Raw genomic sequence first — 70054 nt, 5'->3', positions numbered from 1 at the left:
CTGCTGAAATCTTACCAGCCGCAGAGGCACAGATCGCCTTACAGCATGTTAATAACACAATTAAGCAAACTAAACAAAAAACACACGCTGCAGCCCATTGGGCAATTTGGGATCCCCAACTTCAAAACAGGGATTCCAACCAAGTTGCAAGCGTCCAATCTGGTTTTTGGGGGATTATTCTTAGCAACAGTGGCAATGTATTCAGCAAGATCAGTCACATTAAAAGAGTGATCTGGGACAAAAGTACTACATTCATCGCCAATGATTGCACAAGTGCCTCCTTGACTTACCAAAAGGTAGTCAAGAATCTCTCTGTTTTGCAGAGCCAATTTATGCAATTCTTTTAGCATTTCCAATTTTCTCTACGTCTCTAAAGATCTCCCGGTCTAGGGCACATGCATGTTGACTTTCACAGGGAAGAGAAAGAACACATGTTATAATAGTTTCACACCAACCTTGATAATAATGAGATTGGGGCAAGGTTAGCCCAAGCTACAATCTAGTGTATCTCCTCACATTTTAGGGGCATAGCTCTGTCTCTAGAAGCCTTCACGTTGGTTCTATCACTTTAATTTAAGACCCTCAACTTAGCACACACATATACTGGCAGAATGTACATTTACATTGATACACAGTATATTCATCTTATATTTCTAGCATTAACTATTCTTATCACTTGTAGTAATGACAGATCTGTATCTCAATGCATTCTTAGTCTAAATTACTATACATTTCACAGTGTGCCGACCTCTACAATCAACCCGATATCCCAAATAAACAATTTTGGATAAGTCTAAATCAACTTTGGGCACGGTTGACCACCCCCGTCCCTCCCAGAACTCATCCTTCTGCTGTTTCTTCATGTTCTTCTTCAGATAGTGTTTCAGTTCGTCCTCCCAATAGCACATGTTCAAAGTGGATGGCCCTTGATAATGTCTCTCACATGATCCGCCACTGTCCTTTACAGTCCATTATGTCTTGTCCATTTTCCTACCAGTATACCAGCAAGTTTGGATGGGATCTCTCTCCATTCTCACTCCACGTGGACCCATGTCGCACTCCTGAGAGAAATATGCATGAGAGAAATGGCAGTTGATAGATTCGACTGGATGCTGTGTACAGGTTTCTGGCTTGGACTCAGGTCTCACAGTAGAAGTGGAGAAGGACCACACTGAAATCCATGTTTGCCATTGCTTCAGCCGGTTAGGGGGGAGGGTGTTGAGGTTCACACTGTTCTTGGTCAAATTATCCCTTCCATGCATCTAGACACCATCTGTGGTCACCTTCGCCATAACCTCGAGAGAGTATAGACCAGAACAACAGTTTAGTTTAGGTTATTTCTGATTCAGGAAATCCAGACAAATTATTTGGTGTATGACAAATTATTACTACGACCTGATTCTTCACTTCTTGAGGGCCGGTGGCAGTATTCGGTATTTCAGATGACTGACGTGCCCAAAGTAAACTGCCTGTTACTCAGGCCCAGAAGCTAGGATATGCATATAATTGGTAGTATAGGATAGATAGAAGTTTCTAAAACTGTTAAAATAATGTCTGTGAGTATATCAGAACTGATATGGCAGGCGAAAACCTGAGGAGAAGGTTTTTTTTTTTTAGGTGTCTGCCCATCCAAATCCTTATGGGAAAATCAAAGGAATACCTCCCAGATTGCAGTTCCTAGGGCTTCCACTAGATGTCAATAGTCTTTAGAAAGTGAGCTAGAATTCGTAGTTTTTCTTGGTGGCTCCCATTTTGGCTGTAGTATTGTGGCGCGCGTGGATGAGAGCGCACACTTCGTTATTTATCTCCGGTAAATTAACATACTATTCTCCATCTTAAATGTTATTGTTTACTTACATATCAGGGTACCTGAGGATTGATTAGAAATGTTGTTTGACAAAAGTTTATAGGTAACTTTTGAGATTCATTTGAATGCATTTTGAACGAGGAAAACCGGTGGATTACTGAATCAAGCGCGCCAACTAAACTGACTTTTTTGGGATATAAAGAAGAACTTTATTGAACAAAAGGACCATTTGTTTTGTAGCTGGGACCCTTGGGATTGCAAACAGAGGAAGATCTTCAAAGGTAAGTGATTGATTTTATCGCTATTTCTGACTTTCGTGACGCCTCTGCTTGTTTGGAAAATGTTTAATGCTTTTGTATACGGGGTGCTGTCCTCAGATAATTGCATGATATGCTTTCACCGTAAAGCCTTTTTGAAATCTGACAAAGCGGCTGGATTAACAAGAAATTAAGCTTTTAAATGATGTAGGACACTTGTATTTTCATGAATGTTTAATATTACGATTTTGTATTTCAAATTTGGCGCGCTCCGATTTCTCCGGATGTTGTCGAATTTGATCCCGCTAGAGGGATTTCCACACTAAGAGGTTATTAATACAGATTTCTAAAACAAATGTCAAAGAGAATAACAACACAAACTTGAAAACATCCCCCCCCCCCCCAAATTGGCATATAATCCCCTATCATTTTGGCAATCTCACTGCAGAGTTACAGGTCAGGGAGTTAGAGGGCTAATCCTTAGGGAGAAATTCCAACCATCCAGCAGACCCAATCTGGTGAGATTTGTTATTGAAGCAAGACCACAATAGCAATACACATATATCACTTGATGTGGGGAGAACTTCAATCCATTTGGAGTAACTGTCAACCATTACCAACATATATGTTTTTATTTTACAAGCAGGCAAATCAATCAAGAAGAACATCAATTTGCCTATTTTCCAAAGGGCCCCAGGGGACTGGTAATTCCCCCCTTGGACACATGACTCACATTGTGATTCGTGAGTCCAAAAAAACAACAACACTGCCTGTTAAAAAAACACAAATTAGAATAACAAATCAAATTAGAATTACCACTCTTGATAACTCCATAAGGAAATAATTGTATCCCATAAGGTAATGGTAAAATAGACTAGAGACAGGTGTCGCTCATTCAGGGGCAGCGCTCTCTCTCTCTGTCCTTCTTCATGGTCCGAATCACACATGGGACTATTGATAAACTTCTTCTAATTATTAGTGTTTACATACCCCATTTAAATCTCACCCAATGTCTCCAGTCTTTCTAGTGAGGGTGATCAGGCCACACCAGGAAGTCAGAACAGAGTTCAGAGGTCAGTCAGCCCTATTAAGTGAGTGTTTGTTTGCCTGTACCTCAGACATTATTTCAAGATATTTCAATTATTTCTAATATTTTGTGTATCAGGTTTACATTGGATTGTTCAGTACATTTCTTCTAATCAAGAGAATTTACATGTGTGCACCCAAAACTCTGAAAATAGAAACTTCAGAAAATGTCATTTGTGTACAGTATTCTAAAACCAAAATAAAAAGACCCCACACAATAAATCAAACAGAGTGGGTTGTGTGCGGGTGCTGGCATGTGTAAAAACAAACAAAATGGCCAGCCCTTACTTCATTTGGGAGCTTCCTTAACAGCTGGATCGGGGTGCTTTTAACTGCTCTCCCAAGGCACTTGCCTTAGGAAGCCTTTCAAAGGGAGAGATACTGAATCCTTGATAAATAATTAAAATCTCCTCCAACCACAGCATTATCTGAGTTCAATTCTGAGAAGTCTAGCGATACCTTAGTGAGGAAATGAGGGGGGTGGACAGGGAGGAAGTAAATATTCATTATGAAAATGTTTTGCCCTTTTAAAGTAGCTTTAATTATAACAAAATGACCAAATTAATCTTTCACACATTTCAACACCTTAAGTGGTAGGTTATTTTTCACAAGATTTTCCACACCTTTACTTCTGGATGTAAATGTTGAGAAAAACACTTTTCCAAACCCCCCTTGTTGCAATTTCAGATGCTCCTTGTCATCCAAATTAGTTTCTTTCAACAAAGCAATATCAATTTATATATAATCTGTTTTCCTTTTAATGGGATTATGACTCCCTCTAATGTTCCATATACATGTACGTACATAAACAGTCTCTCACCTGCCATTGCACTTCAACCAACCACTATGCAGACTGAAGATAGGGCGGTACCTTTCCCAATGTGTTGAACTCTCCCCATTCTCACCGAACATAAGCAAACTATAATACACTCAAATAATAAACATGTAAAGTTCCACTAGCTAGCTAACATGCAGGGGATTTCAACTCTCCAGTGTAGATTCTTAAGTCTACATAACCACTATATAGCCTCATCATGTATACAAATGAAAATGAATAAAATAACATTGAGGCGCTTCCAACTAAGACCAAGCCTGGGCACCAATACACATTCACACAGATCTCAGTCTGAGCTATGGTGGCAGTTACTGAAAAATTATAAAAATTAAAATGTTACTGAACAAGAGCGCTAGAGAACTCAAATCACTGCTTCATGACCAGATTTGAATAAAGTTATCTAATGCTGCAAAAGCGCAGCGTAAAGTTATTTACCTTAGAGAGGCAATAAATGCAGCAGCCTCTTCAGGTGTAAAGCTTAAAGCTTCATGGGCGTTCTGTTAACCATAATCTTCAATGTGGCTGGGTACAGCAGTGCGAGGTCCATCTTCATTCTCTTGAGTCGAGCCTTCACCGCATCAAACGCCTTGCATCTTCGTACAACCGCCGTGGAGTAGTCATTGAAGAATAAGACCCTTGAACCTTGGTGCTGAATACCGTCAGATCCGATGCCTCTGGCCGCGTCCGTGACGCACTGCTTGTCGGTGAAGTTGTGGAACTTAATAACCACTGGTCGTGGGCACTTGTTGGGACTGGGTAATGATGTTTGAGAGCGATGGGCTCTATCCAGCTTCACACATCCAGCCTTAGTATCCATCTGTAGGAAGCCAGGAATCCATTCCTCTAAGAATTTTACTGAGCGTGCCCCTTCAGTATTTTCCGGGAGACCCACCACACGGATATTGCATCTGCGTCCTTGATTATCCAAGTCATCATGAGCTCAGCCATTTCGCACACCTGTTTCTCAAGTACCTTCATCTTAGTGTCCATTGATGTAGTTGAAGTTTCCACAGTAGCAATTCTTCCTTCCGCCTCATCCACACGTTTGACAACCTTCTGTAGTTTGGCTGAATGGCCTGCTATTGCTTCCAAGACCGTTCCTATCTTGACATCAATCACTTTAGTAATGTTGTCAGTCATCTTTTGGATCACCAGATCCATTGTGTCTGGATCCGCAATGATGTAAGCTTCGCTAACGTTAGCTAGCTCATCCTGCACATCTACAGGGGTGGTGGTTTTGGTTGAGTTCTTAGTAGTTCTGCTGGGCATGTTGTCGGAAACTTCCGAGAAATAGCCATCAAGACTCATTATAAGGTAACTTATTTCACAAATTCTACCACTTTTTCAAGCTAAGAAATGTACACTGCTCAAAAAAATAAAGGGAACACTTAAACAACACAATGTAACTCCAAGTCAATCACACTTCTGTGAAATCAACCTGTCCACTTAGGAAGCAACACTGATTGACAATAAATGTCACATGCTGTTGTGCAAATGGAATAGACAACAGGTGGAAATTATAGGCAATTAGCAAGACACCCCCAATAAAGGAGTGGTTCTGCAGGTGGGGACCACAGACCACTTCTCAGTTCCTATGCTTCCTGGATGATGTTTTGGTCACTTTTGAATGCTGGCGGTGCTTTCACTCTAGTGGTAGCATGAGACGGAGTCTACAACCTACACAAGTGGCTCAGGTAGTGCAGCTCATCCAGGATGGCACATCAATACGAGCTGTGGCAAGAAGGTTTGCTGTGTCTGTCAGCGTAGTGTCCAGAGCATGGAGGCGCTACCAGGAGACAGGTCAGTACATCAGGAGATGCGGAGGAGGCCGTAGGAGGGCAACAACCCAGCAGCAGGACCGCTACCTCCGCCTTTGTGCAAGGAGGAGCAGGAGGAGCACTGCCAGAGCCCTGCAAAATGACCTCCAGCAGGCCACAAATGTGCATGTGTCTGCTCAAACGGTCAGAAACAGACTCCATGAGGGTGGTATGAGGGCCCGACGTCCACAGGTGGGGGTTGTGCTTACAGCCCAACACCGTGCAGGACGTTTGGCATTTGCCAGAGAACACCAAGATTGGCAAATTCGCCACTGGCGCCCTGTGCTCTTCACAGATGAAAGCAGGTTCACACTGAGCACATGTGACAGACGTGACAGAGTCTGGAGACGCCGTGGAGAACGTTCTGCTGCCTGCAACATCCTCCAGCATGACCGGTTTGGCGGTGGGTCAGTCATGGTGTAGGGTGGCATTTCTTTGGGGGGCCACACAGCCCTCCATGTGCTCGCCAGAGGTAGCCTGACTGCCATTAGGTACCGAGATGAGATCCTCCTACCCCTTGTGAGACCATATGCTGGTGCGGTTGGCCCTGGGTTCCTCCTAATGCAAGACAATGCTAGACCTCATGTGGCTGGAGTGTGTCAGCAGTTCCTGCAAGAGGAAGGCATTGATGCTATGGACTGGCCCGCCCGTTCCCCAGACCTGAAACCAATTGAGCACATCTGGGACATCATGTCTCGCTCCATCCACCAACGCCACGTTGCGCCACAGACTGTCCAGGAGTTGGCGGATGCTTTAGTCCAGGTCTGGGAGGAGATCCCTCAGGAGACCATCCGCCACCTCATCAGGAGCATGCCCAGGCGTTGTAGGGAGGTCATACAGGCACGTGGAGGCCACACACACTACTGAGCCTCATTTTGACTTGTTTTAAGGACATTACATCAAAGTAGGATCAACCTGTAGTGTGGTTTTCCACTCTAATTTTGAGTGTGACTCCAAATCCAGACCTCCATGGGTTGATAAACTGGATTTCCATTGATTATTTTTGTGTGATTTTGTTGTCAGCACATTCAACTATGTAAAGAAAAAAGTATTTAATAAGATTATTTCTTTCATTCAGATCTAGGATGTGTTGTTTAAGTGTTCCCTTTATTTTTTTGAGCAGTATATATATAAAGAGAAATTAACTAATGCCACGGGAGCTCGCTGAAACACGTGTTTACTCTACGGTGCCATTTTGTCCCTCGGGGTCTTTTTAATATCAGGAATATTTCACTTTCTCTATTCATAGGAGTAACATGAATTTGTGCATGAAGCAGAAATAATGGTATAAGACTTGAGTTATTTAAATGTATGCTCACTCAGCTGTGCTTCCCAAGTAATACAGCGGATCTAATACAGGTGTGATCATATAGCCTTCATTTTAATTAAAAAAATTATTGGAAAAAAATGGCCCGAACAAAAATGCATTGGCAGGAAATTTGCTGGCTGAAGTCTTTAACAATTTTTTGGGCCTTCCTCTGACATGCCTAGTATAGAGGTCCTGGTTGGTAGGGAGCTCGACCTCAGCAATGCAGTCGGGTGCCTTACAGTTGCCGTACCAAGCCGTGATGCAGCCAGTAAAGATGCTCTCAATGGTGAAGTTATAGAACATTTTGAAGATCTGAGGGCCCATGTCAAATCTTTTCAGCCTCCTGAAGGGGAAGAGACGCTGTCTTCACAACTGTGTGAGTGTGTGTGGACCATGTTAATTCCTTAGTGATGTGTACACCGAGGAACTAGAAGTCCTCGACCCGCTCCACGTCAGCCCCATAGATGTGAACGGGGGCATGCTCGCCCCTCCGTTTCCTGTAGTCCATGATCAACTCCTTTGACTTTCTGACGTTGAGGTGTTCAGTCCCAGGGTCCTGAGCTTGGTGATGAACTTGGAGGGGACTATGGTGTTGAATGCTGAGCCTGTTGTCAATTAACAGAATTCTTACATTCCTTTTGTCCAGGTGGGTGAGGGCAGTGTGGAGTGCAATAGAGATTGCATCATCTGTGGATCTGTTGGCGTGGTATGCGAATTGGAGTGGACCCAGGGTGACTGGGATGATGGTGTTGATGTGAGCCATGACCAGCCTTTCAAAGCATTTCATGGCTATAGATGTCAGTGCTATGGGCAATAGTCATTTAGGTAAGTTACCTTGGCAGTTTTTTATTTAGACAGGTCCACTGGGCTGAAGATGGACCAGCCCATCTGGCATTTGCCAGAACTGCCCAATTGCCAGTCCGTCTCTGATTGTAATTGATGACTGTTTCATAAATATCAGCTGATCAGCTCTGTTCAGCTCTGCTAGAACTTATGTTGCATGATATTCTAATATTGGCGGTGATACTCCTTTCATTCCCAATGAAAATGTATGGATTGCTATAAATGTTGTGTCGTTCTTGAATTGTTTTGTTTATATTGAACTGTTTACCAATGATACAACATAATTTTTATGCATTGCTTAAAGTACTTAGGGTTTGCAAATTGTCTTGTCCCAGTAGTGATGTGTAGAGCTGTATTGAGATCTTTTGGCGATTTAGAAATAGCTATTATTTTGAATACTAGAAAGTGAACCAAAGTAGTTCATGTACAGTATAGATAAATAAAAACAAACAAGGCTATTCAAATTAAAATAAATTATATGTTTTGCTAAGTTGTATGTATTGGTGTTACCGCCTTGAAAATCAATAATTACAAAGAAATACAGTGGCACTGCTATCGCAGGAGGGTTCTATAGAAATAAATAATTAGCTATTCACACCTACATTTGAGGATTCCATTGATCATTTTGTGTGTCTAAATCCAATGTGTCATTGGTGTTACTCAATTTAAATGACGGGAATTTACATTGTGAACAGTGGTTAATCATATCCCTTTAGTAAATTATCTTTAAAGGGTTTAATGACCTTAGAATTGAGCATCTGTGGCCTCCATTTAAGATAATCCTCAGTAACCTAAAAGATGTCATTGGTGTTACCATCATTGGTGTTACCACTATACAATTACTTAAAGTCATTAAGCTGCCATATAAGTTGATTTAGAAAGGGAAGAGGTACCCAAATACATTATATATAAAAAAATGATATGTATAGGAACACCAGCCCTTTCCATGACATAGACTTGACTTGGCGAATCCAGGTGAAATAATCCCTTATTGATGTCAACTGTTAAAATCCACTTTAATAATTTGTAGATGAAGGGGAAGAGACCGGTTAAAGAATGATTTTCAAGCCTAGAGACAATTGAGACATGGACCCCTGCTGTTTTCACATAATATGTTGCGTTGGTGCTGGAGATGCGAACGAACATGCCAGGTCACCCTCAAAAGAGGTCTCCAATACTGTGTTCATAACCATGTGGGAAGGTGGTAATTACCAGTTGTGAAGTAGTAAATACCAGTTGGATGCTTTCGCGTGCTTTGAACCTTTTGTGAAATGCAGATTGGCTAATGGATAACAAGTTGCGTCAACCATAAACTAAAAGTACAGCTATCATGCTTGTAAAGAAATGATGGTGTTTTAAAAACATAATAGCTTTTTATAAATAATGTTTTGTTACATTTAACTGCCGAAAATGCTGTTATCGAGGTAATTTCCTTAGTAGGTGACGTCAGAAGTCAGCATGTTGGAAAAGTTGGAGCTCAGGGATGATAGACAAGTTGTTGTACAGTAAATACCACCTCCCCACTTGGTTATGAATGCAATATAACCTCAAGGGTCTTTCGTGGTTAAATAAAGGTTAAATAAATACATAAAACATTTTAACATACAGAATGATGCATGGGGCCCTATCTTTGTATATACTCTACTTAGAAGTGCATAGGGAATTATTGTCAAATATTAACATCCTATCTTGAGCATTTAAACCACAGGAGGTTGGTGGCACTTTAATTGGGGAGGACGGGCTCGTGGTAATGGCTGGAGTGGAATCAGTGGAATGGTATCAAATATTAAACACATGGTTTCCATGTGTGTGATACCATTCCATTTGCTCTGTTCCAGTCATTATTATGAGCTGTCCTCCCTTCAACAGCCTCCACTGATTTGCATGCGTCTTTTTCAAATATGTTCCTAAACAAGTGTAGCCTTTCTTCTGAGTGACCTAGGTTCCTATCAGTTTGGACCTAAGAACTAGGTGTGTGCCAATAATAAACTATATGGAACAAAAATATAAATGCAACATGAAACAATTTCAGTAACAGTTCAGATAAGGAAATCAGTCAACTGAAATAAATTAATTTGGCCCTAATCTATAGATTTCACATAACTGGGCAGGGGCGCAGCCATGGGTGGGCATAGGCCCACCACTGGGGATCCAGGCCCAGCCAATCAGAATATATTTTTCCCCACAAAAAGGCTTTATTAGACAGAAATACTCCTCAGTTTCATCAGCTGTCCGGGTGGCTGGTCTCAGACGATCCCGCAGGTGAAGAAGCCGTTTGTGGAGATCCTGGGATGGCGTGGTTAAACGTGTGAGGCCGATTTGTTCTTATGGAACATTTCTGGGACATTTTATTTTAGCTCATGAAACATTGGAACAACACTTTACATCTTGCATTTGTATTTTTGTTCAGTGCATATACTCTACTTAGCAAATTAATATTTGACAGGAATTCCAATTCTATCTTGTGCATTCACCAACGTCTTAAAAAAAAATTACATTCACTATTTTGCAGGTCTTACTAGCCTATACAATTTCCTCATCTGCTTGCATGCGCCTACCCTATATCAAGGTGTTTTGGTACTTCCCTAAAGCACTACGCTTTTCCAGTTGCTAACTTTTACTATACCACAGGTCAATATAGTTAGTCTAACTGTCTATCCTGCCCTCTAGCCACCATTCAGTGGCAATAGTGGTAGGTGGATCGTTTGTCCAGATTTGCAATAGTCTTAACTAGCAATCATACCACACATAAGAGGCCAGCTGCATCATTGCACATGAAAGAACAGGGAAGACATGAGACACGCATCTCAGAAAGCTCCCCTATTGATCTTGTTTAGGGACAATACAATTATCCTACCTAGACTAGCCAGCAACACTACAATGCAATGCATAATTGCTTTATTGTTTTCAGGTGAGTACAAAATTCAACTGTAGGCTGCAGTGGAAATGTCATTTGAATAACGGTGCAAAAGCCCTGAGATATGAATGTTTCACGTGATCCTGGCAGGCCCAGTTATTCAGGAAAGCGCAATGCAAGCTTAATGCGGCTATTCTTCGCTCACCTAGAACCTGAAGCTTCATTATAGTCAAAATATTTGTCATTCAACTTTTAAAATGTATTTCCTTTTATATGTGGTATAAACACAACCAGTCACAATGTTTTAATCTGATTAGGCTAGTTCAAACGTCTCCTGTCGTAAATTCTAATTCCAGCATCCTCAACATTAACCAGGTTTTCATCCAACCTTTTTACGCAAGTAAAATACATGTTGGATAAAAATGTAGACAAAATAAAATACACTAGACGAGGTGGGATCTGTTTGTGTGTGTAAAATGTGTAAACGAGGAATGGCGGTAGAAACTCTTATGCACAAATATTGATATAATAACCCTCATATTGAAGTAAACTTGGGAGTCACATGATAATATGTTGAGTGGTCTTCCACTACGACTCGGGAAAGCATGCAGTTTATTAGTCTACAGTTTAAATAAATTATGATGAACTTCACAGGGTGGTGAAAGTGCACGGTGATGAGTCTTTCTCTGGTGACAATATGATGATCGATGCCTGACTGCCATTTGACAAATAACAATTCTCACACTTTCGTGCATAATAATCTCATGTGGGCTATACCCTGAATGTATCTGTGAGCTGTTGGCTAGAGCGCATGTGCCAATACCAGTGGGCACATTCGCTATACCGATGCAAAGAAATTGTGACGGAACAATCAGTAAGCCTAAAGTTAAAAATGCGAATCCATTTAACTTCTAGTTTTTTATTTTTGGTACATGGGAATTTAACCGCAACATTTACTTTTATGTGCACTATGTATTTACGCAAAGACTTATCAGCAACAAGTCAATTAGATAGAAACACAACTGATGGGAAAATGCGCATATTGTTTTGATGCAGATTTTCGAATATTCGCATGACAATCTTTCCCCAATTGGATGGAATTTATTTAACCCCCCCCCCCCATACTCATGTGGAGGTCAAGCATTTTAAGCAGCTAGGCAGGTTATCTGTGATAATTTTGGGGGGGATTAATTCTACCTGGTCTGGACCACAGAATTATCACAGACTCTGCCCCCCCAGGTAACACATTTCTCATTTGTTAGAGATGTCCACCAGCATAATACCAGAGCCCGACACTCTAATATTCATTGTTTTAAATATAAGTCTATCTGGTAAGAATACATTTTTATATACCGCAACGCAAAGCCATACCAACCATAAACACTTATAAAAAATAAAAATAATGTCAAAAGTATAACCTTTTGCCTGAATCTATGTAAGTGTATATGTAGTTATGTAAAAATAGGGACCACATTGGAAATAAGTCCCTGACTTTATTGTGCAACCCAGGTCACTTTTTTACTGCCAAATAAAATCAATGAATCCAAAATGTGCAACAGCCAATTGATGAATGGAAAGAGACATGTTACAAAACACCACAATGTTGAATGACATTCTGAGATTGTCAAGCCAAGTCTTTGATACTCCGTAGGACTACAAGGTAGGGAGGGATTTATTTCCTGTTTGTCGAGATTGACAGTCTATTTATTGTGATGTTGAAGTCGGAATGCCCAAAGTCGGAATGCATTGTTTATTGGTTGTGTGGTGCATTGGCACAGAAACCTGTCGGTGGAAAATTCATTCCATATATTTTATATAATGAGAAATATGGCATCAAAATGTAAAAAATCTGAGTCCTCTTGTTGCTCACTGTCTGCAGCCGGCTCCGATCATAGTGTAAGCCCTAATGAAACAGGCAGGGAGCTAGTCCGTGGTGGCCGACAAACACTCAACCTTCTGGCCCGTAGCCCTGTGTGGCATCGACAGTGCCACAAAAGCATGCTGAAGTGGCAAAGTCAATATCCACGTTTATAAACACAGGGTCACTACAGCTATTATTTGTGGTCATAAACATTATTTTTGAGTTAACTCTATGAGTAGGGAGAGCGTGCAATGTTTTTTTTTTACAGTACAAGAGGAAGGTCATTTGAAAATATTTTTACTTTTGGGGGGGGGGGGGGGGGGGGCATTTTCTTTATGACACCACCCCACCCTCCCGTACATTTCAAACTGTCCCTTAGATTGATCAAATAATTTACCAAATAATCTTGACAGTTCTTTCATAATGTAATACTGTATATCCTAGACAATCCAGTCTTGATTAAACAGAGCCTACTACCCTGATGTGTTGAAGTCTTAAAAAGTCCTTGGTCATTTCAACATAACACTTCAATACCTTAAAAAAAGGGTTCATCTGGGAGTGGCACATACATTTTTGGTCAATAAATGAATGATATATAGCAATTGATTATTGAAAAATAATACTTAAAAGCCTCATGTGCTTAGTTAAACTGTCTTACCCCATCAGAATCCAAAATATAAGCCTTTTTACTCCATTGTTTGTAAACAATGCAATTGTAAACAAACACTGTCCCACTTTAAAAAAAAAAGGAAAACATTCATTTTGATCTAATATATGGTAAGTCTTTGTATCCATAGATCCGTCTATGAATTTGAGAATGGTTACACTTCTCCAGCACCAGCAATCAGCTGTTTACCAAAATAACTGCGGGGTCAGCCGCTTTGTTATTGTTTGAGTCCCAGATTGCCTCTTCAAAATGAAGTGTACCCCATATACTGATATGTCACTGAGCAAACCCTTTCTTATTTTTTCAGTATGCACAGCAGGAAATTACAAAACCAACTTCCATTGTTTAAAAGTTTGAGTGGTAAATCCTATATGCAAACATCTTAAAAAAAAGAATTAAAAAAAAAAAAGGCATCTTGTGGTTTGCAATGCTTCAAATGTTGACAATGGTTTGCCCACTGGTGGGCTGACAACTACATAGGAAAGCTGAATGAAAACTCTAAGAATGTTCCTGAAAGGATGCTAAAATCTTGGAGTGGGGAACATAAGTCCTAAAGCTCTATAGTCTCAGTGCTGGAGAAAGGGGAGAGGAGTCAAGGCAAAGGAGATCGTGCAAGACAAGCCTCAGAAGTATCCTTCAAGCCAACAGCATCAGGCATTCAGGGACTGGTAGCCATCTCGCCTGGCAACTTTACATGTGATCACGCACACACTGAGCGACCCAAAAACCTGAAAGGAAAAGACAAATAAATGCAGTAAAATTCAGTACAGAGTAAATTGTCTGGCACCAAAGATTAAAGTAGGTACACACATCTCAAAGAAGTCCCACTATCCCCATTCTGGCCCCAAGACAATCACAGCCCAAGAATTCTGGGGTGGAGGGGGTTGTGCCTGGCCTCAGAGGTGGAAACACAAAAGCATGCAGCTTTAGGCCAAACACCGGTGCAAAGTCTGATATTGGAAATGCGACATAACATTTCATTTATTAAGTCAGAGGACAGCCAGGTACAGTACCTTGAAGGTGGAAAATCCAAGGATGACCAGCATGGCATAACTCATCACATCCTGAAGGAGCTTTTCCAGCATACCCTCACAACCCTACAGTTACACACACACAAATTCAAGTCAGAGAGTAAGGACTAGCAAATATAAATACAGAAAAATTGTAAAAATGATTACGCTCTCTGCAGCCGATGTGAGTAAGACCTTTAAACAGGTCAACATTCACAAGGCCACAGGGCCAGATGAATTACTACACATACTTTGAGCATGCGATGACCAACTGGCAAGTGTCTTCACTGACATTTTCAACCTCTCCCTGTCTGAGTCTGTAATACCAACATGTTCCAAGCAGACCACCCTAGTCCCTGTGCCCAAGAACATTAAGGTAACCTGCCTAAATGACTATCGACCCGTAGCACAAACAAGGTGCTTTGAAAGGCTGGTCATGGCTCACATCAACACCATTATCCCAGAAACCCTAGACTGTTCTCTCTGCTACCGCACGGCAAGCGGTACCGGAGCACCAAGTCTAGGTCCAAGAGGCTTCTAAACAGCTTCTACCCCCAAGCCATAAGACTCCTGAACATCTAAACAAATGGCTACCCAGACTATTTGCATTGCCCCCCCCCATCCCTCTTTTACACTGCTGCTACTCTGTTATTATCTATGCATAGTCACTTTAATAACTCTACCTACATGTTCATATTACCTCAATTACCTTGACACCGGCGCCCCCGCACAGTGAATCTGTACCGGTACCCCCTGTATACAGCCTCGCTATTGTCATTTTACTGCTGCTCTTTAATTATTTGTTACTTTTATAACTTTTTTTTTTTTTTAAAGGTATTTTTTATTATTATTTTTAACTGCATTGTTGGTTAAGGGCTTGTAAGTAAGCATTTCACTTTAAGGTCTACACCTGTTGTATTCGGCGCATGTGACAAATACAATTTTATATGAATAAGACAGACTATCAAAAACTGATCAAAGGCCAGTCATGCTTTTAATTTTTGTAAAGTAAGGTTTTGGGGAGGGCAAACTGATCCTAGATCTCTGCCTAAAGGCTATGTCTCCCCAGCCAGTTTAGATAGCTTGAGAGGTAGCATTAGTTAGACGTTTACTGAATTGATCCATACCAGGGTATTGAGCAGGTCTAGCTGGTCCAGTTTGCCTGTACACTCGGTGTGGTTCTCTTTACAACAGGAGACGGGCACAGTGTTCTTAATGCTGCTGAACCAGGGGGTGGTGGTCCAGTTCAGGTAGGTCTGCACTCCACAGCACTGCAACTGTATACAGAGAGAGGAAGAATGCTTGGTAGTTTCATATCATAGCGACTTAATGTGGTTCATGTGTAGGCTTATTTATAGGTCCTAAACCAGCTCCAAACTAGCAAAAGCCTAGTTTCCTGTATCATGTAATCTTTGTGCAAGCCAATTATTTATACAGTATATAGACACACAGTTTCAAAGCCACTGAACTTCCATTTTAGTGCTCCCCTACCATTATAAAAAAGCTACAGAAATGCCTTTATTAATGTCACATTCGCTTTTGCCACATTTATTCTATTACAGGCACCTTAATGCATAATTTTAAATTATATTATGAGAGCTAAAAATACAAATATATATATTTTTAAAGCATTTTCCTTAAAGTATCATTTTTAGAGAGTACTAATGTTACCGTCAACAACAACAAAAAAATACTTAACCTGTTGGGGCTACAGGTTAGCAATGAACCCCGAGCCGGGATTGCTAACAAGGCTGGAAATTCAAAACATCAAAAATCTAATAATTTCAATTTCTCAAACAATCAACTATTTTACACAATTTAAATGATAAACATCTCCTTAATCTAACCACATTGTTCGATTTTCAAAGAGGCTTTACGGCAAAAGCATAAAGTTAGATTATGTTAGGACAGTACATAGCCACAAAAGTACAAACATCCATTTTCAATTCAAGGTCAGGCGTCACCAAAAGCAGAAACCAGCTTGAATTATGCACTAACTTTTGTCAATCTCCATCAGATGACACTCCTAGGACATTATGTTATACAATACATGAATTTTTTTTCCATCAAGTTCATATTTATATCCAAAAACAGCATTTTACAGTAGCGTGAAATTCAGATTTTTTTCTTCTCTGAAATGCTTCCGGTGAACATAACAAAATTACTATTCGAAAACATTGGTAAATTATAATATTGTCATTCAAAGAATAATATATTATCATCTCGTAATTGCTACCGAATGGCCAGATCTCAAAATAACTTTACTGGGAAATCACATTTTGCAATAAACGGGGTGCTATGCTAAGAACAACAGGCTATGCTATACAGTTAGCATCATCTAAAATCGATAATAACATTGTAAATATCCCCTTACCTTTGATTATCTCCATCAGAAGACAGGCATCCCAGGTCCGGAAGGCATCCCAGGTCCGGAACAAATGTGGTTTCTTTTGACAAAGTTCATAATTTATGTCCAAATAACACCAAGTACTTAGCGTTCATTATGCTCCCACAAAACGTGGTGGGGGACTGTAAAATCACGCCGAAAAGCTAAAAAAACCTAGTAAATAATCTATTTATGTTCGTTCAAACATGTCAAATGTTGTTTAGCATTAATCTTTTGGTCCATTTTTAACGTTAAACATCAGTAATATTTTCACACAACCTATCCTATGTCGAGATAAACAATGAAGACAAAACTCACGTTTCTCAGATTTATGCGCAGGCGCAAAAAAATGAAGTGATGACATGTCAACTTCCTTGGATTCTAATTTGCTCTCTGTTTATCATAGACGCTTCGAACAACTTTATAAAGATCGTTGACATTAGTGGAAGCCGTAGGTGTTGCGAAATGAATCCTTTCTCACTATGGTATCTATAAAACAATGACACTAAATAGTACAGTCACAAAATTCACATTTTTTTTGATCTATTTTTCACAGGTTTTTGCCTGCAATATGAGTTTTGTTATACTTACAGACACCATTCAAACTGTTTTAGAAAATTCAGAGTGTTTTCTATCCGAATGTGTTAATAATATGCATATCCTAGCTTCTGAGTTGGTGTAGGAGGCAGTTAAAAATGGGCACATATTTTTTTCAAAATGTCTCAATACTGCCCCCGAGCCCCAACAGGTTTTAAATGCATGTAATTCTTTCCTTGAGACATTTCATTGAAATACAGTCGAATTCCATTCATTCCTAGCAGGTTGACATTTGTCATGAGTCTTGCCCTGGATGCAGAACAGAGCAGTTTCCACTAGATGGGCCAGCTGCAAAGTCAAAATTGGCTACATCGTAAAAATTCACGAAAGCAAAAATGCACTTTTTGATCTAATTTAAGGCATTAGGGTTAGCAGTGTGGTTAAGTTTAGGGTTAAAATCAGATTTTATGACTGTGGCTCTCCCAGCTAGTGACCACTCTGCAGAGCTGCCTCCAGTACGAGTCATCTCAATAAATGCCAACCTGCTTATACCTATGGGGGACTGCCCCTTCTAAGGAGTACCAACACGGTTGGCCGGTGTCTTCAAAACCTCTCATTAGGCAATACATAGATAGCATCAGCAATCTAGTGTATACATTATTGGTGCCAACCAGTGCTTGCTAGCGCCAGAGAGGTTTAAAAAGCGAGAGACTGAACACGCGATTTCTTCTTGTAACGCCCGCAACAAAGACTCAGACCACCATCAACGGGAGAGTGGCAAATTTCTCCACGAGGTCGGCCTATTTACAGGAAGTAGTCGCACATTGAGAATCTCGGTTTCAATCCTAGTAAGCCCCTGCTCGCTCAGAGATGGCATGATACTGACCTGAGACTGCAAGTAATCCACAGCCTGGGTGTCAGAGTTTTCACCATCATACTTCATGAACACAGCACTCATTGACCGCTCCAAGTTCCCTTTTATCTGTAAAGATGGAGGTATACAAAACTAAATCTATGTCTATTCAAATATTGCACTGATACGCTACTACACATGTAATACACCTGCACAAATTGAATACGTAGTGTATTATTTCATTGTAACCTAGAAGACAAATGTGGAATTCACTCACCTTGCTTTGGTAGATGAACCCATAAACTAGAGCAGTGACCTCTGCTGCAAAGATAGCCAGGATAATCAACAGGAACTGGAAGGAGGGAGAGACAATAAATCAGCAAGGAGAACGAGAACAAGGGGCACAGCAGCAGGACTTAAACACAAAGACCCTCAGAGCGTACAATGTATCAGGGTTGGGGTCAATTCTATTTCAATTACAAAAGTAAACAAAATTAAATAAAAAAAAAAATGGAACTGAAAAGCATCGACTTGGAATTACAGTGTACGTCCTGAATTGACCGCAATTGTAATAGAATTGACCCCAACTCCGCAGTATATGCCTCCCAAATGGCACCCTATTCCATATGTAGGACATAGGGCGCCATTTGGGACACACTCACACACACGTGTTATTACGAAAGACCTGGCTGGCTGCACCACCAATCTCTCCTTTCACCATCACCACAGTGTCTGAGGCTTATACTCACAAAGCTAAGGCCCACTTTGGATTCACTCAGGGTGGCGTAGCACCCCACAGTCCCGATGATGAACATCACCACTCCCGTGGGTATGATGATGCCTGCTGGGATGAACGTGTACTTATCCTGCAGGAAGTTGTCAAAGTTGCTGTAGCTCTTGATGACATAAGAGCCTACGTAGACAAGGGCACCCCCCGCAGCCTAGAGTGAAGAACACAACAACATGAGCACTTTATACAGCTAAACGTGGCCGTGTTGCCTATTCGCCACACTTCGCCAGAATTGTGCACGTGCACACTCCCCATCATGGATTTAAAAGCATAGGATTGGTGTAGGCATTGGCTGAAGGGAGTTTCCACCATTGTTAAATCCATTTCACAAAGTATGAAAGCGCACTCTTCAGGAGAAGGGTGGAAAATTGGGACGCAACATGGGTGAGGCCAAATCATACATACGAATTGCAGTGTATATAAGTCAACTCTCAGGTGATATAGAAGTCATCTCTCTAAAATCATTGAATACTTGGTTATTGCACAAGGTATCTAAAGAGATTGATTTGTCAAAAACAAGGGATTCAGAATGCCCTTGGTGACTGCCTTTAGCAGTTCTATTTACCTTTCTTTCTCTCAAACCCACTGGAGGTTTATTTAGAGTTGAAATAAATATGTCATCCACATTACATATTGGTTTCCTTACCCTGTAAGCAGCCTAAGGACAAGGTAAGACAGGAATCCATGCTTTGGCTTTGTTCACCTGACTACCGTCTCCAAATTTTAATGATCAGGTGGTGAGCTGCTCATTGCCTAATATTCCTTTAGATTCAAAGCTCCAGAGCACATGACCCGTTTTCTCTCACAATGAGTCCTCAGTCATGAGATCCACCACCAGCCCACCCCTGAGTAGAAGGCACACTCCACCACCCCCTCCTAATCCTTCCAGGAACATGTGCCTCAGACGAGTGAAAAAATAAAAAGAACCACAGACGGTAGGTTTCGATTACTTGTTATTTTGTAAAAAAAAAAAAAATAAAGAATTGTCAACTAACATTCGACCAGATTACTTCCTGTATTGGCTGCATTGTTTGATTTAGAAATGGTATAGAATTAGATTTGAACAACAGAACATATGTTCAGAGAGGGAGAGCAAATATCTGTGGCTTTGACCACTGATACACAAGCTGACCTGTTTATTTTCCCTGGTGAATACACAGACAGGGATTTAAATGTGGTTTGTCAACTAGAGAGAGTTTGCCGCCTAGGAATCTATGCCATGCTGCAACCTAACATCTGGCAGGAGAGAGAACCATTTACAGGAAAAGGCAGCTGTCATAATGTAGAAATTGTTAGGGTTGAACTGGCTATTTGTATGCATAACCTATATAATATACAGGGGAAGCTATGCTACAATGATAAGTACATAAACTACGGATAAGCCAACTGCTGAAGACAAGAACTACACCCGGCGACAGGAAGTGCGTCACGAGGCTGGGACCAGCCTGCACGGCGACGATAGGAGGAGCAAGTTTAAACCACGCTCCTCCTCCCTCTGACAGGCCAGCATTGAGCGGGAACTATCTCTGTCAGAGTATATAAGCGAGAACAATAGGATGAGACTCTCTCTTCTCTGTCTGCCCTGCGTGGTGTCACAGCGAGACCGTATACAAACCACATATTTACCATACACGTGTTTGCATTGATTAAAGAACAAAGAAAACTTGAGTTACTCTATGCCAAATAGTTTGTTCTAATACCAGATTTGAATTGACGCGACTCGAACAAAATATTCAAGTTGCTCAACATGGTGGGGGGGGGGGGAATGTATTTTTCTAACCGGCCCAGAAATGGTAATTCTGCACTAAAATAGCAAAAACTATTTAGACAGGCCCACTTGGCTAAAGATGGACCTGCCTCATCTGACATTTGCCAGAACTCGCCTAGCTAGTCCATCCCTGGGTTAATCTCCAATTGACAAATGTGGTGTGGTTGGTGTCACTTTTATGTGCATTGTCGATCAATCTCATCTCAGAGGATTTCGTAATATTCTGTAAGTAAATCAAGACACTACATTTAGTATGAAATGTTAGGTTTGGTATGGTATGTATTCATTTGTGGATGTCCAGCACCCATTTCGTATGACTTTCCAAATTACAATTCGTGTTATGTTACACATTTGCAAAAGGTACAATATGCTACGAATTTGCAAAACAGATATTTTATGAATTCTGGGTTAAAGGTTAGCTAACATGCTAAGTAGTTGTAAATAGTGTAAAGGTTGCTAATTAGCTCAAATTGGCCGTGATGAGATCAGAACTCACAGCCTTTGGGTTGACTAGACGTTCGTACCCACCCTTCCTGCCAACAAACCACCCTACTTTCGTTTTTGCCTTATGTAACCATACCAAAGGTAACATATCATACTAATTTGGATGTCCCAGATTTACGTTTACTATATCTCGTCTATGAGACCAGGCTGTGTTGATATGCACCTGGAAGTAGGTCCACTTCAGAGACGTTTGAGAATGAGTATACTGCGAGTAAGGAGATGTTGAAATTTAAGCATAAATACAAACCAAGAAGAATAATTCCTTCCTCTAACCTGTTGGTGATGTTCAATAAGTCATGTATATTATTTATCACGATTTGAAATCGATATTAGATACCGTACAGGGTATAACAATCAACAACCTACCATGTATATTGCCCAACCAGTGGTTTCGTTTCACCAGAAACTGCTCACCATAGAGGAAGTAAGGTTGCTGTTTAGAGCAGTGGAAATAAGTCAACACAGAAGTCAAAGGAGCAACTGAAAGTCGACCAAACACTTACCCAAAATATTAAACTTAGAAACAAAATGACCATTTTCGATGTAATAATTCCGCAATCCATGTTGATATGGTGGTGGGGAGCCTTTCAGTTGGTCTCTGTTCTGATTATAAGGGGGTTCTGACTGCTTTGAGTGGCTTGCTGACACATGATCACATGCTTGTAGAAGAGTTTACCGAGCACAGTTCGTGTAGGGGTCCTAATGCCACCCTTTCGAATTGTATTGCTCCATGGCTACGTTTAGACAGGCAGCCCCAATTCTATTCTTTTCCCCCCACTAATTGGTATTTTATCAGATCTTTTTCAGAGCTGATCTAAATGGTCAAAAGACAGTAATTTCAGTCAGTTGTATTTTATTTGAACTGTAGTTATTTGCATTCATTTCATTTTTGATCGTCTAAAATCAAACATATATTCCATGCACATGATTGTTTGGGGTGCAGATTATGGTTCGATTACATCCTTTGCAACGACTTCCCTATTAATTATGTTTACATGGACACATCTGATATGCAGAAAACCGCCAATCAAAAGACACGTTCTACCAAAGTGACCATGTTATTTTTGTGAAGACGATTTCGGACATATAAAGTTTGTATATGAAAACTATTTCTAAAATGGATACTTTCAGTTTTTCCGAACTCAAATATAGCTCTGTAACTCTGATTAAGGCGTTTACGTGTCCTAATAATTCGAAAGATTGTGCAGACAACCAGGTGATTTAATCGGTGTATACATACGTCGTTTACGAAATTATGCAAATTAAGATAAACAAAATAAACTGTTTAGATGTAATATTGAATTATTAGTGTGCATAATATTGAATTATTAGTGTGCATTTACGAAAGGGTGTCTCTCTCGACCTGTTCTTATGCCGCGTTCAAAATCTCCCATTTCCGAATCCAGTGAGTTCAAAACTATTGGGAACTCAGGGGAAAAAAACGATAATCCAACTCGGGAGCTCCGGCCTCTTCCTAGTGCTCCGATTTTTCGACCTGAAGATCACTTGACGTCATGATTTGACCTCGTTTTGAACTCGTCTGAGTCCCCGGATGTTTTGAACGCAGAAGCTATCTAGATGTGACGTCACTCCCTGCAAAGTACGCACGGGAGCGCCTTCTAGTCATGCTCCTGGTGTATGCCCGGACCAGTTTTCAGTCAATCAATCAAATGTATTTGTAAAGACCTTTTTACATCAGCCAATGTAACAAAGTGCTATACAGAAACCCAGCCTAAAACCCCAAACAGCAAGCAATGCAGGTGTAGAAGCACGGTGGCTAGGAAAAACTCCCTAAAGGCAGGAACCTTGGAAGAAACCTAGAGAGGAACCAGGCTGAGGAGTGGTCAGTCCTCTTCTGGCTATGCCTGGTGGAGATTATAACAGTACATGGCCAAGATGTTCAAACGTTCATAGACGACCAGCAGGGTCAAATAATAATAATCACAGTGGTTGTAGAGGATGCAACACGTCAGCACCTCAGGAGTAAATGTCAGTTGGCTTTTCATAGCAGAGCATTCAGACTTAGAGACAGCAGGTGCGGTCGACAGAGAGTCGAAAATAGCAGGTCCGGGACAATGCAACACCCCCGGTTAACATGTCAGGGTTCAAATCAAATCAAATTTTGTCACATGGGCCGAATACAACAGGTGTAGACCTTACAGTGAAATGCTCACTTACAAGCCCTTATTAACCAACAATGCAGTTTTAAGAAAATACCTAAAAAAGTAAGAAATATAAGTAAGAAATAATTACAGAGCAGGTTTCCATAGCCGCAGGCAGAACAGTTGAAACTGGAGCAGCAGCATGACCCGGTGGACTGGGGATAGCAAGGAGTCATCCTTAACCAGTCATGTTTAACTAGTGAAGAAGTTATTGGTGCTCCTGGCTGTTAGTACATTACGGTGTTCCCATTAATGTGTTACTACTGCCACCTAGTGGTGATGTAGTTTAAGCCTTTAATCAAATTCAATTTTATTTGTTACATACGCTGAATATAACAGGAGTAGACCATACAGTGAAATGCTTACTTACAAGCCCTTAACCAAAAATGCAGTTCAAGAAATGGAGTTAAGAAAATATTTACTAAATAAACAAAGTAAAAAAGTTTCAAAATAACGAGGCTATATACAGGCGTCAATGTGCGGGGGTACAGGTAATTTTATGTGTAATAATGTGTTATAGTGATGCCCTTATAGTTTATATTGTCAGTCGTCACGCAATGTAATTGTATAATAGCTGTATATTATTCCTGATATTGATGCCACTTTTGTTACCTGCTTCCTCCTTTAGGAAAAACACACCACACCTTCACACCCAAGTGTGCCTTGTACAAGCAGTAGCCTTCTCAGTGTCAAGCCATTGCTCTGTAAATGCTGTGCTGCCTTCATACTGTGCTGTTATATACTGTCTATCTTTTCAAGTAAACTACAAGTTCACTTTGTCTTCCCATCAATTCCCTTTTGAAAAAAGATTGCAGTCAGAGTGCAGTTTAACTACAGTACAATACAGTATAACTGCAGTTAAAGTGCAGTACATCTGCAGTAGGATGCAAATACTGTGTCCAGATAAGTTTTTTTACTACAGTAATTTTGCAGTGTAACTGCAGTTACAGTGCAGTAAAACTGCAGTACACTGCAGTTATTCTGCATTTTCTGCATCCAAAAAACAACACTTTTACTGCAGTTTTAAAAACTGTATTCTTTTTTTGTAAGAGTGCGGTCTGACTGATAGCCAGAGGCGAACACACCTATACCAAACCAGCAACGATTTTACACACAATGACTGAGGTTAAAGTGTACACTGTCAGTTTTAATTTGAGGGTATTTTCATCCATCCTGGGTGAACCGTTTAGAAATTACAGCACTTTTTGTACATAGTCTGCTCATTTTAGGGGACCAAAAGTATTGGGACGAATACACTTATATGTGTATTAAGGTAATAAAAAGTTAAGTATTTGGTCCCATAAGAATATAATATGTTTCTAAACACCTCTACATTAATGTGGATGCTACCATGATTATGGATAATCCTGAATGAATCGTGGATAATGATGAGTGAGAAAGTTACAGACGCACAAATATCATACCCCCCCCCACACACAATTTTTTTTTTTTACCTCCCCTGTTATTGTAATGGTGAGAGGTTAGCATGTCTTGGAGGTATGATATTTGTGCATCTGTAACTTTCTCACTCATCATTATTCACGATTCATTCAGGATTATCCGTAATCATGGGAGCATCCACATTAATGTAGAAGTGTTTAGAAACATATTATATTCTTTGTAAAATATTTGTAAAATAGTGTGTTTTAATCAATTATTTGGTGACGTGATTATATTTAGTATAGTTTTATCTAAAAATTCTAACTTTTAAAATGTTTTACCATTTTTATGAAATTCACTGAGGAGGATGGTCCTCCCCTTCCTCCTCTGAGGAGCCTCCATTGCATTCCAGTGTTCTTCAAAGTCACGGTATCTACAGTAATGGACAGTCAGGCATCAGATCCTCCCCAAATCTAGCCTGCAAAGCACAAGTGTCAGAGACCGGGATGGCATGTATTGGGACGTCTCTTGTGTCTTCGCAGAGTGGCTCTGTGCTTCCTAAGCATGTGTTGTTTGACTGCTCCCAGCATTTCCTCATTTTGTGTTTTTTGGCCAGTGTCTTTGAAAAGTTCTTGTAATTGGAGATAATGTGCAATTCTCTTGAAATACTGATGCTTTACTTCAATGCGCATACACAACAGATTAATAAGTGGGCCATATGCTATCAGCAGTCGTGGATAATGGATCAGAAAGTGAATCTTTGGGTATTTGCTTGTCTGGGAAGACTTCTTGAAAAATAGCATGAAATGCCACAATTCTCTCCTCCAGGTAAGGTACCCAAGACCTGATGGTAGGTGCCATGATAATGTCCTCGATTTCTCTCAGTAATAGGTACACGCCCCAAGCATCACAGGTGGTTATTTGGTCATCTGAAGACAGTTGATTTCTCAGATGCACTTCCAACCAGATGCCCATTCGTCCTCAAAGCATGCTCCGAGAGTGGTGGTGGTCTGGATGATCTGCCCTGGTTGCCATAGGGGAAGTTGTTGATCCCATAATTTAGCTGGGCCACAGTGATTTGTTTTTTCTTGCTCCTGTAACACCAAAATTCCTGTAACACCAACCTCAGTACTGCGGGTATGATGCCCTCAAGGAAGTCATGCATCACATCAAGGAGAAATAAGTACACAATGGGCGAAGGTGCATATGACATCTCAGAGAAGCAGCATGGACTTCTGACACCATAGACTCTGGCAAAAACATTTTTTGGGGGGGCTGCCTGCATTTGGTAGTTGTAATTTGTTGAGTCACGCATGGTGAACTCCCCCTCTGTAAACTTCGAACAGATCCCTTCCTTGGTTGCTGTGCAAAAGCGACAGGTCCTTCCTGAACTGAAGTTTTTAGATAAACCAGCAACATCATGGGCAGAGAGGTTGTCATTTGAGATTGTGGCAATGGTGCCACGAAATAGATTTCTTTCTCCGTTGCACTCCAAAGAAACACCTGGTGTCTCCAACAGCCTGATATCATCAAGCATAGGCTGGAAGACTTCTTTGTAACAAGTTACTACTTTCTGAATTATCTTGTGTTGTATCAAGGTGGAGAGGTATATGTTTTGAGGCTGGGATATGTGTTTCTACTCAGTATTGCCAATTCTGAAATACACAGCTTGTGTTTTCCTTTTTTGGGTCCAAGAGGATTAACAACCTCAAATTCTACAGTTGAAGTTGGAAGTTTACATACACCTCAGCCAAATACATTTAAACTCAGTTTTTCACAATTCCTGACATTTAATCCTAGTAAAATTGATCTGTTTTAGGTCAGTTAGGATCACCACTTTATTTTAAGAATGGGAAATGTCAGAATAATAGTAGAGAGAATAATTTATTTCAGCTTTTATTTATTTCATCACATTCCCAGTGGGTCAGAAGTTTACATACACTCAATTAGTATTTGGTAGCATTGCCTTTAAATTGTTTAACTTGGGTCAAACGTTTCGGGTAGTCTTCCACAAGATTCCCACAATAAGTTGGGTGAATTTTATCCCATTCCTCCTGACAGAGCTGGTGAGTCAGGTTTGTAGGCCTCCTTGCTCGCACACGCTTTTTCAGTTCTGTCCACACATTTTCTATAGGATTGATGTCAGGGCTTTGTGATGGTCACTCCAATACCTTGACTTTGTTGTCCTTAAGCCATTTTGCCACAACTTTGGAGGTATGCTTGGGGTCATTGTCCATTTGGAAGACCCATTTGCAACCAAGCTTTAACTTCCTGACTGATGTCTTGAGATGTTCCTTCAATATATCCATATAATTTTCCTACCTCATGATGCCATCTATTTTGTGAAGTGCATCAGTCCCTACTGCAGCAAAGTACCCCCACAACATGATGCTGCCACCCCTGTGCTTCACGGTTGGGATGGTGTTCTTCGGCTTGCAAGCATCCCCCTTTTTCCTCCAAACATAATGATGGTCATTATGGCCAAACAGTTCTATTTTTGTTTCATCAGACCAGAGGACATTTCTCCAAAAGTACGATCTTTGTCCCCATGTGCAGTTGAAAACCGTAGTCTGGCTTTTTTATGGCGGTTTTGGAGCAGTGGCTTCTTCCTTGCTGAGCGGCCATTCAGGTTATGTCGATATAGGACTCGTTTTACTGTGGATATAGATACTTTTGTACCGGTTTCCTCCAGCATCTTCACAAGGTCCTTTGCTGTTGTTCTGGGATTGATTTGCACCTTTCACACAAAAGTACGTTCATCTCTAGGAGACAGAATGCGTCTCCTTCCTGAGCGGTTGTCACGTCCTGACCAGCAGAGGGATTAGTGGTTTAGTATTTTGGTTAGGACATGACAGAGGGATGTTTGTTTTGTATGGTGGTGGTTTTTGTGTGTGTTGTGAGGGGTGTTTGATTTATGTGTTCCTGGGTTTTGGATGTATGTTCTAGGTTGTATGTTCTAGGTTGTATTGCTGCATTTTTGTCTAGTTAGGTTTGTTTTTCTATGTATAGTTAATTGGGGTTGGACTCCCAATTACATTTACATTACATTTAAGTCATTTAGCAGACGCTCTTATCCATAGCGACTTACAAATTGGTGCATTCACCTTATGATATCCAGTGGAACAACCACTTTACAATAGTGCATCTAAATCTTTTAAGGGGGGGGGGGTTAGAAGGATTACTTTATCCTATCCTAGGTATTCCTTAAAGAGGTGGGGTTTCAGGTGTCTCCGGAAGGTGGTGATTGACTCCGCTGTCCTGGCGTCGTGAGGGAGCTTGTTCCACCATTGGGGTGCCTGAGCAGCGAACAGTTTTGACTGGGCTGAGCGGGAACTGTGCTTCCTCAGAGGTAGGGGGGCCAGCAGGCCAGAGGTGGATGAACGCAGTGCCCTTGTTTGGGTGTAGGGCCTGATCAGAGCCTGAAGGTATGGAGGTGCCGTTCCCTTCACAGCTCCGTAGGCAATCACCATGGTCTTGTAGCGGATGCGAGCTTCAACTGGAAGCCAGTGGAGAGAGCGGAGGAGCGGGGTGACGTGAGAGAACTTGGGAAGGTTGAACACCAGACGGGCTGCGGCGTTCTGGATGAGTTGTAGGGGTTTAATGGCACAGGCAGGGAGTCCAGCCAACAGCGAGTTGCAGTAATCCAGACGGGAGATGACAAGTGCCTGGATTAGGACCTGCGCCGCTTCCTGTGTGAGGCAGGGTCGTACTCTGCGAATGTTGTAGAGCATGAACCTACAGGATCGGGTCACCGCCTTGATGTTAGTGGAGAACGACAGGGTGTTGTCCAGGATCACGCCAAGGTTCTTAGCACTCTGGGAGGAGGACACAAGGGAGTTGTCAACCGTGATGGCGAGATCATGGAACGGGCAGTCCTTCCCCGGGAGGAAGAGCAGCTCCGTCTTGCCGAGGTTCAGCTTGAGCTGGTGATCCGTCATCCACACTGATATGTCTGACAGACATGCAGAGATTGAAGGCAGGTGTGTTGAGTTGCCTTTGATTGGGAGTCCTATAGAATAGGGTGTGTTTGTCTTTGTGCGTAGTTGTTTTTGCACTGCGTTTTGTTAGCCTGCAAAACTGTTCCTGTCGTGTTTCTGTATTTTTTAGTTTTTTCGTGTTCACGTATTTAATAAATAGTATGTTGAGCACGCAACCCGCTGCGCCTTGGTCCATTCCTGACGACACCTGTGACAGCGGTATGATGGCTGCGTGGTCCCATGGTGTTTATACTTGCGTACTATTGTTTGTACAGATTAACATGGTACCTTCAGACGTTTTGAAATTGCTCCCAAGGATTAACCAGACTTGTGGAGGTCTCCAATTGTTTTTCTGAGGTCTTGGCTAATTTCTTTTGATTTTCCCATGATGTCAAGCAAAGAGGCACTGAGTTTGAAGGTAGTCCACAGGTACACCTCCAATTGACTCAAATGATGTCAATTAGCCTATCAGAAGCTTCTAAAGCCATGACATCATTTTCTGGAATTTTCCAAGCTGTTTAAAGGCACAGTCTACTTAGTGTATGTAAACTTCTGACCCACTGGAATTGTGATACAGTGTGAATTATAAGTGAAATAATATGTCTGAAAACAATTGTTGGAAAAATTATTTGTGTCATGCCCAAAGTAGATGTCGTAACCGACTTGCCAAAACTATAGTTTGTTAACAAGAAATGTGTGGAGTGGTTGAAAAACGAGTTTTAATGACTTCAACATAAGTGTATCTAAACTTCCGACTTCAACTGTATATAAAAATTACGCCGGACCATTTGCTTTTGCGAGAATAAAGGATTCCTCTTGAAAAGAATCCCTGTCTGTGACATCATTCAAGATTTAATAGTTTGCAGGTTCTTCTTCTTCTCCATTTAAGCTCGCCCAGACATCTCCATTTTGTGCCACCTTCAAAACGTAAGGTAGTGGGATGTATTGGCTCTGTCCTGGCTCTGTCCTGTTCTTCACCACTCAGATGTATCTCTCTCTGTCTTGCTATTCCCATTTCTTGCAGCAGTATTGCTCCTGCATCCACTATGCGGTGATGCTTCGCATACACTCTTCAAAACCTTTGTCTGGTTTAGCTCACACAAGTCATTGCCCTCATCGACATTGATATGAATCTTCCCGAAGGTGGAATTTAAATTCCTCGCTGTAGTGGGACAGGAATTAATCAAAAATGGAATGAAGGTCCTCCACTAAACTGTTCTGCACAGTCACAGGAACACAATGCTTCTCTCAGATCTTCAACATATGAAGGCAGAGGTTTCTCTTAAGGCTTTTAACCAGGTCCTCAGTTTTGTAGTCCACGGACTCAATAACATTAGTTGCAGGCAGCCAAGCGAGATCAGGATCATCATCGTCCACGTCTTCCTCGATGAAGTCAGACACAGGGATAACAGAACCATTAGACCTATCTTTCAGCAAATCTTTGTGATTTCTGTATAAATGCAAAGCATTTACAGGTTTTCATGCGACCTCCAAGTCCACATGTTAACAGGAACACTGGCTCACTCTGGTGATATAGACCAATGTGGCGAATCTGTTTTATAAAGGAGAAGAAACGCTTGTTGCATATTGGGCAGTTAAACAAAGCAGGCATTTTGACAGGTGTTTCAATTTTTTTTAAACTTGGAAAAGATAGGTGTAGTCCTTCAATTGATTCTGTTGAAGCCACTGGAAGACATCCTCCAAAGACCATTCAGATACTTCAGCATTTCTGAAAATAAACAATGAAATGAGGTTAGTAAATGTCATAGTGGGCCCCATTTCTTCTAATGTTTGTTGGTGAGATTTATAACAAGCATTGTGTGATCAAAACGCTGCTTCGTTGCTACCTGGATGAAGAAAAACAACTTTTTGTTTTGGGAACAGTTTTCATCTCTAGGGTAGACTCAGGTACATGCATCACCCTGCAATATGCCACTCCAGCTTGTCACAGTTCGGGCAAGCAGCACCATCCTAGGAGGATACTTCAGTTAGGATATACAGGAGGCACTACATACCCTGTCCCCACCCTGGCTCCATGAAAGAAGGATAGTTATGTGCCAACTTTGCTGTCAGCCTCAACTCCCCTTTCATAGATTGGCTACCCCCTGACTGAAGCAAAGTAACGGGCAGGAACACCCATGACCAAAACCATCTCACCAAAGACAATTTAGATGCCATTTGTATGCTTATGGATTTCAGTTTGTATTGACTGTTATGTGGGTGTAATTCAACTTCAAATTCAAATGCAGCAATCCTACAACATATTCTTACCTCCTTCTTGATCCCAATTGAATTGTGTCCATGTTCTGTCCTAAGAATAATTCCAAAGGGGGGAGTGTCATAGAATAGTTCTACAAACATTAAGAGATTAAGATATTAAAATAATATTGAAAGATACATGGCATCATCATACAATTACATGCCAATATAGTTTAAACAAAACCATATTATAAACCTTACCTCTTTACATTTCCTTGCCATTTTGGAGCCCTCCTGCTAAAACAGAGTAGAACACACAGGAGAAAACCCTCACCTAACCTTCATGTTGTAAAATAACTGTCATACAAGCCTAATATCTAAGTTGTATTTTATCAGTCTGACTAGAAAGATTCCTAGGCAACATTTTGCTGCATGACAATAATGTTTTAGGTTTCTGAAGGGCATGCACTCAGTACATGTACCATATAAAGATGGGATGGTACATGTATGACCCCTCATGGTATTGTATTCTGTAGCAGGCTATATAAACATGAAGCCCTCCATTTTCAGATTTAGTTTACATTAGAGTGTCTAGTTTGAGAAACAGTCCTCAACTGGCAGCTTAATTAAAAAGTAGCCGCAAAACACCAGTCTCAATGTCAACAGTGAAGAGGCGACTCCGGGATGCTGGCCATCTAGGCAGAGTTCCTCTGTCCAGTGTCTGTGTTCTTTTGCCCATCTTAATCTTTTCTTTATATTGGCCAGTCTGAGATATGGCTTTTTCTTTCCAACTCTGCCTAAAAGGCCAGCATCCCGGAGTCGCCACTTCACTGTTGACGTTGAGACTGGTGTTTTGCAGGTACTATTTGATGAAGCTGCCAGTTGAGGACTTGTGAGGCGTCTGTTTCTTAAACTAGACACTTTAATGTACTTGTCCTCTTACTTAGTTGTGCACCTGGGCCTCCCACTCTTTCTATTCTGGTTAGAGCCACTTTGCCCTGTTCTGTGAAGGGAGTAGTACACAGCGTTGTATGAGATCTTCAGTTTCTTGGCAATCTCTCGCATGGAATAGCCTTCATTTCTCAGAACAAGAATAGACTGACGAGTTTCAGAAGAAAGCCTGTTTCTGGCCATTTTGAGCCTGTAATCGAACCCACAAACGCTGATGCTCCAGATACTCAACTACTCTAAAGAAGGCCAGTTTTATTGCTTCTTTAATCAGGACAACAGTTTTCAGCTGTGCTAACATAATTGCAAAAGGGTTTTCTAATGATCAATTAGCCTTTTAAAATGCTAAACTTGGATTAGCTAACACAACGTGCCATTGGAACACAGGAGTGATGGTTGCTGATAATGGGCCTCTGTACGCCTATGTAGATATTCAATAAAAAAATCTGTTTCCAGCTACAATAGTAATTTACAACATTAACAATGTCTACACTTTATTTCTGATCAATTTGATGTTATTTTAATGGAGAAAAAAATATTTTGATTTTCTTTCAAAAACAAGGACATTTCTAAGTGACCCCAAACTTTTGAATAGTAGTGTATACCTCTACTGGTATACCATTAAACTCTGGTGTTTTTCCAGAATGAAACAACTTAATTGCCTCACAAAGGGGGATACCTAGTCAGTTGTGCAACTGAATACATTCAACTGAAATAGGTCTTCTGCATTTAACCCAACCCTTCTGTTCCTCCTCTGTAAATTGGCTCACACAGGTCTTTCAGTACATTTGTTAATTTTAGATTTATTATTAGGGAAAAAATCCTTACAGGTAATATCATTCAGTGGAGATAGAATGAAAAGAAAACAGGCTTAAAATATTATGCTTCCTCTTTCAAAATATAATTTGGTTAATCATGGATGACTGTCATTTATAACGAGTTTCTGTAAATTATTTTTGGTAGCATTTCTATGTTGATGTTTCTTACCTTGTTATCCCGAGTTTGTACAGCAAAGGAAAGATAGTGATGACGCTTATTGACATTGTTGCAAATGATGGGGAATAACCAATCGCAATGAGGCATTGCAAGCTGTGTAATCTATATCTTGCTTCAGACACCCATGGTGAATGTGACAATAGTAAAGTGTTTGATATCATTTTGTATAATCACTTTGCCTTCTCTTAATTATCGCCTACTATGTTGGCATGCAAAACTTTTTTTTTAATCAATTCTGATGGTTGTTAAAAACTTTTTTTTTTTTTACAATATTAGCTTTATATCAACACACTCATCACTCCCGTCTAACAAACCTAAATCGCTTTGGCAACAGTAGGCCCCAGGTGACTTGCGGATGTTGCATACAACGTTTGAAAAGGCTATCATTTTTATTGAACACAAAGTTAACATAAGTCCTAGATGCTTTCAATTGTCCTACTTACAGGCATACCCAATTTAGGCTTTTTTGTAAGGGATAACTTGGAAGTAACATAATGTAGGTAATTAAATAATATTAAAGGAAAAATGTTTATTTATTAGCCTAGTCTATAAGTATTTAAGCAGATCGTGTGAAATAGGCATCAAGTGAAATCACTGTCAAAGGCACAAGAGATACTGTTGCATGTCGGTCTAGATGATTTATGGATTGATCATATAGAAATATCAACACATTTTAACAACTACAAAGTAATTGCATGTGGTGCAGGAACCCCTGACTTGCTGCATTTTTCTATTATCAGGACACCTGCTCATAACTCTTAATGGGTTAACTCAGCTCATGAGGTGTCCTAAATCTCTGCCTACTAGGTATGACTTATGACTAAAGAGGCTTCATGCATAGCTTTTATTTTTGACCATAAGAGTAGGAGTAAAATGTCTATTCTCGGCACTTATGACCAATTTTCGACTCAGACACTGTGGATATGGGTCCAGATCTGACAAAATGGAGACAAATGTACTTTAAAAATAAACCATTGAAACAAAAGAAAATAAGTATTGAAATCTTTATTTCATGTTTCGACAAACCCTGTTGATGTTGCAACAAGGACATCAAAAATACAAACGGACGAGTAACAGCTTTGACAACAGTACGTCACATCACAATGATACATAAACAGAGCAGCTCTGTCACCACCTGGTAGGCCCCTGCAGGACTTTATTGTATCACTATAAGGCAGCACAGACAGAGTTGCTTTGACAAACTTTTAGCCTGTTCCCTGGCATTGTTTCAGAGCAGAGTAGGGGTGTATTCATTAGTGCAAACCATAGCAAAACAATTTGCAACAGAAAACCGCTTGCAATGAAAACGATAATTTATTGGACAAGTTGAGGTTAGTCCCTCCCCGTTTTGGCAGTTTTGCTTCCGTTTGGTTCCTAATGAATACACCCCAGGTGCTGCACAGAGCAGAGTCGCCACTGACCTTCAACGACACCCACCATCTCTGACAGCAAAGGCCAATAATCCCATCAACACATCCATATCATCTCCAGTGCAGACTGTTGGAAGTGCACAGCTGCGTCTCAGGTCTCAAGGGCAGAGTGAGTAGCAGGGAAAGACGCACCTATGGCAGGGTTCGTTCAGTCAGTCAGGTCAGGTCAGTCAGGGGTGGGATGCTCCAGGCTGAGTCCCAATGAAACTCCAGGGAGGGAGCTCCCGGACCCTCACAGGCCCAGCGATGCCTTGAGGAGGGCGGCCATGTCCTCAGACATGGTGCCCTCATCACCTGGGCACAAAGGGAGAAAAAAAAAAGAAAACACATAAGATAATGTGATGACTACTGTTCTCAATGTGTGTTACTGATGCATTACATGAAAAAGAGTGGTGCCATGGACACTGAGCTTTGGCTTGAGCACCTCTTTCTCACAATTAAAGACGTTGAAATGTCTGTGTGTGTGTATGTGGGCAAGCTCGACTGTGTCCCCCCCCAGGTCCTTACCCTCCTCAGCAGCGGTCATGTCCTGCTCCAGTTTGAGCTTCTTCTGGCCCAGCTGCAGCATGCCACCCTCTATTGTGTCCTTATGGATCAGCTTGATCACCTGGACAGTCCTGCAGAAGGAGATGGAAGGACACTGACCTTCAGTCATTCATCAGAGCAGTGTCCATTCCCTCAGAATCACTAGATGCCCCTAATTTTGTCCTCACAGTACCTTCTCTAGGGCCAGAGGGGGTTTCCTGACCACATGGCAACTCATCACTACTAACAGAGCCTTCTCTAAAAGCGAGACATCTCTCGCTACAGATCTACCTAATGCCCAAATGCAGCCTAGCCTAGCCCAGCCCAGCCCATACCACCCCCCCGGGTCTCACCTAGTCTGGCCCAATCTGTGGCAGCGGTCCTCTGCCTGCTTGTCGTTGTAGGGGTTACAATCGATGTCGTGCATGATGACCACGTTGGCCGAGGTCAGGTTGATGCCCAGGCCGCCCGCCCGCGTCGACAGCAGGAACACAAAGATCTCCGGGTCCATGTTGTAGTCGTCAATCAGCACGATCCTGCACCAAACAAACAGAGGTGGGTCTAGGGATTACAGTGGCTCCGTGCATTTTCTCGACACTCTAGAAGTAGGAGATTCACTACTAGCAGTGAGATACAATACGACCAACAATCTAAGAGATTTGCCAGTGAACAGCTTTTTATTTGAATTTTATATGCACTATGTCCCCAGTTACAGTTCCTATGGAAAAATACTGCACACAATTATGTTAGAAAGAACCCATTAGGTTGAATTCAACTGGAGCTCACCTGTCTGCTATGGGTGTGGAGCCATCCAGTCGGACGTAGCGATGGCCCAGGTGTTTAAGCAGAATCTCCACAATGTCCAGCATCATGGTGAACTGACTGAAGAGTACCACCCGGTCTCCCTGCCGAGAGAGCAGAGCACAGCACAGCCACATCACATATCGGCTGTATTCACAAGGAACCAAAACGGGACAAAACAAGCGGGACTAACCTGAAATAAGATATACTTGTTTTCAATCCAAAATGTTTTGCTACTGTGTGCACTAATGAACACACCCCTGAAACGATCTGAACATGGCAGATAGAAATATAATGACTAGAGATAACCCGATTCCACACCATACTACAATTTACATCCTCCAGAACAGGCCCGAGGAGGCACGAGGAAAAACCCAAGAAAGAGTCAGGAAAAACACCCAAAACAGAGTAATAAAATAACTAGTCTCTCTCCCTACCTTGGTCTTAAGTGTGTCCAGTAGCGTCTGGAGCAGGTGAAACTTCCCGGAGTCCAGCAGTAGGTCTTTGTCCAGCTGGAATTCATGCAGTGACGAGTACTGCTGGCACAGCCGGTGAAGCTCAAAGTCCGACATCACCGCCATGTCCTCCTGGATCAGCACCGGGTCCGCGTCGAAATGGGTCGGCTCCTAGGGGGAGGGGGATGAATAAATATATACATATTGAGAGAGACGGACAAGAAAGGGAGAGAGGGTTGACAGAAGAGAAAGACAGAAGAGATACGGGTGGTGACATAGTTTCTTAGGAGATGATTTATATAAATCAAATAAGTTAGACAGAAAAAAAAAAACTAGGACACAAACACAAAATGGCCAATAAAGCAGCAACCTTGAGCATGAGGTGACTCATGGCCTCCAATCTCTCTGTGGTGTAGTACTGCCGGTGGAGCAGAGGGTGGTTGGCCATCTTCCTCAACTGCATCATCACGTTGCACAGCTCTTTCTCTACACAGAGATGGAGATGATGTGAGCGAACGGTTGAGCATGCGAGAGAGAGCAAGAGTGAAGGAGAGAGAGAAAACAGTTGAGTTGAAATTAGGGCACAGGATGTAAGATGCCGATCACACAAACACGCTTAATTGTGCCAGCTATGCACCACCCGTCTGTCACGCCACTGCTGTAACACTACACTGAGTATGGTGAAGATTTCCCTAGACACTGATCTTGGGTCAGTTTAGCACTTTCCCCCACTAATGGATAAGATTAGGACTGGGAGAGGAAAATCTGATCCTAGATGTGCATTTGGGAGAAACTTCACCCTGGACCTACACTACAGTTCAGTGCAGTACATACTCTCTCCGATGGCAGACTTCTTGAGCTTGCCCACCATGTTCTGGTAAAGCAGCTGCTGCTTCTCGCTCATGGTGCAGAATTCCAGCTTCTCCTCCTTCGCTGGCAGCTGCTTAAGAACCTGAGAGACACGCACACACAAACGAGTGCATACGCACACACACATCTTTAAATATCACATTGTGAACCATCCAGTATTTCTCAGTGTAAGTCACTTTGGGAGTGTCCTTACCTCGCTCTTAACTCGTCTGAGGATGAAAGGTTTCATGATGAGTTTAGCCTGGGCGATGCGGTCCCTCTCAAAACTACTCTGTTCCTCGTGGGATTTCTACCACCCAAAAATACAACACAAACATCAAAACACACATCCTACTGTGAGAGTCCCACTTAACATGAGGGGAAGTGGGACCAGGGTCTGTATTCACAAAGTGTCTCAGAGATGGAGTGCTGATCTAGGATCAGAATATTTCTACGCTAAACTTGACCCTTGACCTTACCATGGAGAACATCTTGGCTATCTGCGTGGTGCTGCTGGAGAACATGGAGGGCATGATGAAGTTGAGCAGCGACATCAGCTCCAGCAGGTTGTTCTGCAGAGGGGTGCCGGTCAGGAGCAGCCGGTGCTCAGCCTGGGGACACACAGAGACAGGTAGTCAGACAGGGAATCAGGGAGACACGCAGAGACAAAAACAGGTAGACAGAGACACGTGGACAGACGGAGACACAGGGAGTCAGAAACACAGACGGCGAGAAGGAGCCAGGCAGACAGAGTCAGGAATGTCCGAGAGATTCAGACAGACACTGATGGCTAGACAGAGAGACAGAGGAGACACTGGGACATCAACTCTATTGCACACTACAACAGCTTCTACTACTTGTGAATGGGGAAGTGTGAGGTGTTGTGCAGTGAACTAACGTTGATGGCCATGAGGTGGCGGTAACGGAGGGAATTCATGTTCTTCAGCATGTGGCCCTCGTCGAACACGGCGTACTTCAGTCTGAGCTTGCGGAAGAGACTGCGGTCGCTGTCGTTGCCGATGGCCAGGTTGTAGCTGCGCAGAGAGAAATTACACCCAAACATGAGCATTTGAACTTTTATTCCGTATGTAGACCTACATCAAAACGGAAGGGCTATGAGCGCGCGTGCGCACACACACACACACACACCACACACACACACACACACACACACACACACACACACACACACACACACACACACACACATTAGGGAATGCTTCAGCACATTTAAGAAGCAAGGCCTTTTAGTTCCAGTGAATTCCCGGTACGCATCTAGATGACTCATCGTGTCGTCAACACACAGGTTTGGACACGTAGCCCGGGAGACTCATTTCCCATATGGCTGCCTCATACAGCGTGTTAATGCTCATTAATATCATTGATTAATGCATTACAAAGTGCTTTTCTGGTTCAGACAGACACGTACGTAGCCCATTAAAACACCCCCTGCACAGCTGCAAGGTTCTGGGGTGAAGTTGCCCCAAGACGCTGATCTGGGGCAACTGCATTTCCCCACCCAATGGTTAAGGTTAGGATCGGGGGAGGGGAAGCTGATCCTAGATCTGCACCTAGTGGAAACATCAGCCCGGAGCAGCTGTTAGTCACAATGACAAGTACAGAGGACGCAATGCTCTCCCCTTCCACTAGAGCTCATTGTGGTTCCACCAATAGACTGAAACCTATTTGACAATATTGTGCGTACGTGTACTCACGTGGACACGATGACGTTGAAGTCCACCTGACTGCTGAGGATGTCATGTCGCAGGTACCGCCGGTCCTCCACAGAGCCTGAACATACAACAGAGGGTGTATTCATTAGTGATGGGGGCAAGACATCCGTACAGTTATATATCGGGATATTATTTTTTACGATATATTGTATCGTATCATCTTGACAATATCACAATATTATTTTTGCGCTAGTTGGTTGCACCTGCACCAAAACGCCTGTATTTCTCCTTCATAGCTTGATCTCCATCTTCTTTAAATCAGGGAGTCAATTTCTTTTCAGCCATTTGATTTCCACGACTGACCAAAACTCATTTTCTCATGGCTCTCGTGTCTCTCTGCAGCAGACATATGGTGAGCAATATGTTTGGAACGTCGAATGGCAAAAATAAAATCACCGTATCGAATCGCAATACACATAGAATCATGAGAATCGCAATACATATCGTATCAGCACCTAAGTGTGGTGGTAATATCATATTGTGAGGTCCCTGGCAATTCCCAGCCCTGGTATTCATCATGAAAAGAGTGTTTCTTTTTGGACAAGTTCAGGTTAGTCCCTCCCCGCTTCGGCCCATCTTCTTCCACTTGGTTCCTAGGGAATCCAACCCGGCTTAGACTCACAGCTAAGAATCTAACACATTATCCTGGACCTGAATGGATGATAAGGGAGAAAACGACTCACCGTAATACACTAACACCTTGAGACTAGGGCACCAGAGCTTTAACTCACGCACCCAGTTATCTGTAGAGAAAATACAGGTCAATTAAATCCAGTCCAATTTATTCAGCCTAAACAAAACATTATGCCAAACATGACATATTATAAAGGGCAACAGTCGTTTTAAGTGAAATGGTCACAAGTTTTTCACAAAACAGAAACATGCCAATAATACACTAATCATTTGCTTAGGTCATGTGTTCTATTAGTGGTTATAAACAGGCTTAAAGTGGTTATAAAGTGCCTGGCATGACGTGAGTAGAGCCCTTACCAAGGGTGGAGGAGGGCACTGTGATGAGGTGGGGGCCGTCGATGCCGTCCTGGTGCAGTCTGCCCAGGAAGGCTATGGCTTGGATGGTCTTTCCCAAACCCTGATGGGTAGAAGAAAGAAAGATGATTCAAGACGATTTAAGAGAGATCGCAAGCGAGAGAAAGAGTGATAGAGATCAACATCTGCACTTCAAAGTATCAGTCTAAAACAGCAACACGAAGCCCCAGGTTTCATATAAGGACTTGAATCCCACACTGGCAATCTAACAGTATTTAACCAGGGGTTGCAACTGTTTCAGGAAACAGAACCGAAAAAGTTCCAAACTCTGATTTAAACCAAACAAGGCACCCCCCTTTCCCTTTTGAATGTTAAAATAAATATTTCTCACCCATTCCTTTAGTTCTCTCTGTCTGTGTGTATTCACCTGCAGGTGCTACACCCACACACAATATTACTCAAACGCTCACTTATCTAAATCCGTTATGCATTCATAAGTGTAGACTCTAGCAAACCGTTTTGCAATGGAAAATGTCTTGCAACAAAAACAATAGTTTCAGATTGGACCAGTTCAGTTCAGGTTAGTCCCTCCCTGTTTCAGACTGTTTGCTTTCTAGTGAATACACCCGTTGAGGCCTTTGTACACCATCTTGCCACAGTATACCATCTTGCCACAGTATATTATGTTTTCTGTTGGTAACAGTTCTAGAACACAGGGAAATTCACTGAAAAAAAAAAAAATCATATACTATATATGGTTAAGACCCAAATGGCACCCTATTCACTAAGGGCTCTGGTCAAAAGTAGTGCACTATACAGAGTGTACAAAATATTAGGAACACCTTCCTAATATTGAGTTGCACCCCATGTTGTCCTCAGAACCGCCTCAATTCGTCAGGGCACGGACTATACAAGGTGTCGAAAGCTTTCCACAGGGATGTTGGCCCATGTTGACTCCAATGCTTCCCACAGTTGTGTCAAGTTGGCTGGATGTCCTTTGAGTGGTGGACAATTCTTGAAACACATGGGAAACGGTTGAGCGTGACAAACCCAGCAGCATTGCAGTTCTTGATACAAACCGGTGCGCCTGGCACCTACTACCATACCCAGTTCAAAGGTAATTCAATATTTACTCTTGCCCATTCACCCTCTGAATGGCACAAATACACAATGCAGGTCTCAATTGTCTCAAGACTTAAAAATCATTCTTTAACCTGTCTCCTCACCTTCATCTACACCAGTGGTTCTTAACCTGGGTTCGATCGAACCCCAGGGGTTCGGTGAGTCAGTCTCAGGGGTTCGGCGGAGGTCAAGACACACACCCGACTCTCACACCCGACTCATATGCGTGTGGAATTAGCCCTGTTTTTGCAAGAGCACCAACATCGTCATGCAGATTGCTTAAAAAATTCTGAGTTCATTCTCATTTTAGCGTACATGGCTGATATCTTCGCAGCTCTCAATCATCTCAATCAACAGACGCAGGGCGGTGGAGTCAACATCATCGAAGCGGAAGAAAACCTGAAGGCTTTTCAAAAAAAGCTACCGTTATGGAAACGACGAACAGAGAACGATAACTTCGCAAACTTTCCCCTGCTAGACGACTGTGTAAGTAAGATCGAAGATGTATCTGGAATTGGAGACATTTCTGTACCCGTGGAACTGAAGCAAGCAATTGCCACGCACTTAGATGAGCTTGCAAAGTCTCTCGACGGATACTTCCCTACAAGAGAGTCATATCCAGCATGGGTGAGACAGCCGTTCACGTTTAGTGTTGAGACAACAGATGTCAATGATGAATACCTCGATGAAATCATTGAAATTCAGCAGAGCCAGGTTCAACAGCAACTCTTCAGAACAACAACGCTCTCAACGTTTTGGTGTCAACAAATGGTAACGTACCCTGTTATTGCTAAGAAAGCTCTGGAGATTTTCATACCGTTTGTTACAACATATCTTTGCAAGCAATCCTTTTCGAGGATGCTGGACATAAAAACGAAGAAAAGGAACAGACTTTGTTGCGAAAATGACATGAGAGTGGCACTTGCCAAGGTGAAGCCGCGCATTTCTGAACTGGTCTCTGAAAGGCAACAGTAGAAGTCACACTGATTTGCAGTAAATATTCATTATTATGTTTTTGTTTGAAAATCATGTTTTAATGGTTTTGTTCTTTGAACACTGATGTTGATGCACGGTTCATTTTGTGCACCAGTAAAATATATACCTATGTTTTGAATTTTATTTTTCCAATTAAGAGGGGTTCGGTGAATGCGCATATGAAACTGGTGGGGGTCAGTACCTCCAACAAGGTTAAGAACCACTGATCTACACTGACTGAAGTAGATTTAACAAGTGACATCAATAAGGGATCATAGCTTGCACCTAGATTCACCTGGTCAGTCTATGTCATGGAAAGAACAGGTGTTCCTAATGTTTTATGCACTCAGTGTATAAGGAATAGGGTGCCATTTGGGACACATATAAGGTATTCTCTAAAGCAGTGTTCACATTGGCAATTGGAAGTGGCTCAAATCCCATTGATTTGCATATCTAATTCAAATCTGTTATTTTCCTGCAGTCTGAACCAAAAAGCACACGGAATCGGATATTTCAAGCTACATTTCAAACCACCTTCATAACCATGTGACTGGTGTCTGAACGGTCAAATCTGATTTATTTGCCAACAAGTGGTTTTAAGACTGTTATTTGGCATATCGTGTTACTCGCTAGCTACTCTGTTGACAGTTTGACAAGAATGTGTGCTCTGGTGCTCCTGAGTGGCGTAGCGGTCTAAGGCACTGCATCAGGGACTCCCAATTTACAATGACGGGATAGGCCGTCAACTGTAAAATAAGAATTTCTTCACAACTGACTTGTCTAGTTAAATAAAGGTGAAATAAATTTAAAAAAAATCTATCTAGCTTGTTAATTGTTACAATTTTTTGGTTGTTGCATGTGTTAGAAAGCTAAACAGCTACCTAGCTGTCTAGTTGACTGCTGTGGCTAGCCAAAAAGGACTTGTTTTGAAAGTTGGATCGTCTTATCCTTTGAGCCTTTAAAAGTGTTCTTACACTATGCTTTCGAACATTCAAAGCAACTGGGAAACATCCATGGCAGGCATTGTTGTCACATTTGCAAAAAGCAGTGTTCACTAACTTCTGAGTGACAGGAAGCACGAACACCACCAATCAGCCTACACCACTGCACACACACCCGTCGTTACTATGACAACTAGTGTAGCCTTGTCAGCAAATCAATGCTGTCTGAACACACAAATTCGATTTGGTCACTTGTAACTTGCTGTCAGTAGACATAAAAAGGATTTGAAAAAAATATATATATTTGAGCATTAAGGCCTGCAGTGTGAAGGCAGCTTAAGGGGTAAACCATCTCACCATCTCGTCAGCCAGGATTCCATTCAGCTTGTGTTGGTGCAGCAGGAGAAGCCACTTCAGCCCAATCAGCTGGTAGGGTTTCAACTGCAACCTGCATGGCAACCAATCACAATGCAAGACATTTACAGACAAACCAAACAAGACATTTAGAGGCAAAAACAAGTATCTGAGAAGTGTGGCATAACAACCTATTTAACTGTGATGCGATAGTTGTTTAATGTGGTTAACAAAAGGTTTATTATTTTATTCCTTTTAGACAAATCATATCAGACTTTGGGGGTTAACCGTTTTCAGAATACATCCATTACGCCATGGTAACTGGATAACTGGATTACCATGGCATTTACTTAGCATTTGGATTTATCTATTAGTTACAACAATGAGGAGTTGTTCTCCCAGTCTGAATATAAAAGTATATGTCCCAAATGGAACCATATCCTAGCCTATTTAGTGCACTACTTTTGACCAGGACCCATAGGGCTCTGGTCAAAAGTAGTGCACGATATAGGGAAGAGGATGCGATTTGGGACACGGCCTATAGTAGATTAGATGTAATCGTCTATGAATCAGGACAGCAGTGGAAGTTGAGCTCACTTTCTGTTGAGGACTGAGGGCTGGGTCATGGAGCCCATGCCCTTGTCTATGACCTGGGTGACTCCCTTTACCATCTTGCCCGAGATGGTCTGGCACTTGGACATGAGGCCCTGGACCACGGCTCTCTCCTTCAGCACCACCCTGCAGCCAAGCAGCAGCTCTGCAGACAGGCCGTTCTCTTTGTGGAACACCTCCTCCTGAGAAAGGGACACACAGCGAGACAGTCAGAGAGGCAGAGACACACAAAGAAGTGTCGACAACCAGTCAATCGCTCTTATCTTTTTCTTCTGACATGATAGTCAGGCAATTGTATTGTTCTACAACAAAGCCAAACCATGAATAACAGATTAGTGGCTATGTCATGATTGAGGACTATAGTACAGTGGGCCAACTGAATTCACGCCACAATCATAACATCTCTAACCTGGTGGTGGCGGAGCCTTTCCAAGTTAAAAAGGGCTTTGTGGCTTTTCACTTCATAAGTGTCCAAACGGTGTCCAATTGAAAACGCATATTTTGACAAATCATATCAAACTTTATTTGGCACATGCGCCAAATACAACAAGTGTAGACCTAACCGTGAAATGCTTACTTACAAGCCCCAACAATGCAGTTCAAGAAAGAGTTAAGAAAATATTTACCAAAGAAATAAAAAATAAAAAAATACAAATAAAATAACAATAACGAGGCTATATACTGGGGGTACCGAGTCAGTGTGCGGGGGTACAGGTTAGTCAAGATCATTTGTACATGTAGGTACATAGTGTAAATAGTCCGGTGGCCATTTGATTCATTGTTCAGCAGTCTTATGGCTTGGGGGTAGAAGCTGTTAAGGAGCCTTTTGGTCCTAGACTTGGTGCTCCGCTACCGCTTGCCGTGAGGTAGCAGAGAAAACAGTCTATGACTGGAGTCTGACAATTCTTTGGGCTTTCCTCTGACACCGCCTAGTATATAGGTCCTGGACGGCAGGAAGCTTGGCCCCAGTGATGTACTGGGCTGTACGCACTACCCTCTGTAGCGCCTTATGGTTAGATGCCGAGCAGTTGCCATACCAGGCAGTGATGCAACCGGTCAGTTTGCTCTTGATTGTGCAGCTGTAGAACTTTGAGGATCTGTGGACCCATGCCAAATCTTATAAAATTAAAAAACAAACGGTCTCCTGAGGGGGAAAAGGTGCTGTCGTGCCCTCTTCACGACTGTCTTGGTGTGTTTGGACCATGATAGTTCGTTGGTGATGTGGACACCAAGGAACTTGAAACTCTCAACCCGCTCCACTACAGCCTTGTCGATGTTAAGGGGGCCTGTTCGGCCTGCCTTTTCCTGTAGTCCACAATCAGCTCCTTTGCCTTGCTCACATTGAGGGAGAGGTTGTTGTCCTGGCACCACACTGCCAGGTCTCTGACCTCCTCCCTATAGGCTGTCTCATCGTTGTCAATGATCAGGCCTCCTTTAAAAGTTGCGTCATACTGCGGCACACCCTGCGAACTGCTGCAACGTTCTGTGGCACGTCATTTAATTGCCAGCCATTTTTTCTGTTACTGCAAGTTATTGCTAGTTTGACCACCAGAGGGTATCTTTGAGAATCGTTTGATAGTCTTCCATATTGGCATTACCAGAGACGGGGAGGGCACGTGGGAGACCGGGGTTCAATTCCCTGACAGGGAGAAATGAGTAGGCTGTCCTTGTAAATAAGAATTTGTTCTTAACTGACTCCATGTGTGTTATTTCATAGTTGTGTCCAAACTCCCCCTTGGTCGTTACGGCAAATCTGGTCTGCGATAAGACTGGGGTTTTTCACACCTAGCGCGGCTATTAGACTATTCTTTAGTAAAGGTTGAATAGTCTATTGTTCAGCTATTAGCCCCCTCCCCAACTTGCAAAACTTGATTTTCAATCAAAAATAATTGTTCTGAAAGCAAAAACGAGGCTTCAAAGTAAAAAAACTGATATTTTGTAATAATAATTTAAAAGTTGCAAGCTCGCACCACGGGACTTAGAGGTACCCAGCGACACAGCTTCATTGCACCAGACCACCAGAAGGGGGAGTTAGAGCACACATTATGCATTTGGGTCTCAAGGTTTTTATATGACCAATCATATCAAGTGGTTCCAATGACAAATTTTGACGCAAGCTACCCGTCCCTGGTGGCGTTCTTCAACAAAGATGGCTGAAAAAATATTACCGTGGAACCAAATGTAAGTAGTTATGTCAAGCAAAATATGTACAATTGAGAGGAATATGTTAGTAAATGTAGAGACAAAAGTTTGCACATCTTTTTTTTGCCATGAAGTTAACTTGCTAAATAGCGATTTTCATAAATTATCTGACTAGCTAACATTAGCCAGCTAGCTAGTGTTATGACAGGATAATGAATTTGTAATTCGTGTGTTTAAATATTTTAGGGACTCCTGAGAAAACCAGCAAAGCAGGCTGTCGTCTTGGGAAACAGTGGATGTAAAGAATCTAGCTAGCTAAAGCATTTACTGCAAATTGAATGTACAATTGTGTAAGCTTGCCTTGCAATGCAGAAGTAACATAGCTAGCCAACTATTTACTTGCTTATTGTGTAGTGGAGGATAAAAATGACTGTATTCCTATGGATGTGTAGCTAGCTACAGTATGTAGCCGATCTGTGTATGGACCCTAAAGCGTTTGGTATTAATATTAGTTCAGAACCTATCTATGAACCTCAGCTATCATAGTTGTATCAATTTCAAGTCTGAATGGCATTAATGAAGCCTATGGATAGAGTAGAATATAATAACTTTACTGTGCCAAGGATGCAAGTCCAACAGTTGAAGTCGAAAGTTTACATACTTATGTTGGAGTCATTAAAACTCGTTTTTCAACCACTCCACAAATTTCTTGTTAACAAACTATAGTTTTGGCAAGTCGGTTAGGACATCTACTTCGTGCATGACAAGTTATTTTTCCAACAATTGTTTACAGACAGATTATTTCACGTATAATTCACTGTATCACAATACCAGTGGGACAGAAGTTTACATACACTAAGTTGACTGTGCCTTTAAACAGCTTGGAAAATTCCAGAAAATAAATGTCATAGCTTCTGACAGGCTAATTGACATCATTTGAGTCAATTGGAGGTGTACCTGTGGATGTATTTCAAGGCCCACCTTCAAACTCAGTGCCTCTTTGCTTGACATCATGGGAAAATCAAAAGAAATCAGCTAAGACCTCAGAAAATTGTAGACCTCCACAAGTCTGGTTCATCCTTGGGAGCAATTTCCAAGTGCCTGAAGGTACCATGTGCATCTGTACAAACAATAGTACGCAAGTATAAACACCATGGGACCACGCAGCTGTCATACCGCTCAGGAAGGAGACGCGTTCTGTCTCCTAGAGATGAATTTACTTTGGTGCTAAAAGTGCAAATCAATCCCAGAACAACAGCAAAGGACCTTGTGAAGATGCTGAACAGGTACAAAAGTATCTATATCCACAGTAAAATGAGTCCTATATCGACATAACCTGAAAGGCCGCTCAGCAAGGAAGAAGCCACTGCTCCAAAACCGCCATAAAAAAAAGACTACGGTTTGCAACTGCATATGGGGACAAAGATCGTACTTTTTGGAGAAATGTCCTCTGGCCTGATGAAACAAAAATAGAACTGTTTGGCCATAATGACCATCATTATGTTTGGAGGAAAAAGGGGGAGGCTTGCAAGCCGAAGAACACCATCCCAACCGTGAAGCACGGGGGTGGCAGCATCATGTTGTGGGGGTGCTTTGCTGCAGGAGGGACTGGTGCACTTCACAAAGTAGATGGCATCATGAGGGAGGAAAATTATATGGATATATTGAAGCAACATCAAGACATCAGTCAGGAAGTTAAAGCTTGGTCGCAAATGGGTCTTCCAAAATGGACAATGACCCCAAGCATACTTCCAAAGTTTTGGCAAAATGGCTTAAGGACAACAAAGTCAAGGTATTGGAGTGACCATCACAAAGCCCTGACCTCAAGCCTATAGAAAATTTGTGGGCAGAACTGAAAAAGCGCTTGCTAGCAAGGAGGCATACAAACCTGACCCAGTTACAGCAGCTCTGTCAGGAGGAATGGGCCAAACTTATTGTGGGAAGCTTGTGGAAGGCTAACCAAAACATTTGACCCAAGTCAAACAATGCTACCAAATACTAATTGAGTGTATGTAAACTTCTGACCCACGGAGAATGTGATGAAAGAAATAAAAGCTGAAATAAATCATTCTCTACAATTATTCTGACATTTCCCCTTCTTAAAATAAAGTGGTTATCCTAACAGGGATTTTGTACTAGGATTAAATGTCAGGAATTGTGAAAAACTGAGTATAAATGTATTTCGCTTAGGCGGATGTAAACTTCCGACTTCAACTGTATATACATGTACTGTAGTTATTACCACACATGAGATCCCCACATTGTAGCCTGTACATTGAATATATTCACTGATCATGTACTCTTCCTTGGCAAATAAAAGGTGCGGTTCAGATATGAATCTCAGACATTTTTCAGTCATATCAAACTCCATTCTTTGAATGATGCTGTGTCTGCATGTATGTATTATAACTATACACTTGTGTTTACCACTCCTGCTCCTAGGACATCAATGATTACATATTGTAACTATGCAATAGACTAGAAACATGATTTAAGTGAAGGCTGATTTGTAATTCATAATTAGTTCATTGTAATTAATTCATATATACAGAAAAACAACTATGCATATCTAACTCCCTTCATCTGCATTAATCTGAGGACACAGGATAGTATTTCAATGAGATACTTAATTTCAAACAGTGGAGAATGTGAAACGCTTTATTGAAAGAAGTTCATTATCCAGGTGTTATAAATACATAATACATGCATTATAATTATAATATAAATACAAGTTCAATCTGTACTTCAATGCGCATATGGTGTGCATTATAAAACGCGGAAGAAAGACGAGGTGGGGAGAGAGGTGTAGAAGACAAAGGGAAAGAGGTAAGAACAGCGGCAGACAGCATATGATTAATGAATTACAGTGCTACCCTAATATTCTCTCAGCTCATCACAATTGCGTTGTCTCCTAACCAACCTTGTCCCGAAGGTTATCTTAAGAGTGGATGAGGTGACGATGACGGGACTGGCATCCTCTCTCACATCAAAACATACCTGCAGACGAGAGACAGATGGATAGAGAGAGAGCATGATTAAGCCTTGTTTTTTTTATTCTAACACGGTCAGTCATCATAATCATCAGGAGGTGAAATGCAAAACTGACCTTGGATCATTAACTCTGGGACTACTACATCTCCATTTCAATGTAAAGCATCTCTTTAATAATACTTTCTGTTGACCCGACCTTGTGACGTCTCACCTATGATCATGCTGTGCCCTCTGTGTCAGCCAGTTCAGATCCGGGAGGGTTTCACCAAAACAGCTGATATAACCTAGAGGATTTAGGGAGAAGGGGGAGAGGGATGAAGTGAAGAAGAGACACTATTGTGTGTGTGTGTATGGTCTCACCTGGTGTCCACATTAAGTGGCTACAGAGTACTTTATGCTGAAAAACAGACATGAGGACAAACAATAGAAGATCATGTCAATAGAAGATACTGTATGTGATGCAGACGCCTATCGGTGTACCTGAAACATTTAAATATAGAGGGCTATGTGTCTCACCACTTGGTTATTGCAAGGCTAACCCCCAGGGAAATCATGACTTGGCAGCAACAGATAGCAACCGATAGTCCCGTGAAAATGGCTGTGTTTATGTGGTGTAAATCTGAAAATTAGCAGCTGACATCTTAAGGGTTTTTAATTAATGCTTGTTCCATGTACAACAAGACAGGCAGAGATGAAGAGAGAAAAAGAACACAGAACTGTTTAATTACCTCTGGTTATGGACACTTTTGCCAGCAATAAAGCTTCCGCGGCCTGTTCCTTGGACAGTGAACATCTGGCAATATCTACATTTTCGACCACTTGATCAGCTCGCTCTCTGAAAGTAAAGAAAATAGCTTATTTTTTGTAGATATGACCGATCAATCTAAAGCAGCAGATGTCATTTTCAGGATACGTCAATACAGCACAGAAAGCTTAACACCAGAGTGGTATTGTGGTTGTTCATTAGGTGATGGGAAATATGCAATGATACCTGCACCATCTACACGCTGCAAAGAATCCCTAACTCTGTGACAGACACATTGTGTTCTTTCATTCTTCTGTAAAACAAAAAAGCTAACCGTTACACTGTCATGAAATATGATTATATATCGACTATGAAACAAATAGGACATGGCCTGCTTATGAGTTGCCATGAAAGAAAGTTAGATTAAGTCAACTGAAAATGGCGAGAACAGGCATTCGTAGCTAAATGCGTTTGGTTAGCTTGAGAATAATAATTGCTTGATTTATCATTCTACGGTATGTATGTATGTAATATAGTAGAATGTTATGAACCGACACTGAATCGTAGGAGCTAACTACTAGCTATGTAAAAGTTGAACGGAAGAACGCCCAGTGCTGCTTACCTGAGATGCCATCATCACGCAGTCCTTCTTCATAGGTGTCGCTATGACTTCCTTTGTGTCGGGAAAAAGTTGCTTTCAGAACAATTATTTTTGATTGAAAATAATAAAAAAAAACTTTTGCTCTCTACAAAAAGACAAATGTATCTCCATAGCATAACAATTTGCCTGTGAATAACCACACCTTCATACAAACGTGCTACTGTATGCATAATTCTTGACGCACAACCGACGCTGCTGCCATATCTTGCCAGCACGCCCACAAGCGAGCCACTCAGGCGCAGAATGATGACGCGTGGGAGAGGGAAAGGAACTGGATGGGAACAAGAACAATTTGTTGCAAGTTGGGGAGGGGGGCTAATAGCTGAACAAGACTAGTCAACCTTTACTAAAGAATAGTCTAATAGCTGAGCTAGGTGTGAAAACCCCCCCTCCTATCACAGATCAGATTTGCCCTAACGACCAAGGGGTAGCTTGCTACCGAATGTAATAAAGTAATAACTTTTCAAATAAGTTACCTTACACGTTATGTTAGCTGACAATTTGTTAGCTACGCTGTCCTTAAGGCCCACATAGCAAATCATTACAGCAGTATGTACTGGTATGTTAGCTAGCTACCTAACAGTTAGTAGTTATACATCAAACTTGCCAGTATATTAACTATAGGCTAACTACCCAACATTTATTGACTTGATTATTCCAGTCATTCTCAGCTTAGCTAAATTATATAGTCGTTGTGCTTTCTCAATGGACATTCGGGTGCTTTCGTAAATTCGCTCTGGCCATCTATAGGCTGGACAATAGAACGAGTCAAAATTCACCCGAGGCTGAAGAACGGCTTAAGAACGTTGGCTAAGCTGGAACATTAGCGCGAGCCCATAGAAAATGAATGGAATCGAACGTTCGCAGGGCCTGTTTTGACTGGAGTGATGCTTAGAATTCCATTTCGCCTAAATAGCACAAAAAATGTATCCCTTTTTATTTTACCACTACAATCTGTTCATTGGACGAAACTGGAAAAAAAAAAAACTGTAGAAAGTAAACATCCGCACCGCGATGGTGTCAACTGCACTTATGTCTGTGTAATGAGAAAGTAAGGAAAAAATAATAACTTTATTATTTTTGGTCTAGCGATCGATGACAAACGAGCTCACTGCCCAGACTTAAATAATTACAAAGAGGAGATTCTCCTGATTAAAATCGTGCCCGACTTGAAAAAAAAAAATCTAAATATACACAGTGAGATATTTGGCGATATAGACAGGCATGCCTCTCCATAGGAAAACAATGGGGGGAGCTCAGCGTTCCAAGCGCAAAAGGTATTTTGGGGCTAGAATTTGATGATAACCGAGCTAGCTGCCCAGGCTTACATAATTAGAAAGAGGAGATTCTCATGATTGAAATGGCATTCGACTTAAAAAATAAATAATCTAAAAACACATTGCGAGATATTTGCCGAAATAGACAGACATGCCTATATTTCCCCCATTGGAAACAATGGGATGACCGCAGAGTTCCAATATTTTTTTGTTGATTACATTTTAACTATAAAACAACGTGAGCAGGTCTCATTGCCAACAATAGCAAAGCAGGCATTGTGATGTTGAACAATAAGCTGGGAATAGAACGTTCGGAAGGCGAGTTGGTGCCACGGTGCTCAATAGAACTAACAGGAGCTGGCAGGGTGAAAAATGCACAAAATAAGATCTGTTCTTTCATGATTACTTCAAAACGACAGCAAGCAGCTGGGAAATATTGTCATATTATGAAACTGGGCTCCATGGCGGATGCAATTAACTAGTTTTTCATCAGAAAAGAACGTTGTTAAAAATGTAATGCGTCCAGCCTACTATCTACACGGATTTCAGAGCACTCTCGTCTGTGTACCAGAGCGCAGAATAATGAGTTTACGACCGCTCAACACGCGTTGAATATGGCCGGTGTCAGTAAACAAGGGGAAAAAAGCGTAATTAAATTGTTTCCAGCACAGTTACCAACGCTCTGGTTAACACAAACTGCCTTACCAGCTCAGCTAGGGCGAGTAAAATGGTTTGAGTGGTCTCATGTGTCTGGAAGTAGCTAGCAAGCTAGCCAACGTTGGCTTGGGTGCTTGACTGCCATTGTAAGGCCAGAACGCTCAAATCAACCCTTCTCCTCGGCCCGAATGTCCAGTGCATGCTCCGAGAGCGAAACGGTCTGAAATAACAAACTGACAATGCTCTGAATTTATGAGCGTCACGTTGTACAGCGCCATATTTTCTGTTCCATCCTAAAGGAAACTCAAGGTTTTTCATTTTTCATGGAATAGAAACACCATTAATCAAATTAATTAAACAAGTACAAGTCAAACGTTTGGACACACCTACTCATTCCAGGATTTTTCTTTATTTTTACTATTTTCTACATTGTAGAATAATAGTGAAGACATCACAACTATGATATAACAGCGGTCTCCAGCGTGCCCCGCATTCTGTAGTACTGACATGACCTGCTCTCCCTTATGTAAGGAATTAGGCACTTTCCCATGTTTACTATAGTATGTATTGTAGACTGCACAGTAGCCTAATAAACAAATAAAACAATAAAATAATAGAATGAAAAAAAAAAACTCAAAATGCAGATGTTGATTTAGTTATTGATCCATAACGAATTACTATGGGAATAAATACTGATTTACAGAAATATTGGAACAATGTTGTGTAATGAAGGCAAACAATTTAGAATGCTCCAATCCTGTAGCCTACTCCCGACAATCACGCCGTACAGCGCCATATTTTCCATTCCATCCCAACGGAAACCCTGAGGGTTTCGTTTTTCTCTGAATAGAAACACCATAATATTAATTCATTTGATTAAGCCAAATTTCTTAAAATCAATCTCATATACTATGTTATTACAAAAAAGGTTTTAACTTCTCTGGTAATGCCAATACGGAATACTATCAAATGCTTCTCAAAGATGCCCTCTGGTGGTCAAACTAGCAATAACTTGCAGTAAAAGAAAAAAAATGGCTGAGAATTAAATGACGTGCCACAGAACGTTGCAGCAGCATGCCAGGTGTGCCGCAGTATGACGCAACTTTTAAAGGAAGAACAAATGTAGGTTCCTTTTGTCCAGGTGGGAAAGGGCAGTGTGGAGTGCGATTAAGATTGCGTCATCTGTGGATCTGTTGGGGCGTTATGCGAATTGGAGTGGGTCTAGGGTATCCGGGAGGATGCTGTTTATGTGCGCCATGAGTGCTACAGGGCGGTAATCATTTAGGCAGGTTGCCTTGGGTAAAATAATATGTTAATTGTGTAGACAATCATCTAAGAAAGTCAATGCTCCAAACCTCATGTCTATCATAATCTGTTCAAAACTTACTGGAGTTTGTACACTTGTGGAATGGACAAAATTAGGATGACTAAATATAGGTCCATTACCTTTTCTAGATATAAATTATCTCAAATCAAATTTTATTGGTCACATACACATGGTTAGCAGATGTTAATGCAAGTGTAGTGAAATGCTTGTGCTTTAGTTCCGACCATGCAGTAATATCTAACAAGTGATCTAACAATTTCACAACTACCATACACACACAAACACACACGTGTAAAGAATATGTACATATAAATATATGGATGAGCTATGGCCGTGCGGCATAGGCAAGATGCAGTAGATGGTATAGAGTACTGTATATACACATATGAGATGAGTAATGTAGGGTATGTAAACATTATACAAAGTGGCATTGTTTAACCTCTCTAGGGTAGGGGGCAGTATTTTCACATCCGGATAAAAAACGTACCCGATTTAATCTGGTTATTACTACTGCCCAGAAACTAGAATATGCATATAATTGTTTGATTTGGATAGAAAACACCCTAAAGTTTCTAAAAAACTGTTTGAATGGTGTCTGTGAGTATAACAGAACTCATATGGCAGGCCAAAACCTGAGAAGATTCTGTACAGGAAGTGCCCTCTGACCATTTCTTGGCCTTCTACACTCTATCGAAAACAGGGGATCTCTGCTGTAACGTGACACTTTCCAAGGCTCCCATAGGCTCTCAGAAGGCGCCAGAACGTTGAATGACTTTAGCGCAAAACAGTAGCGCATTTGGATAGTGGTCGATCTGAGAACAATGAGACGGGTGCGCGCATGCACGTGAAGAGGCCATTTTACATTTTCAGTCTTTGAACGAAAAAGACGTCTCCCGGTCGGAATATTATCGCTATTTTACGAGAAAAATCGCATAAAAATTGATTTTAAACAGCATTTGACATGCTTCGAAGTACGGTAATGGAATATTTTGAATTTTTTTGTCACGATATGCGTCCGCGCGTCACCGTTCGGATAGTGTCTTGAACGCAAGAACAAAACAGAGGATATTTGAACATAAATATGGATTATTTTGAACCAAAACAACATTTGTGGATGAAGTAGAAGTCCTGGGAGTGCATTCTGACGAAGAACAGCAAAGGTAATCCAATTTTTCTTAGTAATTCTGAGTTTAGTGAACGCCAAACTTGGTGGGTGTCAAATTAGCTAGCCCGTGATGGTGAGCTATCTACTCAGAATATTGCAAAATGTGCTTTTGCCGAAAAGCTATTTTAAAAATCTGACACCGCGATTGCATAAAGGAGTTCTGTATCTATAATTCTTAAAATAATTGTTATGTTTTTTGTGAACGTTTATCGTGAGTAATTTAGTAAATTCACCGGAAGTTTGCGGTGGGTATGCTAGTTCTGAACGTCACATGCTAATGTAAAAAGCTGGTTTTTGATATAAATATGAACTTGATTGAACAAAACATGCATGTATTGTATAACATAATGTCCTAGGAGTGTCATCTGATGAAGATCATCAAAGGTTAGTGCTGCATTTAGCTGTAGTTTGGGTTTATGTGACATTATATGCTAGCTTCAAAAATGGGTGTGTGATTATTTCTGGCTGGGTACTCTGACATAATCTAATGTTTTGCTTTCGTTGTATAAAGCCTTTTTGAAATCGGACAATGTGGTTAGATTAACTAGGGTCTTGTCTTTAAAATGGTGTAAAATAGTCATATGTTTGAGAAGTGTGCTGGTTTCTTTTAATTAAGGAACAAGCTTAAAATTCTTTACTGACCATAATTTTTCACCTGTCTGACCACTTACATGATGACGAGTTTCTCACACGACTGGCCTATCTGGGTGATGTTTTTTCTCACCTGAATGATCTGAATCTAGGATTACAGGGACTCTCCGCAACTAAATTCAATGTGCGGGACAAAATTGAGGCTATGATTAAGAAGTTGGAGCTCTTCTCTGTCTGCATTAACAACGACAACACACAGGTCTTTCCATCATTGTATGCTTATGTACAATGTCAAATGTGCTATAGCGAAGCACACGAGTGAGCTGGGTGCGCAATTACGCAGGTACTTTCCCGAAACAGACAACACAAACATCTGGATTCGTTATCCCTTTCATGCCCTGCCTCCAGTCCACTTACCGATATGTGAACAAGAGAGCCTCAAAATTGCAACAAGCGGTTCTGTGAAAATTGAATTTAAATCAGAAGCCACTGTCAGATCTGAATATGGCTGCGCTCAGAGTATCCAGCCTTGGAAAATCGCACTGTTAAGACACTGATGCACTTTGCAACCACATACCTATGTGAAAGTGGATTCTCGGCCCTCACTAGCATGAAAACTAAATACAGGCAGACTGTGTGGAAAACCATTTAAGACAGACTCTCTCCAATACAACCCAACATTTCAAAGTTTTGTGCATCCTTTCAAGCACACCCTTCTCATTAACCTGTGGTGAGTTATTCACCATTTTGATGAACAAATACATTTTTATATGTAAGATGGCTAAATAAAGAGCAAAATTATTGATTATTATTATGTGTGTCCTGGTCCTATAAGAGCTCTTTGTCATTTCCCACGAGCTGGGTTGTGACAAAAACTCACACTCATTCTTATGTTTAATAAATGTACCGTATAGTGTGTGTGTGTGGCAGGCTTACAATGACGGCAAAAAACATTTGAGAGTGCACTGACCCTGGTGCTAGAGGGGGTACGCAGCTGGAAGTTGAATGTTTGAAGGGATACAGGACTATAAAAAGTTTGGGAACCACTGGCATAGGATAAATAAACTTCAACATGAAATCAATACACATTAGTAAGTCGTCGGTTGTATTCAGCACTTTAAGGAATGAGAGTGTTGTTTACTCTGTAATGACACTCTTGCAATGGATAAGCGGTGGAAAATGGCATTCTATTCCCTATATAGGCTCCCGAGTGACGCAGTGGTCTAAGGCACTGCATCTCAGTGCAACAGGCGTCACTGCAGTCCCTGGTTCAAATCCAGGCTGCATCACATCCGGCCGTGATTGGGAGTCCCATAGGGTGACGCACAACTGGCTCAGCGTTGTCCGGATTTGGCCGGTGTAGGCTGTCATTTTAAATAAGAATTTGTTCTTAACTGACTTGCCTAGTTAAATAAAAAAATATAGTGAAAGATTTTTCACCTGAACCATATGGGTCCTGAAGTAGTGCACTATATAGGGAAAAGGGTGCCATTTGGGACGCACCCAAAGAGTTCTGCTCACGACAGGCCACGCGGCTCCAGATGGCTGCTGGGGTGTTTTGGACCAAAAATCTAACTAGCGCTTTGTTCCAGTAGGTAACATTTCTACCACACTTTTAATTTTACAGGGGAGCGTGACCAGAAAGATACCAAGCTGTGATATTCTATTAACACATCTACATTGTAGTCTATATCTTCTCAGTTATTTTCAGTGTTAGAGAGGAAAAAACGTCACACAGAGAGAACGGGGGGGGCGAGGTGGATTTGTGTGGTCACGCAACACTTTAAATTTGATAGACTATCTTTAGCATCTCTATAATTGAAGTTCTCATATATTCCCTTTAAAAAACTGAAGATGTAACGCATCCCAGCAGCAGTGAAAGTAACACACACACACACACTCTGAACGTACCAGTCAAGGATCCGACACTCTTCAAAATCAACTAACACCTGTTGAGCCTTCATTCCTCCCTGCAGTTTCCATGTTTAAAAGAACCTCATCTTGTTCTAACCTGCTGGGTTTACCTTGTGGAGGAGCAGACCCACTGTGCAACACACCTGGCAGTGATACACCCGAGATTGCTCTTACATAATATATGACGTATGCCATTTAGCAGACGCTTTTATACAACGTGACTTAGTCATGCATGCATATATTTTTCATATGGGTAAGTTTCTCTTACTCACCAGGTCCTGCCAAACAGCAAAGGGCCGTAGCTCCACAATCTTCTGGGCTTTCTTCAACGAGCAGCCGGCGATGAGGGACAGCTCATCCAGCGAGGCCTCCTGGAAGAAGTGCAGAATCTGGTCTTTGAGCGTGGATGTGCCCTCGTCCCCCGCCACAAAATCTAGCTCGTCGTCCTCGCCCTCAAACTCGCTGCTGGCCCCCTCCGTGTCCTCATCCTCTGAGCTGCTGGCCCTTTCGTAGGAGGCGCGAGCCTTCCTCTTCCTCTCCGACGCCTCCTTCTTAGCCACGCTGGTCCCGTTGGAGAGCTTCTGGCTGGTAGAAGTCGAAGAGGAGGACGAGGAGTAAGGCCTAAATTCAGGTGCAGGTTTCTTGAACATCCATTTCAGAGCGGAAGCATTGCTTCGCCTGGCCTCCTCCTTGCTATCCTTAGACTCCCAACGGTCTCTGCTCGGCTTGGCATCACTCTTTGCTTTGCCATTACTCTTGGCATTCAGTTCCTTTTGCTTGACTTCAGGGGAGCTGGATACTTCACGTGCACTAGAGTCTTCATCTTCAGCAGAAGAATCAGTAAAAATGGCACATTGATGAATATAACGTGTACAGTACAAATAAAATATAATCTATAGTGGTTGTATCAGCACATTATCAGTGATGTTTCAACAGGGTGAGGACAGTGTCATCTCACCTGGGTCCGAGAACATGCGCAGCACCTCCAGGGCATCATCCACGTTCCACTCATGTTCCTGGAGCACGGACCTCAGTTCCTATAGAGTGACAGACGGGGTAGAATAAAAACACTCTTCATTAAGATATGGATTCTGTCACCTGGAGTGTCATGATCATGTCGCTACCAAGGTGTACGTGGTTGCCGTGTCAACGTCTGAAAAGAGTCCCCCTCACCTCCTTATCCTGGTCGGGGAACTTCCTCTGCAGTTTCCTGACCATGGCCTCCCGTCTCTCCCAGCTGGGCTCTGCTCCCTCCTCAGTGTCTTCAGTCTGAAGGATCAGACCGCAGTGAAGGTTAATATTGCCAAGAAGATGCAACAGCACAATGCCTGCCTGGGGTGTTTTTATTAGTGCACACCGTAGTCAAATGTTTTGATACAAAAACACGCCTTTCTTAAAATGGTCAAGTTGAGGTTAGTCCATCCCCATTTCGGCCTGTTTGGTTGCTAGTCCCAGTCTTACCAGAGACGGTCTCCTCTTCTTACTGGGCTGCTGAACCACGTCGCTGTCTTGGGAACTGCTGGAGCCATCCTGTTTCCTCTTTCGCGTTGAGTCTGGACAAACAATTGTGTCAATGTGTGAGGAGATACACATGCCAGATGACCAAGCCAACTTCTGGTTTGGTCCTTTTTTCCCCTTCATGTTTTACCAATGGCAGACAAAGCCCTATAACCATCATTACAATGAGGTCTAGGCTATGTTGTCATGAGCGGAAGAAAACATGGCATAACCATGGAAAACACTGGTCAAGCTGTGTTTGTGGGTGCGGTAGGGACAGGCTGCAACCTGCTGTCTCTGATGTTAGTAAATGAAAGATACCTTTGTCACCAAACATCAGGCATGAGGCTATGGCACCATCCAAAGTGCTTGTGCTTTTAATCACCTGAAAACAAAGCAAAAGTTAAACATATAGCTATGTGTATCCACAGAAACTGAGCAGCAGCCATCTTTGAGAGACTATACTATAGCTTGTGACATAAAAGTGACTATGACATTACCTCCAGCAGCTCCTTCCCGTCTCTTTGAGGGAAGATTTCCTGCAGTTTGGCCAGTCTCTCTTCCAGCTCCTTGTCCATTTTGTCTTCCTTATCAGATGTCTCAGTCATCTCTCTTACCTCTCGCTTCAGTGATTCCTTTACAGGTTCCCTGAAATAGAAAGAACTACAAGATTAGACTGGCATATTAGGCTACACTTTATGGAATTCGCTATACCTTGAAGGAAGTCAAGGGGAAAATATAAGTCTAGGTATTTCAGCTCTACTTACGTCACCCTTTCTGTTAATTTATCACTTCTCGAGTCGCTTGCCAAATCGTCAGAGTCACTGATGACATCTTCAAATACAACTCCTCGCCCAGGTTTTCCAAGGTCGGATACAGGTGTTGTTACTTGTGCTGTATGTGCCACAGAAATATGGGCAAAGACAGTTTAGCAATCATTTTATTACCCCACTGAGTGCATTTTGGAATTCTAACCCCTTTTAAAAGCATTGTGTGTTTGAGCTACAGACTTCTGGGCCGTACCATTGGATTTGTTTTTCTTCAGCATCTGTAGATACCAACCATTAGTCTGTGTTATTATTGGGGGCTGAGCTAGAGCTGTGTCTGTGAGACAAGGGCAGGAACTGAAGGGGCCCGGGAATTTAAAAAATATATCTGGATCGTAGAAAATCCCAGGTCTATAATATCTGTAAAAAGCTCACATAGTTGAGGTCACAAACTCCAAACAGTTGTCACTGACTAGTTGGATATTCATTTCCCAGTGAGCAAAAATGTCTGTACTTACAGCGTTCATATAAATTCTTTCAGGTTTTTGCTTTGGCAGACCTCTTTTTTATTGACATTTGTCAATAAAACTCATGAATGCAACCGTTTATGTACAATGGTTTTGTGTTCTAATTGTAGCCTTCGTTGTCCTGAAAATAAAATGGTGAAACACTTCATTGTGAGGATACATCTAAGGCTGGATATGCAGATACATGGAAGTAAGATAAATGAAAAGGCGATTTTTGCTGGGGTCTCGGGACTGATCGGTTTAAAACGAGGCCCATAGCCTAGGTATGCTGTTGTTGTTAGCTACACGTTCCCAACCAAAAACATAGTTTAATTAGCTAACGGTAGCCATCTACCCAGCTAATGTTAATGTTAACTGACGCCCAGAGAAAGCCACTGATAACGCTAGCTAGCTGGCTGACTGGCTAGCTAGTGTTGTTGGCTATTAAGGCTACCAAGCAAGTCAATGGCTGTCACCTGTCAAACAGCCAACGTTAGTTACCTAACGTTAGCTAGCTAGATGTCAACAGTCAGTATCAGCAAAGATTATCCACACAGATATAACTATGCGTTATAAAAACCTTCGTTACAGAGGTGGAAGTTAGCTAACGTTACATTAATAATGGCTGGCTAGTGGCTACTGTCATCAAGCAAATCATACCTGGTTTATTCTCCTTCTCCGACTCTGGACTTACGGAACCGCTGTATTTGTCCTGGTTTGATGTCGGTTTATTCTTGTCAAAACGAAACCGCTCTAAATTAAATAAACTCATTTTCAAACGGCAAGTACTAAACGTTACACAGCTAGCACGCAAGAGAGGTGAGCTCTTTGTCTCCGTCGAAAATATCCCTTAATTCTGGCTATCGAAAGCTGGCTAGCTACGATTACCATGAATTGTATGAATAACGTTAACTAGCAAGCCCGTCACGTGTTACTCGTTTGAAAGCCGATCCCAACAGTTTAAATATGTCAGTACTCCAAATATCTAACGATACACTCACCTATAATACATTTCAAAATACGTTCATTAATTTAGATATACAAGTTAAATCTATAGCTACCAAACCTGGCTATCTTATTTTCCCGCGAAAGACTATAAAAACGCTATCTATTGGACAAGTTAACTCAGGAATGGACCAATAGTAAGAAAAAAAGACACTAAAGCCGAGACCGGCTTTACACTTCCTGCACCATGTTACCACAGATAGAACAATGAGACAGATATTTCACTGGATGTTTCAATGTGAAGCATCCGCTTGGCGTTTCCACTCACTAACAAATATGGTAGTGAGAGGGCGCCCACTGGCGAAGATTGAACGAGATCGATTTTGGCCGATATTCTGCAAATTGGCTCTGCTCCCCTCCTCACTTGTTCTGCCCACTATGACTCATGTGTTCCCGTTGGAAACGAAAGACTGTGGTCTATCTAAATATTTGATGTTACTTCTTGTAAGCTAACCACAAATAGAAAAATGCGTTATCACAGATAGAACAACGAGACAGATATTTCACCAGATGTATAAATGTGAAGCATCCGCTTAGCGTTTCTTCTCACCACCAAATATGGCAGTGAGAGAAGATGGATTTTGGCTGACATTTTGCACATTTTCTCATTGATGAAACGTTTGATCTCAATAAATGTTTCTGTTCCCAAAACTAGAATATGTTATGAACAGAGTGGACTAAGTTTTGTACACTTCACCCTTTGCCAAAGTGCAAGGGCTAATGGGGTTATTGCACGGAAATATACAAATACAAATCAAATTCTATTTGTCACATTCAACAGGTGTCTAGACCTTACAGAGAAATGCTTACTTACAAGCCAACAATGCAGTTTTAAGAAAAATAAGTGTTAAGTAAAAATAGATAAGTAAAACATTTTAATAAAATAATTAAAGAGCAACAGTAAAATAACAGTAGCAAGGCTATATATAGGGGGTACCGGTACAGAGTCAATGTGCCGGGGCACAGGTTAGTCGGGGGGGGGGGGGGGGGGGGGGCAATGCAATGATTAGCTGTTCAGGAGTCTTATGGCTTGGGGGTAGCTGTTAAGAAGCCTTTTGGACCTAGACTTGCGCTCCGGTATCGCTTGCGGTAGCAGAGAGAATATGGTGGCTGGAGTCTTTGACAATTTTTTGGGCAATCCTCTGACACCACCTGGTATCGAGGTCCTGGATGGCAGGAAGCTTGGCCCCAGTGATGTACTGGGCCATACGCACTGCAGTGCCTTGTGGTCAGAGGCCGAGTAGTTGCCATACCAGGCAATGATGCAACCAGTCAGGATGCTCTCGATGGTACAGCTGTAGAACCTTTTGAGGATCTGAGGACCCATGCCAAATCTTTTCAGTCTCCTGAGGTCGAATAGGCTTTGTCGTGCCCTCTTTACGACTGTCTAGGTGTGTTTGGACTATGTTAGTTTGTTGGTGATGTGGACACCAAGGAACTTGAAGCTCTCAACCTGCTCCACTACAGCCCAATCGATGAGAATGGGGTCATGCTCGGTCCTCCTTTTCCTGTAGTCCACAATCATCTCCTTTGTCTTGATCACGTTGAGGGAGAGGATGTTATCCTGGCACCAAATCACCACATCTCATCGATGTCGGTGATCAGGCCTACCACTGTTGTGTCGTCAGCAAACTTAAGGATGGTGTTGCAGTCGTGCCTGACCGTGCAGTCATGAGTGAACAGGGAGTACAGGAAGGGACTGAGCACGCACCCCTGAGGGGCCCCCGTGTTGAGGATCAGCATGGCGGATGTGTTGTTACCTAGCCTTACCACCTGGGGGCGGCCCGTCAGGAAGTCCAGGATCCAGTTGCAGAGGGAGGTGTTTAGTCCCAGGGTCCTTAGGTTAGTGATGGCTTTGAGGGCACTATGGTGTTGAACGCTGAGCTGTAGTCAATGAATAGCATTCTCACATAGGTGTTCCTTTTGTTCAGGTGGGAAAGGGTAGTGTGGAGTGAAACAGAGATTGCATCATCTGTGGATCTGTTGGTGTGGTATGCAAATTGGAGTGGGTCTAGGGTTTCTGGGATAAAGGTGTTGATGTGAGCCATGACCAGCCTTTCAAAGCACTTCATGGCTACAGACGTGAGTGTTACGGGTCGGTAGTCATTTAGGCAGGTTACCTTAGTGTTCTTGGGCACAGGGACTAAATACATGCTACAATGCTCTCATAGGTTGTTTCTGCCCCCATTGCTTGCTTGTTCTGCCCGCTATGACTAATTTGTTTCCAATGGAAACGACAGGCTTTGGTCTATCTTCGGTTAGTTATAGACATCTTTGGTAGTACAGCACTCCTGAAGCAAATTTGAGTTAAGTGCCTTGCTCAAGGGCACATCAACAAATAGATTCTTTACCTGGCTACCTGCCGCCCATCTATGTATCCGTCCCTTTCCTCACCCCAACCTGTGCTTGGACCAGGGACCCTCTGCACACATCAACAACAGTCACCCACGAAGCATCGTTACCCATCGTGCCACAAATGCTGCGGCCCTTGCAGAGCAAGGGGAACAACCACTTCAGGTCTCAGAGCGAGTGACGTCACCGATTGAAAAGCTATTAGCGCGCACCACCGCTAACTAGCTAGCCATTTCACATCGGTTACACCAACACATCAGAGATTAATAAATAGTCAAACTTTTTTAATGCTGATGTTAACCTGGCATGTTTCAATATTTGCTAACAATTTTAACATAGGTTTTCAATAAGAAATTAACTATATCACTAGCTAGCTAAAATAATACAATTATTACAGATTATTTAACAAGGATTTTTATACAGCCCAACCCTAAAGATTTGAGCCTGTCCACTCAGTGACAGCTATGATAACGGTCTCACTCCCTGTAATAACAGAGCTACTTTTTTCTCCACCCTCATGTCAATAGTGTCCACAGGAGGGCAACACATACAAATACTCTTACCTTGGGCTGGGGTGGATACTCTCTTGGCTCATACATCTACAGGTGTGAACCACTCTTATTAATATCATCAAGATTACTCACAAAAACACGTCACTATGGAACAGACATAAACCTATAGGCCTACATTTTTTTAGGTTCACTTTTTGTTCATTGCATGAGATGCAACTACTCACCTGTATTCAATTCAGTTGTTGTTCCAACTCTTAGACCTTGATGGGTTGAAATGCTGCCGAGTGCAATCCACCAACATTGGGAGAAAAAACATACTGTATGTACTGCTTTTCAACATCAACTTACCATACTATTTCAACCAGGTTGATGGTTCACAAGGATTAGTTGTAAATAAATACTAACCTGCTTTTATGGCCATGTAATACTGTTTAAGGGGCCTTGGTGTTTCATGTGTTGAAAAAGGCATGTACCCTTATAGCATTACATTTACATTTACATTTACGTCATTTAGCAGACGCTCTTATCCAGAGCGACTAGCATAACATTGACTGGATGCATTACAATGTACAGTCCTGGCTTGTGTCAGCACAGCAGCGCCATTCTGCCGCCACCCTGTCTCCTCTCCCCATCACTATGGAGACCCTATAACTTACACTACTGCCATGAAGACAATGGGCACACTGACATGGAGTCTGATCAGGGCCTTGACCCCGCACAGTGGGACGCCAAACCATGGCTCAAGTTTTCCTGCAGTTTCTCGGCTCACATAGGAACTTAGTCGCTCACCCTGTCTCTCTCTGTGTTTACAACTTTTACTTTAACTAACAGTACTCAAGTCTGGCTCTTTAAAAAGAGATGAATGCCTCATTGCTCCCACTGTCACCTCAAACAATAGATGGGAAAGCACAACAACAAATTTACGTGAGCTGGCAGCCACTGTATGTTAGCAGGTATGAATCCTTTATGGTTTTACCTTCTACCTCCTAGTCACCAATGCTTTTCAGTAGAGACGGACAGAGATGCAGATCAGAGATAAGAGTAGCCAGGGAGTCAGAATGGAGGTGGTTGATGAAGATGAATATGGGGGTTTGAAGAGAGTGTTTGGATTAGTGATTGTGTACATGATAAGACCCCATCTAAAGATGGAGTACACATTGAGATCGGGGATCCCGTTGGGAAAGCACTTTTCAAGGTTGACTCAATATATCCCAGTGGACTTGTCACTGTGCCTGTCACTATACGGTCGCCATGACGCCCAACTTGGCCGAGACCCGACGACGGCAGGGAGCACCTTATCTCCGTGGCAACACGTCTGGGATTTGACCCACCGCCCTTCTGAGAATGCATATCACCCCTTCAAACCCCTTACTGGGAGAGAAAAAAATCATCAGAACATTAAGTAACCATTGCCTCTGACTATTACATCCAAAACCCAAGAGCTGACAGAGTGATGATATTCATGATGGGATTGATCATAATACTAATTATGGTAATGATATATGTCAGTATAAAATTTGCATCAACAGTTTAATATATATTCATCATGTGATGGATAAAACACATGCATTTGAAGTAAACATACCTCTGTACCTATTATATATTTTTTATTATAATCTTCTACTAGAGTTGTCATCCCACTGGGCAAAAACTGATTGAATTAATGTTGCTTCCACATCATTTCAACCCCAAAAAATCAATGTGTGATGATGTTCAATCAATGTGGAAAACTGATTGGATTTGCAAAAAGTCATCAACGTTTTTTTTTACCCAACTTTTAACCTAAATCCAATGACATGGTGAAATGTTTTATTGATTTCATGTTGAATTCACGTTAATTGACAACTGAAACAAATGTAAATCAAAACCTGACATTGAAATGACATCTGTGCCTAGTGCAATGTCAACATGGAATACTGGTATGCAATTCATGGACTTGGAAGGGCCTCAAAAGTGCTTTATGAAAATATGAATGCTAGAAAGGTATGATTAAGTAAGAATATAAGGGGTAAAACCCAGCTGTTATCAACAGGGACGGTAAATGTCCTGTGAATATCGCTCTCTCTTTCTCTCTGCCTCCGTACCCAGTAGATGTGGGAAAGGGAGGTGAGTTCCCTGTGTCCCTCCGTGGCAGGCTAGGGTCAAACCCTGGTGAGGCCGGGTCCGGGTGGCACAGCCTGGGGACTTTATTTAAAACGGTGGGGTGGGAGTGCATTGAGTGGAGGGGGCACTGGGTACTACTGGGTCACTGTGGCAGCCAGTGAGGGGAGATGGAATCAACCCATCTCCAGGGTAAAGGCAGTGTGGGAAGAGAATGTGACGCTCCTCACCATGTCTCCTCTTTGTTGTCGCTCTGCTGCTAATATACTATGAGAATTCCCAGGGGGGAGAGAGGAGGGTGGGTGGGTGTAATGGGTGGGTGTTTTGGGGAAACACCTTAGCCTTATTAACTAATCATAACAAACGTGGATATGCACGCACACATGTAGGAAAAGATGCCAGTCAAACTGCAAAGTGCATATTGAAAACGTCTGTGATTGTTCATTAGAGCATTAGTGGAATTGTGCATTAGTGTCTGTGATTGTTCAATCATCTGTAATTGGGTATGATCTTGAAAGGACTGCCAGGAGATATCATGCTCTTTCCCCCAACCTGTCACCATTATAACTACCACAACTATCTCATAACTAATCTGAATTACTTACATGTACTACACGCATCATTTCAACAGACACCATTGACAGTCTAAGAAACATTAATTGTGACTCTCAACCGCTCTTATGGTCGCAACCTATACTATCTCCTTCTTTCTTATACAGCTCAAATGTAAAATAAACCCAGGCTTAAGCCTCAGTGTTACAGCTTAATGAGAGGAAATTAAAAAAATATGATATTTTAATTGATATGTTATTGGGAAAGGAAACATGAGAGAGGGGCACCGGGGCACACAGACAGACAGGGAGAGAATGAAAAACTTGTTAATGGTGTCCCTTGCCCTCTTTGCTTTACGGATTGCAGACTGTGAAATGGCTGAGATGGGAATATGAAGATGGGAGCGACCCCCTACTGGCGTGGGCTGGTGGGCTTGTGTCTTCGTTGGGACAAGCCAGCGGGGGATGGGTGGGGGATGGGTGTGGGGGGGAAAGGGTGACAGCAGCAGCAGGCAGTGGCAGAGGATATGTGGGAGAGAGGGGCTGACGCCACAGGGGCTGATGTCTGACATGACCCCGCTCAGCATGGCCCCAGCAGGCCACTGAGAGGCTATCGCCAGACCCAGGCCAGGTCAGTTGCCATGGAGCACTCTCTCCCCAGTCCCACTGTCTCTGTCTGTCTGTCTGAAGGACTGGATACAAACTCACTAACCTGCTTGAATATGAGTACGATTGAATATTAAGGGGATTCCCCTGTGTATGTGCACAAAAAAAAGTTTGTTTCATGTTTTTTGTACATCAAAAACATTACTAAAAACAACACAGTCTGTCACAGCATTGTATGTTTGCCATGATTAGGCATAGGGTTTTATCAAAAGTAATTCTGCAACAATATGCTGTCGTAACATTTGAAAAAACTATAAAGCCGTTGTTAATTTGGCCGTTTTCTTCCTGGGCAAGTCTTAACTACCAAATTCTACATCTTGTTAAGGAGTTTTGTAGTTGAAAAAATATAGACTGATAAAATGGTAATTGTGAAAGACACTGAGGCCGGGATTCTATCCATAAGGCAGCACACAGAATAGCCAACAATGCAGTTTTTAAAGATACTTTCCAATTGAGTCGTCATATACAACGTTTACAGTGAAAGCAAATTGCGAACGCGGTAACATTGCTTTATAAGCTGCATTGTCTACTGCCCTCGATTGGATTGAACCTCAGCCTGAGTCATGTAAAGTTCATGTGAAGTTCATGTGAACGTACACTGGTCTTTGGTGTACGTGGACGTGAAAGCTCCATGATATTGTCCGTGTTCCTGGGTGTGATTGTGTCCTGCCAGTAGACCACAGAGAGGAAGCGGCACAGACACATTCACCCTGTTATCACTGTTCCTCTCAAAAACAAAAGAAGCTTAACAGACATGTCAGGAGTTCTCTAGTGTAACCAAAGCTCCCATAGTCACCCCACCTCCATATTATGTATCTCCTCTTGACCATCTCCCTGTTTCTCTTTCTCTACCACGTCTACTCCTCTCTCATGACTGTGCACTCAGGATAGGAATGTGATCTTGGGGAGCATTTTTCTTCTTCTCATGCTTACCCAGCAGACTTAGTCTCGTCTCCGCACACCTCTCTTTTCTCATTCTGTCCGTAGTCCACCGCCACCCTCCCTTCCACCCTCCATCCCTCTCTCCTTCCCTCACTCCTTCCCTATTCACTGGTTCTCACTCCTCCCTGGACTGGGCCGTCACTCCTGATAAGTCGCCACAAAGCCCCCACTGTGTCCCTGGCCTGTCCCCGGTTCCTCTTGGTGCAGCCGAGCGTGAGGCCGAAAGGAGGAGCCACTTATCTCTACCTCCTCCTCCTCCTCCTCCTCCTCCTCCTCCTACCTAACCCTCCTCTCAGAGAACTTTTCCAGCACAATGGCCGCCTGCTTTTAACGCCGGACAATGACGCCGCCGATCTGAAAGGTTAGCACCACCCAGCAGCCCCCAGCCCCAGCAGCATGCATGAAAAAGACTCTAATGGTCCTTGTTAGCCACTTCAGCGGCTGTACTGATCCTCCTTATCTCCCCCATCAGTGTACTCAAAGATGGCTGCCGGAAGGAATGTCAGGGAGCCCAGGCAAAGGTCATGTTTTTATTCGCCCAATCGGCTGCGGTCTGATAAGACAATTTGTCAGGAGAAATCAGAGATGTGCTGTGGCAATCCGAGTTCCCTGGTAGGATGCAGGTAACCTGAGGTGATTGAAGTTACAGGGTTAGTTGAGATCCTGTGAGGCTGCAGCTCTCTAGGCTCTGACTCCGTGGGGGAGCAGTTATATGTTGATGTGTACTGAAGAAGAACAAGAACATGAACAAGAACAAGAATACTTTATTGATTGATACGACACAGACGTGTTTTCTGCTGGCCTCCGGTTGCTGGTCCACTTCTCTAATCTTCTCTAACCTCGAAGCTACCGCCAGTAACTTCAATCTTCTTCAGAGAATAGTTGATTGAACGGTCTCCATTGCTTCTCTTAAGCTTGCTTGCTGCTTGCTAATATGATTGTCCTGGGTTTAATGGTTCAGAAATAGCTGTAAAGGAGGAAGAAAAATGGATGGCCACTTTATTAAAGGTTTAATACTGTATGAAACCATGTTATATAAAACACATAAAAAGCCTGGCTGCTAACTCTTTATTTTTTGAATCCAAGCCTTTTTATTTCTGCATCCCAAAAAGTTCACAAATAGCTAAATGTAAAGATGTATTTGTACATTTGTATTAACAGTTGGTTCTGGTGAGTTCCTTTGACAGAGGGGTCACAGAAACTCACTACCATAGACCTGTGTTTGTGATGTGTGGTTTCTCCAGTCCCCACACCTACCCTGATCAGTATTCTCCCCCACCAGTGGGCTTCTCACATCAGCTCTAATCCAATACCAACAGCTCCAGTGCAGCTTCAACCAGGACCAGACATGTTATTCAGACCTGCCCGACTCAGCTCCTAATCGACGGGTTATTGTTCAATATAACATTTGCTGTGGGGAGGCAAATCTTTAGTGATGTGATATCGGTGGCCCTAACTCAATAGTTTTCCAAACGCTTTTCTTTTATTCTCTATCTTTCATCTTACAACAAGGTGATGGCATTTTAATTTTCATTCTTGTATTTCTCTTGATTTATTTATCCAACCCCTCTTTTGGTCTTTATGAACTGAGACACATGTAGGTATTGGTCATTGAAATTGGCTTCATTTCTCTCCTAGGAATTCTAAGGGCTGCAGTTGGGATTCAGATTTGATAAGGGGGCCTATCACTATGGTTCATTTGTTGTTGCCATGCTGATGGAGTAATATTTGTGGTCTATTTTGTCATGTGGTGATCCCTGATGATGAAAACAACCACATTTATACGTATCAGTGCAGTCATTGCTTTTTTATTGATGGTCAATGGTAAAGTATTTTTGGGTTGCTGTGGGCTGTAACATCTCATTCTGACATTTTACTTAAAATATACAGCAAAAAAAAAGGTATAGTGTTTGGATGTTTCATAAATAGAAACGTTTTTTATAATTACTTTTAATAACTTAGAAAAATAGGTAAAGTTAAAAGGTACAACAAAATCATTATAGTGTGACAAGGTGATATTTGTATATCTAGGACTAAATGGTTTATTAAACAT

General features: G+C 42.0%; 2 protein-coding genes across 4 annotated transcripts; both read right to left on the bottom strand.

Annotated features, from left to right (window-relative positions):
- Nucleotides 1–12284: 12284 nt before the first annotated feature.
- On the bottom strand, nt 12285–22516 carry LOC106580169 (tetraspanin-36). Of its 3 annotated transcripts, none has more exons than XR_006761133.2 (7): nt 21691–22515; nt 18875–19066; nt 18403–18477; nt 18159–18254; nt 15477–15626; nt 14150–14436; nt 12285–14067 (listed from the first exon to the last, which is right to left on the bottom strand). XR_006761133.2 is itself a non-coding variant. In XM_014160930.3 (7 exons), the coding sequence occupies exons 1-7, from the start codon at nt 21748–21750 to the stop codon at nt 13990–13992; spliced, it is 735 nt and encodes a 244-aa protein (XP_014016405.1). In that variant the 5' UTR covers nt 21751–22516; the 3' UTR covers nt 12285–13989. The 3 variants fall into 3 exon arrangements, 2 of the variants coding, with proteins under 2 accessions (XP_014016405.1, XP_014016406.1); XM_014160930.3 differs by having other exon boundaries at nt 14353–14436; nt 21691–22516; XM_014160931.3 differs by lacking the exon at nt 21691–22515 and adding an exon at nt 21554–21617 and having other exon boundaries at nt 14353–14436.
- Nucleotides 22517–33839: 11323 nt separating this feature from the next.
- LOC106580170 (SWI/SNF-related matrix-associated actin-dependent regulator of chromatin subfamily A containing DEAD/H box 1A) lies at nt 33840–61146 on the bottom strand. Its single transcript, XM_014160932.3, has 23 exons — nt 60534–61146; nt 59368–59494; nt 59101–59248; nt 58922–58985; nt 58565–58656; nt 58277–58372; nt 58062–58140; nt 57376–57926; nt 43619–43815; nt 43025–43115; nt 39633–39732; nt 39326–39385; nt 38625–38700; nt 37808–37943; nt 37389–37520; nt 37124–37219; nt 36895–37012; nt 36431–36546; nt 36043–36231; nt 35591–35709; nt 35158–35340; nt 34787–34896; nt 33840–34573 (listed from the first exon to the last, which is right to left on the bottom strand). Exons 1-23 carry the CDS (start codon nt 60643–60645, stop codon nt 34512–34514), a joined length of 3054 nt encoding a protein of 1017 aa, XP_014016407.2. The 5' UTR covers nt 60646–61146; the 3' UTR covers nt 33840–34511.
- Nucleotides 61147–70054: the final 8908 nt, after the last annotated feature.

Source organism: Salmo salar, chromosome 20, assembly GCF_965601325.2.
Source record: "Salmo salar chromosome 20, fSalSal1, whole genome shotgun sequence".
NCBI lineage: Eukaryota > Metazoa > Chordata > Actinopteri > Salmoniformes > Salmonidae > Salmo > Salmo salar.
Note: the sequence above shows the minus strand (reverse complement) of the source record. Positions and strands in the feature narration are given on the sequence as shown.

What these genes read in the sequence shown, in the direction of transcription:
- LOC106580169 (XM_014160930.3), bottom strand. Translation starts at nt 21,750, where the DNA reads ATGGATTGCGGAATTATTACATCGAAAATGGTCATTTTGTTTCTAAGT. An exon ending in GGTTCATCTACCAAAGCAAG is followed by an intron (nt 18,255 to 18,402) that starts GTGAGTGAATTC and finishes CCATCTTTACAG; the next exon opens with ATAAAAGGGAACTTGGAGCG. An exon ending in TGGATTACTTGCAGTCTCAG is followed by an intron (nt 15,627 to 18,158) that starts GTCAGTATCATG and finishes CTCTGTATACAG; the next exon opens with TTGCAGTGCTGTGGAGTGCA.
- LOC106580170 (XM_014160932.3), bottom strand. Translation starts at nt 60,645, where the DNA reads ATGAGTTTATTTAATTTAGAGCGGTTTCGTTTTGACAAGAATAAACCG. An exon ending in AAATTAACAGAAAGGGTGAC is followed by an intron (nt 59,249 to 59,367) that starts GTAAGTAGAGCT and finishes TTTCTATTTCAG; the next exon opens with GGAACCTGTAAAGGAATCAC. An exon ending in AGTGCCCTCCTCCACCCTTG is followed by an intron (nt 39,386 to 39,632) that starts GTAAGGGCTCTA and finishes TTTTCTCTACAG; the next exon opens with ATAACTGGGTGCGTGAGTTA.